Below are 57,026 nucleotides of genomic sequence, written 5' to 3' on the forward strand. Positions count from 1 at the left end.
TGTGCATACATTTGTTTGTTTTCCAACTGTGTGCTGTGTAGGCCTACTGTTTGCTGACTGTCTATCTCTCTTTCATCTCCCTCCCCACTCTGCATCCTCTCTCTCCTCACCTCCCTTTTTCACCACCCCTTACCCCCCAACTCTCTCCTCCCTCCCTTTTTCACCACCCCTTACCCCCCAACTCTCTCCTCCCTCCCCTCAGCTCTCATTATAGACCTGATCCTGGTTGGCATCGTGAAAGCTGTCGTCCGTCGGCGCCGCCCGTCCCACAACCGCATGGACATGTTCGCCACCTTCTCCGTGGACCGCTTCTCCTTCCCCTCGGGGCACGCCACCCGCGCAGCCATGTGTGCCCGTTTCCTGCTGGCCCACCTGGTCCTGGCCGCACCCCTCAGGGTGCTGGTGTTCTTGTGGTCTGGTCTGGTGGGGCTGAGCCGGGTGCTGCTGGGCAGACACAACGTGACCGACGTGCTGTTTGGCTTCCTAATGGGCTACTGGCAGTACAACCTGGTGGAAATGCTCTGGGTGTCATCACTGGGCCTTCAGGGGCTGCTGGGACTCTTCCAGGGGTGAGGAGGATGAGGAGGAGGAGTGGAGATTGAGGAGGGTTAAAGAGGGTGTGGTTGGTGGGAGACCCTGTCTCAATATGTTTGAAACATTGACTGATCCTGCCCCATACTGACACTGTGGTAACTCATCATATCAAGACTAACAACGGCAACAACAATGGCTGCCACCCACTAATCATCCATCCACATGGAACTGCAATCAGAAGCACCTACAGTAGGAGCAGGATGCTCCTCTACACTGCATCACAGCACTGCTGCAAAGACCTGGAACACTTTCCACTCTACTGTAATTCGCTGTTGGAAAAAAAAAGTGTGTGTGGAATATTAATGTGGTGTAATAAGCCGGGGGTGTAGTGTTACCCCCAATACAGTCTTCTGTTCTTCTTCCAGCTTTGGAGGTTTGGGGCTCTGCAGTGATATGAGAGAGAGAGAGAGAGACGTGTTCTTTTAGAGGGGAAAATGACAGCAATAGATTAAAACTTAAATTGATTATGGTGTCTGCGGGTCGCTCTGAAAAGAGTATATTTTATGGAGGATTGATTTTGTATTGACTTATTTTAAAATGTTACGGTATGTACGGCTGAAAATTGAATGGTATGTCTTTTTTATTTCCCACTGTGAAATATACACTGAACAAAAATATAAACTCAACAATTTCAGCGATTTTACTGAGTTACAGTTCATATAAGGAAGTTAGTCAATTGAAATAAAGTCATTAGGCTCTAATCTATGGATTTCACATGACTAGGCAAGGGTGCAGCCATGGGTGGGCCTGGGAGGGCAATGCCAGGGTTCCTTAACTGGCGGCAGGCGGAGACATTTTATCCACGGGTGGTTTTATTTGTCCCCCTAAGTTTTCTGATTTGCATTGTTGGATATAAAAGACTGTAAAGTAAAAAGGAAATCAGCCCCAAGTGATTTTAATTGAAAAAATGTGTTCCAAAGTATTCCCATGTATAATAGAGATGTGATGTTATACAAATGTAAGCAAGGTTTGAAACAATTATGTTGTAGTCAAACATATCTGTTTAGTCAATTTGCAGTCTACAAATTGTTTGTAATGGTGTTCCGGCACGCCGACCATTCGCTTCAGGAAAAAAAACGGCCCCCGGCTAAATCTAGTTGATGAACCATGGCATAGGCTCACACACAAGGGAGCCAGGCCCACTCACTGGGGAGACAGGCCTAGCCAATCAGAATATGTTTTTCCCCACGAAAGTGCTTTATTATGGACAGAAATACTCCTCAGTTTCATCAGCTGTCCAGTGGCTGTTCTCCGACGATTCCACAGGTGAAGAAGCTGAATGTGGAGGTCCTGGGCAGGCACACATGGTCTGCAGTTGTGAAGCCGGTTGGACGTACTGCCAAATTCTCTCAAATGATGTTTGAGGTGGCTTATGGTAGAGAAATTTACATTTAATTATCTGGCAACAGCTCTGGTAGACATTCCTGCAATCATCATACCAATTGCATGCTCCATCTTGAGATATCTGTGGCAAATGTGTTATGTGACACAACTGTACATTTTAGTGGCCATTTATTGTCCCCAGCACAAGGTGCACCTGTTTAATGATCATTCTGTTTAATCAGCTTCTTGATATGCCACACCTGACAGGTGGATGGATTATCTTGGCAAAGGAGAAATCCCCACTAATTGGGATGTAAACATTTGTGCACAAAATTTGAGAGAAATAAGCTTTGTGTGTATGGAACATTTCTGGGATGTTTTATTTCAGCTTGTGAAACATGGGACCAACACTTTACATGTTGCATTTATATTTTTGTTCAGTATACATACCCTGAATGGGTTTTTGCAGGTCTTGAGAAATAATTCCAGTTTTCTACAGATTGCTGCATGCTCAATAATAATTACCTGGTCAGGATGGTTTAACCAGAGACAGGAGGCATGGTTTTCACTCCAGATTAGGTTCCCCAACAACTTAACAGCAACGCTGACATCAAACCTGCAGTTGATTATTTCATGACCTTTTAATGTGTTAAACCTCTGGCTAGGCTGACCAGACCACGTCATCTCTCCGTATCCATGGCTCTGAGACGTCATCCTGGAGGTACATAGTGATCCTCTTCATATCAGCATGGAGAGTTGAATCTTTATGGTGACTGTCTGATTAGTTGTGCAACAGGTTGAACAGGTTGGAGGGAAGACAGGAGAGCGGGCAGGTTTTATAGTTCTTGCCCAGAGATTGAAGTAGAATAGACTTTTTTACCTTTCAGGAAGAGAACACACAGTGAATGTCAAAGACGGTTTGCTGTTTTCTTCTGTACTGTTTTGTTTACAGGTGTAACTGACACACACAGACATTTTACTGAGTGAGGCCAGCTGTAGTAATGGTGTAATCATGCTGTGTGCCCTGAACAGAAGTTGGGTGTGGGGTGGATCTTGTGGCGAAGTACTTTGTACCCTGTCCTTAACTGCCCTACTGCTAAACTGCTCTCTGCTCTGATGTCTGGTGCACCTGCACCATGGCCTCCAATCTCTATGAATGTACATTCTCTGGTGCACCTGCACCATGGCCTCCAATCTCTATGAATGAACATTCTCTGGTGCAATGTGCATGTGAGCAATGTGCATGTGAGCCAGTTCTCAGCTGTCCTGGGTGTTTACAAAGTGTTTCTGTGTGTTTACACAGACAGCAGCAATGTTATGCCATAGCAGGCATTGACGTTTGGCTGTTGTTGATGGCACATTGTAAATATCCCGCACAGACACTAATCAACAGTCTATTGTTGACTCGGATTAATAATAAATAGTCCTTCTCTCTCTCTCGTTCTCTCTCTTGCTCTCGTTCCCTCTCTCTCTCTCTCTCTCCTGTCCTCCTCTCAGATGAGTGGATTATGCTGTAGCTGAGAGAAACGGGGAAGAGGTGTGTGTTGAGACCAACCACTCAAACACCTCCGCTCTGATTAAATATGGAGGAGCAGCTTATTAGCCATGTCTCTCTCTTTCATCCTCACTCTATTTAATATTTTTCTCGCTGTCTCTCTTTTCTCATTCTCTCTTTACTGTCTTTTCCTCTCTCTCTGTGCTCACAGAAGAGTCAGACTCAATTACCTCTTCTCCGTTCTTCAGTTGCGATTCACTGTTGATCTTTCATTTTGGTGAACCACTACCTCCTCCCTCTACTCCCCCGGACTCCCCCGCCCCTCTCTTCCCTGGAACTCTACCTCCCCTCGCTCATCTAGTCTTCTGTAGCATCCAGGCTCAAGTATGACTCCACACCAAACATGCATTTGTTGAAGTCTTTAGCTGAGGAGGATTTGGTCATATGTTGCCATGCAGTGAGTGTAGCTACACATGATCAGCTGATCTTGATTAGTCTTCACGTACTGTTCTGAGGGATGGTCTACATCAGTAGCAGCTCTATTTCTCTGACTGTTGTAAATAATCCATTGAGTAACTCTCTCTGATCTATTTCATACATACTTTATTTCTTCTGCAATAATCCAGTAGTAGAGACTAGAGCTAACCAGGCAGTGGTTCTTGAATTGGTACAATTTGACCAATGGCATGGCTTCCCCAGAAACTGCTTCCTGTACCCAGCCAAAAGCAATCATGGTTCTCTCGCAATAAGGAAGAACGCATTGTTGTTCTTCTGTTTTTTTGTTATCTATCTACTCACCAGGGAATGTCTGAAAATGTTATGCCCAATCAAAGCAATATGGCTGACATTCCACCCTATCAGAGGGGAAGTTTAGACTTTTCAGATCTACAGTATAGGCTAAATGTGTGTCCCAAATGCCACCATATTCCCTACATAATGCTCTACTTTTAATCAGAGCCCTATGGGCCCAGGGGTTGGAGCTAGGAGTCCGTTTGGAACTGTGCCCACTAGTCTGGGCATCTCCACCTCTGTACATTCAAAGACAAAAGACAAAGTCTGCAGACTCAAACGCTGCTTCACAAGATCTCACCAGCTTGATACACTGAATTATAACTTTAATCTGTTGTGTTATTGTGTAATCTTTCATCTGTAATGTCAAATTAATGAAGTGGAATGTCAATGTATGTACATTTTGTGTTCATCTACCGCTTTATATTATAATGGGTTGACTGTATATGGTAGCAAATGTGACTGTTTATTCTATGGGTTGTGGAGGTATACTCCAGAATGATTGCATTGCAAACATTTTTTATAAATACAGTATATATGTGTAACAGACGCCTCACAAGTCCTCAACTGGCAGCTTCGTTTAATATTACCCGCAAAACACCAGTCTCAACGTCAACAGTGAAGAGGCGACTCTGGGATGCTGGCCTTCTAGGCAGAGTTGCAAAGAAAAAGCCGTATCTCAGACTGGCCAATAAACAGAAAATATTAAGATGGGCAAAAGAACACAGACATGGAACAGCGATATGGCTTTTTCTTTGCAACTCTTTGCCTAGAAGGCCAGCATCCCGGAGTAGCCTCTTCACTGTTGACGTTGAGACTGGTGTTTGCGGGTACTATTTAATGAAGCTGACAGTTGAGGACATGTGAGGTGTCTGTTTTCTCAAATGAGACATTAATGTACCTGTCCTCTTGCTCAGTTGTGCACCGGGGCCTCCCACTCTTTCTATTCTGGTTAGAGACAGTTTGCGCTGTTCTGTGAAGGGAGTAGTACACAGCGTTGTATGAGCTCTTCAGTTTCTTGGCAATTTCTCTCATGGAATAGCCTTAATTTCTCCGAACAAGAATAGACTGACGAGTTTCAGAAGAAAGTTATTTGTTTCTGGCCATTTTGAGCCTGTAAACGAACCCACAAATGCTGATGCTCCAGATGCTCAACTAGTCTAAAGAAGTCCAGTTTTATTGCTTCTTTAATCAGGACAACAATTTTCAGCTGTGCTTACATAATTGCAAAAGGGTTTTCTAATGATCAATTAGCCTTTTAAAATGATAAACTTGGATTAGCTAACACAACGTGCCATTGGAACACAGGAGTGATGGTTGCTGATAATGGGCCTATTTTCGCCTATGTAGATATTCCATTAAAAATCAGCCGCTTCCAGCTACAATAGTCATTTACAACATTAACCATGTCTACACTGTATTTCTGATCAATTTGATGTTATTTTAATGCACAAAAAAATGTGCTTTTCTTTCAAAAACAAGGACATTTCTAAGTGACCCCAAACTTTTGAACGGTAGTGTATATTTCTGTGTATTTAAGATATAATCATACTAAGCAGATATCATTTTCTATTGATATTGAAAAGGTTCTTATACTATGCTATGTTTGTCCATGCCTGTCCTAGGTGAAGGAAAGACATGGGTGGGCGTCTGCTGAAGCTCAGCCTCACATCCATGGTGGGAGTAGAAGCCTCATACTACCGCTTCCTCAACCAACCAACCCATCTCCCTCACCTCCCTCCTCTCCAAACTCACCCTTCAGAACTCCTGAACACCTCTCCTCACCCTACTACCTCCACCTCCCTCCCTCCTCTCACCATCACCCTACCACCTCCCTCTCCTCACCATCACCCTACTACCTCTACCTCCCTCCTCTCACCATCACCCTACTACCTCCCTCTCACAATCACCCTACTACCTCCACCTCTCACCATCACCCTACTACCTCCACCTCCCTCTCCTCACCATCACCCTACTACCTCCACCTCCCTCCTCTCACCATCACCCTACTACCTCCACCTCTCACCATCACCCTACTACCTCCATCTCCCTCCTCTAACCATCACCTCCCTCCTCTCACCATCACCCTACTACCTCCACCTCCCTCCTCTCACCATCACCCTACTACCTCCACCTCCCTCCTCTCACCATCACCCTACTACCTCCACCTCCCTCTCCGCACCATCACCCTACTACCTCCACCTCCCTCCTCTCACCATCACCCTACTACCTCCACCTCCCTCCTCTCACCATCACCCTACTACCTCCACCTCCCTCCTCTCACCATCACCCTACTACCTCCACCTCCCTCTCCTCACCATCACCCTACTACCTCCACCTCCCTCTCCTCACCATCACCCAACTACCTCCACCTCCCTCTCCTCACCATCACCCTACTACCTCCACCTCCCTCTCCTCTCCTCAACATCACCCTATTACCTCCCTCTCCTCTCCTCACCATCACCCTATTACCTCCACCTCATCTCCTCTCACCCTACTACCTCCACCTCCCTCCTCTCACCATCACCCTACTACCTCCACCTCCCTCCTCTCACCATCACCCTACTACCTCCACCTCCCTCTCCTCACCATCACCCTACTACCTCCACCTCCCTCCTCTCACCATCACCCTACTACCTCCACCTCCCTCCTCTCACCATCACCCTACTACCTCCACCTCCCTCCTCTCACCATCACCCTACTACCTCCACCTCCCTCTCCTCACCATCACCCTACTACCTCCACCTCCCTCTCCTCACCATCACCCAACTACCTCCACCTCCCTCTCCTCACCATCACCCTACTACCTCCACCTCCCTCTCCTCTCCTCACCATCACCCTATTACCTCCCTCTCCTCTCCTCACCATCACCCTATTACCTCCACCTCATCTCCTCTCACCCTACTACCTCCACCTCCCTCCTCTCACCATCACCCTACTACCTCCACCTCCCTCTCCTCACCATCACCCTACTACCTCCACCTCCCTCCTCTCACCATCACCCTACTACTTCCACCTCCCTCCTCTCACCATCACCCTACTACCTCCACCTCCCTCTCCTCACCATCACCCTACTACCTCCACCTCCCTCTCCTCACCATCACCCAACTACCTCCACCTCCCTCTCCTCACCATCACCCTACTACCTCCACCTCCCTCTCCTCTCCTCACCATCACCCTATTACCTCCCTCTCCTCTCCTCACCATCACCCTATTACCTCCACCTCATCTCCTCTCACCCTACTACCTCCACCTCCCTCCTCTCACCATCACCCTACTACCTCCACCTCCCTCCTCTCACCATCACCCTACTACCTCCACCTCCCTCTCCTCACCATCACCCTACTACCTCCACCTCCCTCCTCTCACCATCACCCTACTACTTCCACCTCCCTCCTCTCACCATCACCCTACTACCTCCACCTCCCTCTCCTCACCATCACCCTACTACCTCCACCTCTCTCCTCTCACCATCACCCTACTACCTCCACCTCCCTCCTCTCACCATCACCCTACTACCTCCACCTCCCTCTCCTCACCATCACCCTACTACCTCCACCTCTCACCATCACCTTACTACCTCCACCTCTCACCATCACCCTACTACCTCCACCTCTCACCATCACCCTACTACCTCCACATCCCTCCTCTCCAAACTCACCCTTCAGTACTTCTGAACACCTCCTCTCCTCACCCTACTACCTCTACCTCATCTCCTCTCACCCTACTACCTCCACCTCCCTCCTCTCACCATCACCCTACTACCTCCACCTTTTTTTCTTTTTTTTTCTTCTTTTTTTTACCTTTATTTAACCAGGCAAGTCAGTTAAGAACAAATTCTTATTTTCAATGACGGCCTAGGAACAGTGGGTTAACTGCCTGTTCAGGGGCAGAACGACAGATTTGTACCTTGTCAGCTCGGGGGTTTGAACTTGCAACCTTCCGGTTACTAGTCCAACGCTCTAACCACTAGGCTACCCTGCCGCCGCTACCCTCCACCTCCTCTCACCAACACCCTACTACCTCCACCTCCCTCCTCTCACCAACACCCTGCTACCTCCACTGAGAAGAAGTGGAGGTAGCAGGGTGTTGGTGAGAGGAGGTGGAGGTAGCAGGGTGTTGGTGAGAGGAGGTGGAGGTAGCAGGGTGTTGGTGAGAGGAGGTGGAGGTAGCAGGGTGTTGGTGAGAGGAGGTGGAGGTAGCAGGGTGTTGGTGAGAGGAGGTGGAGGTAGTAGGGTGATGGTGAGAGGAAGCTAAATATGCTAACAAGTGCAAAAGAAAATAAAGAAATTGCAAAGACAGGCAATCCAGCTCATAAAGTTATACATATAGGTAGGTGCTAACGAATGTCATTTTTGGTGAGTTTGGACATTTACAAGCAAATGTGAATGAGAGACATTGTGCAAATAAACAAAGTTTTGCTTTTCTGAAGGAAGAGCAGCACTGGCTCTGGAGCAGCATGTGTACACGCTGTGTCCTTGTGGAGTCTGGAGTCGCTAGGGCAACTGGCCTACCTGCTCTGCTTGGAGAAGGGGAGCAGACCAGGGGATGTGACCCCTGTCAATACACAGTTTGACTCACCTGTTCCCGTTTTCTCCAGTTGTGCTATTTACAAACAAACACATGGTTCAACTGTTTTGGGGAACTACGGTAAGCTTCATGATATAAAATAATGTGACAGGTGAAATGAAGAATTTGATCTGCTTTATCTCCTAACGTATTACACAAGTTGACTGCAGGTATTTACTTAAAAAGTATCTACTAATATTAACATGAATTGAAAAACATAAAATAAATAGTTTCAATGGTATTAAAAAAAACAGTCCCTGGCTGCGGTCTCCAGCCCAAGCCTACTCTTATCCTATTACCTCAACCTCTATCCCCTTCTCCCTCATCTACCTTATCTCCAACCTCACTCGAGGACAGCCTGAACACCACCCTCTCACCCGTACACCCACACCCCTCCTCTCCTCAGCAACCCACAGAGAGCCTGAATACCACCCGGACACCACCCCCTTCCTCTCCTGTACTACATGATCTGCAAACATTATTCTGTCATTCCTTTGCTGAGAAGTTTATATTGGAGTCAAGATTGTCAACAAATGTAATGTAAATGGACTGTGTGTATGATATTTGTACATGAGAACTACAGTGCCTTGCGAAAGTATTCGGCCCCCTTGAACTTTGCGACCTTTTGCCACATTTCAGGCTTCAAACATAAAGATATAAAACTGTATTTTTTTGTGAAGAATCAACAACAAGTGGGACACAATCATGAAGTGGAACGACATTTATTGGATATTTCAAACTTTTTTAACAAATCAAAAACGGAAAAATTGGGCGTGCAAAATTATTCAGCCCCTTTACTTTCAGTGCAGCAAACTCTCTCCAGAAGTTCAGTGAGGATCTCTGAATGATCCAATGTTGACCTAAATGACTAATGATGATAAATACAATCCACCTGTGTGTAATCAAGTCTCCGTATAAATGCACCTGCACTGATAGTCTCAGAGGTCCGTTAAAAGCGCAGAGAGCATCATGAAGAACAAGGAACACACCAGGCAGGTCCGAGATACTGTTGTGAAGAAGTTTAAAGCCGGATTTGGATACAAAAAGTTTTCCCAAGCTTTAAACATCCCAAGGAGCACTGTGCAAGCGATAATATTGAAATGGAAGGAGTATCAGACCACTGCAAATCTACCAAGACCTGGCCGTCCCTCTAAACTTTCAGCTCATACAAGGAGAAGACTGATCAGAGATGCAGCCAAGAGGCCCATGATCACGCTGGATGAACTGCAGAGATCTACAGCTGAGGTGGGAGACTGTCCATAGGACGACAATCAGTCGTATATTGCAAAAATCTGGCCTTTATGGAAGAGTGGCAAGAAGAAAGCCATTTCTTAAAGATATCCATAAAAAGTGTTGTTTAAAGTTTGCCACAAGCCACCTGGGAGACACACCAAACATGTGGAAGAAGGTGCTCTGGTCAGATGAAACCAAAATTGAACTTTTTGGCAACAATGCAAAACGTTATGTTTGGCGTAAAAGCAACACAGCTCATCACCCTGAACACACCATCCCCACTGTCAAACATGGTGGTGGCAGCATCATGGTTTGGGCCTGCTTTTCTTCAGCAGGGACAGGGAAGATGGTTAAAATTGATGGGAAGATGGATGGAGCCAAATACAGGACCATTCTGGAAGAAAACCTGATGGAGTCTGCAAAAGACCTGAGACTGGGACGGAGATTTGGCTTCCAACACGACAATGATCCAAAACATAAAGCAAAATCTACAATGGAATGGTTCAAAAATAAACATATCCAGGTGTTAGAATGGCCAAGTCAAAGTCCAGACCTGAATCCAATCGAGAATCTGTGGAAAGAACTGAAAACTGCTGTTCACAAATGCTCTCCATCCAACCTCACTGAGCTCGAGCTGTTTTGCAAGGAGGAATGGGAAAAAATGTCAGTCTCTCGATGTGCAAAACTGATAGAGACATACCCCAAGCGACTTACAGCTGTAATCGCAGCAAAAGGTGGCGCTACAAAGTATTAACTTAAGGGGGCTGAATAATTTTGCACGCCCAATTTTTCAGTTTTTGATTTGTTAAAAAAGTTTGAAATATCCAATAAATGTCGTTCCACTTCATGATTGTGTCCCACTTGTTGTTGATTCTTCACAAAAACATACAGTTTTATATCTTTATGTTTGAAGCCTGAAATGTGGCAAAAGGTCGCAAAGTTCAAGGGGGCCGAATACTTTCGCAAGGCACTATAAGTAGAAAGACAAACCTTTAAAGAGATTCTCCGGTACTTAGTATACTTTTTAGCATGCAGTTCTGAAAGTAGTACTCACGAGCTAAAAGTGGTCCCCGAAAATGGCATACTATGTGACATATGTGCAGATATGTGCACCATGTTATCGCTCTCTGTCTGTCCACTGAGCCGTTTGGATACGCTGGGGTGGCCTCTTGCTAGCTGTCACTCAAATGCGAGGCTAGAACTCAAATTGCTAGGGCGTTGGCCCAGGGGAAATGTATGTAAAATGATGCAGCACAGCTTCAAGAAAAGTCACTTTCAAATTAGGAATTTTGTGGCTAATTGATGTAAAACAGCAATTCTGCTCATAGATTATGCATGTATGAACTACACATTGACACATCCAGCCCAAAGCGGGATGTTTAGAAAATATTTTCTTAGTTGCCAAAGTAACTAAGAAGCATGTATTTAATGCTGCTTCACCTCATTTTTAATCCCATAAAGATCTTCCCAATATTTCTGTGTGGAAAGAAACATGAATAAATAAATGATAGTGCTGACAGCAGGGAGTTATCTTACATGTCCACCCCTTCTAGGAGATTCTGTCAAAACACGTTAAAGGCAACATTGTGGATGGTGAGATGAGTTCATGTTAATGAATCTCAGGTAGATTCAATTGAGCTCTGTGGGCTAGTAACAAACTCTCATGTTTTATGTAACTGTCAAGTAAAGGGTTAACCTATAGGACACTCCCCTACCCTGCTTTTGGTTCACTTCCTAATTTGTGAACTTTACTCTGCTAATACACAGTTCCAGTCAGAACTACTCCAGCTGAGAGGGAGTCTATGGATCAGGTGAGTACAGTCGCTGGTTGAGAGTCAACTGATTTTGATGAGTTTGCATTCTTATTCAGGTTTATGAAATTGTCCCAAAAAAATCTGTAGTGATTCTGTTGGTAGAATGAGTTGGACATTTGTTGGTTTAACCTGCCACTGCAGGCAGAGGAAAGATAACAGGGATCTATGGGGTGATGCAATGGTTTCTCAATAGGCTCAGTCAGTGGAAACTGAATTAGAGCGTCTGTCACATCAGCCTCCTATTGTGTCTCCAGTCCTCTGCAGAAAGACAGACCGACACACAGGTAGTATGTCCCAACGTGTGGCAGTGATCGGGGCGGGTCCCTCAGGTCTGACCAGCATCAAGAGCTGTCTGGATGAGGGTCTGAAGCCCACCTGCTTCGAGAGCAGTGATGACATCGGGGGGCTGTGGAGGTTCAAGGTGAGGATATGAGGAAAGGAACCCACTTTGGACTATAGAGATGCACCCCTCGTAACTGCATCACCAGCAGTGTTCCTGGTTGCACCCGAAATTACACCTTATTCGGAGCCATATTCGGGGAGAAAAGGCCCTTTTAATAGAAAATAAAGTAATTTGTGTGTCCACAGGAAACCCCTGAGCCGGGCCGCTCTAGTATCTACCGCTCTCTGGTGGTGAACACCTCCAAGGAGATGATGTGTTTCAGTGACTTCCCTATGCCAGCTGACTACCCCAACTACATGCTGCACTCCCAGCTGCTGCAGTACTTCAGGCTTTACGCTCAACACTTTGACCTCCTCAGACACATCACCTTCCAGGTGATAGTCTTTTCTCTCTCCCCCTCTCTTCTCCTCACCTTGATGGACCTCTCCCAGTCATTTAGCCTCTACACGACTTTCTATGATCTGTTACTGTGTGTGTTTCAGACCAGCGTGCTGACTGTGAGACAGAGGCCAGACTTCAGTCGTTCAGGCCAGTGGGAAGTGGTGACAGAGAACAGGGAGGGACAGGAGCAGAGACACGTCTTTGACGGGGTACTGGTTTGTTCAGGACACTACACACAGCCTGTCTCACCGCTAGACCAGTTCCCAGGTCAGTTTAAAGCATCTAAACACTATACACTATACTCTATATACAGCTTTGATACACCCTGTCGTGTCTTTGGCTATGCCGGATTAAGTGATATCAAATCAATTCAAATGTATTTATATAGCCCTTCGTACATCAGCTGATATCTCAAAGTGCTGTACAGAAACCCAGCCTAAAACCCCAAACAGCAAGCAATGCAGGTGTAGAAGCACGGTGGCTGTCCCCAATCCACCTGGCCGTGCTGCTGCTCCAGTTTCAACTGCTCTGCCTTATTATTATTGGACCATGCTGGTCATTTATGAACATTTGAACATCTTGGCCATGTTCTGTTATAATCTCCACCCGGCACAGCCAGAAGAGGACTGGCCACCCCACATAGCCTGGTTCCTCTCTAGGTTTCTTCCTAGGTTTTGGCCTTTCTAGGGAGTTTTTCCTAGCCACCGTGCTTCTACACATGCATTGCTTGCTGTTTGGGGTTTTAGGCTGGGTTTCTGTACAGCACTTTGAGATATCAGCTGATGTACGAAGGGCTATATAAATACATTTGATTTGATTTGATTTGAAAGAGGGGAACCGGCCAGGCAGAGACAGCAAAGGCTCCAGAGCCTTTCCGTTCACCTTCCCACTCCTGGGCCAGACTACACTCAATCATATGACCCACTGAAGAGATGAGTCTTCAGTAAAGACTTAAAGGTTGAGACCGAGTTTGCGTCTCTTACATAGGTAGGCAGACCGTTCCATAAAAATGGAGCTCTATAGGAGAAAGCCCTGCCTCCAGCTGTTTGCTTAGAAATTCTAGGGACAATTAGGAGGCCTGCGTCTTGTGACCGTAGCGTACGTGTAGGTATGTACGGCAGGACCAAATCAGAGAGATAGGTAGGAGCAAGCCCATGTAATGCTTTGTAGGTTAGCAGTAAAACATTGAAATCAGCCCTTGCCTTGACAGGAAGCCAGTGTAGAGAGGCTAGCACTGGAGTTTTATAATCAATTGTTTTTGTTCTAGTCAGGATTCTAGCAGCCGTATTTAGCACTAACTGAAGTTTATTTCGTGCTTTATCCGGGTAGCCGGAAAGTAGAGCATTGCAGTAGTCTAACCTAGAAGTGACAAAAGCATGGATTAATTTTTCTGCATCATTTTTGGACAGAAAGTTTCAGATTTTTGCAATGTTACGTAGATGGAAAAAATCTGTCCTTGAAATGGTCTTGATATGTTCTTCAAAAGAGAGATCAGGGTCCAGAGTAACACCGAGGTCCTTCACAGTTTTATTTGAGACGACTGTACAACCATTAACTACAAGGTCCGATAGGAATTCAGGGAACTCAATGAGGAACGCTGTATATGGCCCAGGAGGCCTGTAAACAGTAGCTATAAAAAGTGATTGAGTAGGTTGCATAGATTTCATGACTAGAAGCTCAAAAGACAAAAACATCATTTTTTTTTGTTTGTAAATTGACATTTGCTATCGTAAATGTTAGCAACACCTCCGCCTTTGCGGGATGCACGGGGGATATGGTCACTAGTGTAGCCAGGACGTGAGGCCTCATTTAACACAGTAAATTCATCAGGCTTAAGCCAGGTTTCAGTCAGGCCAATCACATCAAGATTATGATCAGTGATTAGTTCATTGACTATAATTGCCTTTGAAGTAAGGGATCTAACATTAAGTAGCCCTATTTTGAGATGTGAGGTATCATGATCTCTTTCAATAATGACAGGAATGGAGGAGGTCTTTCTCCTAGTGAGATTGCTAAGGCGAACACCGCCATGTTTAGTTTTGCCCAACCTAGGTCGAGGCACAGACACGGTCTCAATGGGGATAGCTGAGCTGACTACACTGACTGTGCTAGTGGCAGACTCCACTATGCTGGCAGGCTGGCTAACAGCCTACTGCCTGGCCTGCACCCGATTTCATTGTGGAGCTAGAGGAGTTAGAGCCCTGTCTATGTTGTTAGATAAGATGAGAGCACCCCTCCAGCTAGGATGAAGTCCGTCACTCCTCAGCAGGTCAGGCTTGGTCCTGTTTGTGGGTGAGTCCCAGAAAGAGGGCCAATTATCTCCAAATTCTATCTTTTGGGAGGGGCAGAAAACAGTTTTCAACCAGCGATTGAGTTGTGAGACTCTGCTGTAGAGCTCATCACTCCCCCTAACTGGGAGGGGGCCAGAGACAATTACTCGATGCCGACACATCTTTCTAGCTGATTTACACGCTGAAGCTATGTTGCGCTTGGTGATCTCTGACTGTTTCATCCTAACATCGTTGGTGCCGACGTGGATAACAATATCTCTATACTCTCTACACTCGCCAGTTTTAGCTTTAGCCAGCACCATCTTCAGATTAGCCTTAATGGCGCTAGCCCTGCCCCCTGGTAAACAGTGTATGATCGCTGGGTGATTCGTTTTAAGTCTAATACTGCGGGTAATGGAGTTGCCAATGACTAGAGTTTTCAATTTGTCAGAGCTAATGGTGGGAAGCTTCGGCGTCTCAGACCCCGTAACGGGAGGAGTAGAGACAAGAGAAGGCTCGGCCTCTGACTCCGACTCGCTGCTTAATGGGGAAAACCGGTTGAAAGTTTCTGTCGGCTGAATGAGCGACACCGGTTGAGCATTCCTACAGCATTTCCCTCCAGAAACCGTGAGAAAGTTGTCTGGGCTGCGGGGACCGTGTCAGGGGATTTATACTACTATCTGTACTTACTGGTGGCACAGACGCTGTTTCATCCTTTCCTACACTGAAATTACCCTTGCCTAACGATTGCGTCTGAAGCTGGGCTTGTAGCACAGCTATCCTCGCCATAAGGCGATCGTTCTCCTGTATATTATGAGTACAGCGACTGCAATTAGAAGGCATCATGTTAATGTTACTACTTAGCTTCGGCTGTTGGAGGTCCTGACGAATCGTGTCCAGATAAAGCGTCCGGAGTGAAAAAGTTGAGGGAAAAAACTAAAATATAAACGGTAATTAAAAAGTAAAAACCGTAAAGTTGTCAGGTAGCAAAATAGGTTGGCAACAAAACGCACAGCAACACGTAAACAAGTCTGCAAGATATGACATGCTATTCTATAAAATATTTCTCCGTCATTAATATTACCTGATTGAGCTAATCATGTAAGTGTAATTAAATAGAGAGTCGGGCACCACAAAATAATATTTATAGAGCTGTTATCTCATGAATAAACTCTTAAAGACCTAGTAATATTTTACATCAATAGCAGTCAATATTAATCGTCATCTTAATTCAGTCTCGTCTGAAAGTTGTACATTCTTGGTTATCTGCACGAACCCTGGTTAACAAGTTGAATCGGCAATACAAAATTGGGGTTAATTATTTATTTACTAAATACATAACTAATCACACAGAAATACACATATTTAAATCAAATCAAATCAAATTTATTTATATAGCCCTTCGTACATCAGCTGATATCTCAAAGTGCTGTACAGAAACCCAGCCTAAAACCCCAAACAGCAAGCAATGCAGGTGTAGAAGCACGGTGGCTAGGAAAAACTCCCTAGAAAGGCCAATACCTAGGAAGAAACCTAGAGAGGAACCAGGCTATGTGGGGTGGCCAGTCCTCTTCTGGCTGTGCCGGGTGGAGATTATAACAGAACATGGCCAAGATGTTCAAATGTTCATAAATGACCAGCATGGTCGAATAATAATAAGGCAGAACAGTTGAAACTGGAGCAGCAGCACAGTCAGGTGGAAGTTGAAACTGGAGCAGCAGCATGGCCAGGTGGACTGGGGACAGCAAGGAGTCATCATGTCAGGTAGTCCTGGGGCATGGTCCTAGGGCTCAGGTCAGTTGAAACTGGAACAGCAGCATGGCCAGGTGGACTGGGGACAGCAAGGAGTCATCATGTCAGGTAGTCCTGGGGCATGGTCCTAGGGCTCAGGTCCTCCGAGAGAGAGAAAGAAAGAGAGAAGGAGAGAATTAGAGAACGCACACTTAGATTCACACAGGACACCGAATAGGACAGGAGAAATCATACCTTGATTACAAATGACGTCATAAGGGAAAACGTCCCGAGCGGGCGGAACAGATATGACAGCTTGTTACACAAAAGAAAAGGTCTGGGTTTGAGTGAAAGAGTGGGAAGACGGGAACAAAGATGAAGCTGTGCTATCGTAAATACAGTATCTCATGCATTCTAAATTACCACCCATTTGGAAAAGGAAAATGCAATAAATATTTACTCTGAGCTGCGCTTCGGTAGGTTGGTGGTAGATGGAAGGCCGTGTTGCCCAACCGAGTCCTTTGTCCTTTGAAGAATGTCTCTTCCTGTTCAATTGAATACGTTGTAGTAACGTCGTTGTGTGGTAGACGGGATACTCTGTCTGTTCCTTCCTAACCTGCGTTTGCATCTGCTGTTGCTAACTCAACGGCTAGGAGGTATCACTTCTGTAGTGAATAAGAGTTCAAAGTTCATACCATTCGCAACCAAAGCTCACGCTGATGTTGGCTTTGTTCTGTAGTTATTATCTGAACCATTCTGACATTGGACCGTCGTCCTCGGAACAGGAGGTTATATTGTCGTCAAGGCTTTATATAGGAAGGGAGAGGAGGCCGTGTTTGAAAAGTTTTATAGCCCATGTCCCTTCACAGGGGCGGGCCACTGATTGAGCAGAGCCCTACCTTATGAAAACCCAAATCTCACATTTTAGAAGCTAAAATCACATTTCATCCCATTACAAATAATTTCATATTCAAACATTAAAATTGAACAACAATTCCATGTGAATCTGATAACTCTCATGTGTAGACTTTACACTGTAGAGTTTGTCATCTTATCATTGATGAGAATGTCTCAGATGACAACCGAACTGACATCATATTCATTAAGTACCATTGCATATGTTCAATTGGTTGGGTTACCAGAATATAGTCCATTTCCCCCCACCACCTGATGTTCCCAGAATCTCTATGTTAACCAAAGGGTTTGCAAATGTAACATCAGTAGGGTAAAGAGAGGAAAAAGGGGGGAAGAGGTATTTATGACTGTCATAAACCTATCACCAGGCCAACGTCATGATAACCCATAGATGTGTCAACGTTTTGACCATAAGGTCCTCGACCTTGTTTTTTTTTTCTTTATTTTCTATGGCCTATGTTACATCTGTGAAGTGTTTTGGATGTGTGTAGCCAACAGGTACAATACCTCTTCAACCACCTGAGTGTTCTTTCCCATGCAGGCCATGAGTCGTTCCCTGGCCGCTGCCTACACAGCTGGGAGTATAAGGATGCTGATGCGTTCCGGGGGAAGAGGGTGGTGGTAGTGGGGATTGGGAACTCTGGAGGAGACATCGCTGTGGAGATCAGCCGGGCTGCAGAGAAGGTGGGGCTCACCTGTCACAGGAGGACATATTTAAGCTAATACTTTCTTGAAGTACAAAAGCGACCCAGGTTCAAACCCAGTGGTTCTCATACTGTAAAGAGAGTTTGGCCATTCATGTCTGTCTCTCTACTTCTCTGTTCTCCCTTTCCCTTTCTCTCTTACATCCCAGACCTTCCTGAGTACCCGTAAGGGGGCGTGGGTGTTAGCTCGTATGTCCAGTAGCGGTCTCCCACTGGACATGACGGCCATCTCACGGTTCACGGTCCTGCTAACCTCCATGCTGCCCAGAGCGCTGGTCAACTGGGCTGCAGAGAGAACCCTTAATCACCGATATGACCACCGTCTCTATGGCCTACAGCCAACACACAGGTGACCAGCACCCTATTACAGCCAACACACAGGTGACCAGCACCCTATTACAGCCAACACACAGGTGACCAGCACCCTATTACAGCCAACACACAGTTGACCAGCACCCTATTACAGCCAACACACAGGTGACCAGCACCCTATTACAGCCTGCACACAGGTGATCAGCACCATATTACAGCCAACACACAGGTGACCAGCACCCTATTACAGCCAACACACAGGTGCCCAGCACCCTATTACAGCCAACACACAGGTGCCCAGCACCCTAATACAGCCAACACACAGTTGACCAGCACCCTATTACAGCCAACACACAGGTGACCAGCACCCTATTACAGCCTGCACACAGGTGATCAGCACCATATTACAGCCAACACACAGGTGACCAGCACCCTATTACAGCCAACACACAGGTGCCCAGCACCCTATTACAGCCAACACACAGGTGCCCAGCACCCTATTACAGCCAACACACAGTTGACCAGCACCCTATTACAGCCAACACACAGGTGACCAGCACCCTATTACAGCCTGCACACAGGTGCCCAGCACCCTATTACAGCCAACACACAGGTGACCAGCACCCTATTACAGCCCGCACACAGGTGCCCAGCACCCTATTACAGCCCGCACACAGGTGCCCAGCACCCTATTACAGCCCGCACACAGGTGCCCAGCACCCTATTACAGCCAACACACAGGTGACCAGCACCCTATTACAGCCAACACACAGGTGACCAGCACCCTATTACAGCCAACACACAGGTGCCCAGCACCCTATTACAGCCAACACACAGGTGCCCAGCACCCTATTACAGCCCGAAACATAGGTGTGACAAATATCAGATCGGATTTGAGAGTTTGCACTATGGCAACATTTGATAATATAAAAAACGAAGCCAAAAAAAAACGATCACTCATTTCTCTCTCTGTCCTCCCAGGCTGCTAGAGCAGAAGCCGCTGATCAACGATGACCTTCCAGGCCGTATCCTGCAGGGGGCAGTAGTGCTGAAGCCAGACCTGAGAGGGTTCCAGGGGTCCGGACTGCTGTTCCAGGATGGAACCACGGAGGGAGACATCGATGCAGTGGTCTTCTGCACTGGATACAATGGCACCTTCTCCTTCCTGCCCCCATCACTATGTTCAGGACCTCGGGGGGATCTCAACCTGTACAGGTACCTTTTATAATACTGGCTTGGACAGGTCGTCAAATCCTTACTTCCACTTAAGTGAAATTTTCACTCAGTCATGTATTGATGTCAATAGAGCAAGTTACATTTCAACTTTAGGGACAGTTTGAAATTTAGTGTGGCGGGGGGTTTGGTCCAACATAGGACAGGGTTGTCAAACCTTTTTGGGAGGGTTGTGTGTTTTTTTTATCGGGCACAGGGAAGGGTTCCAGGAATGTCTTCCATCCTAGCCAAATTTCCTCATCTGCTTGCATGCTCCCACCTTATATCAAGGTGTTTTAGTACTTCCCTTATGCTCAGGCTATTCAACTGGCGGCCTGCATGCCAGGGCTGGCTCGTTCATTCATTTAGACTAGCCCTTTGATAAATTCTGACCCTTTAGTAAAATATCTGCAAATAAATCCCCTCCAAAATCTGACTTTCAGTGCCAAAATGACAAGCACTATTGTAGTTGTCTATAGTGTCGTTTTTAGTGGTTTCTAACGCCTATGTGGCATGTTGATAATTGTTGCTTTATATTAATTTTGCTCTAGTGTTTGACTGGATTAAGCAACAAAATATTATGACCCCATTCCTTAAAGCTACAACGACTTTCTGGTTGAATGCCCTCCACTTCCTTCCTAATTACTTTTAGCAACATTTCATTGTAAGAAAACTGCTTTATTGGTGTGTGTGTGTGCATTGATTTTTTATACAGTTCTTCTGAAGAATAATCACATGTGGAAAATGTCCGGCCCCCCTGCAATTCATCTGGCCCCTGTCATGACGTTGGCCTGGGGGGTAGGTTTATGACAATCATAAATACCTCTTCCCCCCTGTTTCCTCTCTCTACCCTACTGATGTGACATTTGAAAACCCCTTGGTTAACATAGAGATTCTGGGAACATCAGAAGGTGGGGGGAAATTAACTATATTCTGGTAATCCGACCAATTGAACATATGCGGTGGTACTTAATGAATATGATGTCAGTTCGGTTGTCATCTGAGACATTCTCATCAATGATGAGATGACATAAACTCTACAGTGGAAAGTCTGCACATTGTAGTTATCGGATTCACATGGAATTGTTGTTCAATTGAAATGTTTGAATATAAAAGTATTGGTGAAGAGATTAAATGTAATTTTAGCTTCCAAATGAGAGATCTGGGTTTTCATAAGTTTAGCGCTCTGCTCAATCAGTGAGCAGATTTGGGCTCTGCTCAATCAGTGGCCTGCCCCTGTGAAGGGACATGGTTTATAAAACTTTTCAAACACGCCCTCCTCTCCCAGCCTCTGCGTTAAAAGGACTAACATGTCAACTACAGAACTAAACCAACCTCAGCTTGAGCTTTGGTTGCGAATGGTATAAACTTTGAACTCTTATTCACTACAGAAGTGATACCTCCTAGCCGTTGAGTTAGCCACAGCAGCTGCAAACGCGGGCTAGGAAAGAACAGACAGAGTATCCCGTCTACCACACAACGACGTTACTTCAACGTATTCAATTTACCAGCAGAGACATTCTTCAAAGGACTCGGTTGGGCAACACGGCCTTCCATCTACCACCAACCTACCGAAGCGCAGCTCAGAGTAAATATTTATTGCATTTTCCTTTTCCAAATGGGCGGTAATTTAGAATGCATAAGTTACTGTATTTACGATAGCACAGCTTCGCCCTTTGTCCCTCAGTCTTCCCGCTCTTTCACTCAAACCAAGCCCCTTTTCTTTTGTGTAACCAGCTGCCATATCTGTTCCACCCGCTCGGGACGTTTTCCTTTATGATGCCATTTGTAATCAAGGTATGATTCATTCTTTGTATATGTAATTCCGTGTGATTAGTTAGGTATTTAGTAAATAAATAATTAAACCCAATTTTGTATTGCTGATTCAACTTGTTAGCCAGGGTTCATGAAGATAACCAAGAACTTACAACTTTCAGATGAGACTGAATTAAGATGACGATTAATATCGACTGCTATTGGTGTAAAATATTACTAGGTCTTTAAGAGTTTATTTGGAAGATAACAGCTTTATAGATATTCTTTCGTGGTGCCCCGACTCTCTAGTTATTTACATTTACATGATTAGCTCAATCGGGTACTATTAATTACGGAGAAAGGATTTTATAGAATAGCATGTCATATCACTTAATCCGGCATAGCCAAAGACACGACACCCACGTAAGAATATAGTTGAATAGCCCTGCCATATACACTACGCTTTTCCACATGCTAACTATACCGCAGGTCAATATAGTCTACCAGTCTGTCTATCCTGCCCTCTAGCCACCATTCAAAGTGACAATAGTTGTATAGGTGGATAGTTTGTAAGAGAGGTATCCTATGAAGCAAGCCATATCTACTCAGGTTTTTCTAAAGTTAACCAGCTTCAGTTAGTTTCACATTCCAGCTCAGGCTCATCCGTACTACGCCGGTGGATATTGCTTGTCCACCTGCCTCTAACTGAACTCTAGCAAGCTTGTAACTGCACATGCATGGGCGAGACAGTGCTACATTTGTGCCAAAATGAAAGAAAAGTGATCTTACAAATTCAGCAGGCTATGGTGTGAAATAGGCTTTTAGAAGTGCCGTCTATATTGAATTACTTATCGTTAATGCCGTCTTTGGTGTGCTTACCAATGCACAAGCACCTTTTTTCATACTCCTATCGAAAACTTCATACAATGTAACAATTCAAAGTGGATTCTGTCTTCACTAAATGCGTAATGTGATATATTTCCAATTTATAAAACATTTGATTATTACAATATTTAGTCAGTCGTCGTCTTCAAATGAAGGGGATGACAACCTTTGCAAAAGGGAGGGAATCTGATATCATTGGTCCTCAACTCGCGGCTTAATAATTTCATTCAGGGTAAGTGGAGTTAGCCGTGAGTTAGCCTGCCCCGGAGCAGGTTAATTCTGAAGGATTTGTTGCCATAGAAATTGACCTGCCTAAAATGTTAGCCACTTTCGTATTACCGGTTAACTCTGAGTTGACCAACGTTACCTCCTCAAACCTGCTTCATAGGATACCCCTCTGATCTTCAATAGGCTAACTAGCATCATACCACACATAAAATAATTTCAAGCTGAACCAATTTTCAATATAAGCGGAGATGCCAGGATCAGTTGTGGACACTCCAGTGGTGGCTCAGGGGGATTGTGATATGCACCGGTTTGGGTGGTGGACCATTCTTGATACACACTGGAAACTGTTGAGTGTGAAAAACCCTACAGATTTGCAGTTCTTGACACACTCAAACCGGTGCACCTGGCACGTACTACCATACCTCATTCAAAGGCACTTAAATATTTTGTCTTGTCAATTCACCCTTTGAATGGCACACATACAAAATCCATGTCTCAATTGTCTCAAAGCCTAAAAATCTTTCTTTAACCTGACTCCTCCCCTTCATCTACACTGATTGAAGTGGATTTAACAGGTGACATCAATAAGGGATCATAGCTTTCACCTGGATTTACCTGGTCAGTCTGTCATGGAAAGAGCAGGTGTTCATAATGTTTTGTACATCAGTGTAGCGTGAAACAGGACAATATAAGCACCCCCTAATTGTTTTTATTTACTCTCAACAGTTTTTAAGGTGTAGAAAGGCACAGTAGCAGGGATGTCTGGCTGTATTTTAAGTTCTGATCCTGAGATGTGCTGTCTGTTGTGGATCATCATTCTCCCAAGTTGTCCTATAATAATTTTGGCCACGTGTCCCCAGCAGGCCCAGTTATTCAGGAATGCATGCTCTGCCTCCTCTCCGATCCGAGCGGCTATTCCTTGCGCACGCAGAACCTAACGCTTCAATATAGCCTAAATATTTGTCTTAACTTTTAAAATGTATAACTTTTTATGTGTGTCATAAACACAACCAGTGACAATTTTTAAAAGTCTGATTAGGCTAATTCAAAAGGCTCTTGTACCTGAACACGTTCGTCCAAAATATAATTCCAGCATCCAAACTGTGCAGTGGCCATTTGATGAATGGAAAGAGACATCTGTTAGAAAACACCAAAAAGTGTAATGACATTCAGAGATTGCCACGCCTTTGATACTGGGTAGGCCTGCAAGGTAGGGAGGGATGTAGGCCTATTTTCTTTTTGTAGAGATTGACATATTATTCTATTCGTTGCATATATTTTATATAATTATAAATATAGCATCAAAATGTTGCTAACTTTCCCTACCTAGCTGATCATTGTCTGCAGCCGGCTCTGACTATAGTGTACTGAAAAAGGCAGGGAAAGTTAGCACGTCTGCATTGGTCGGCACACCCTCAACCTTCTGGCCTGTAGCCCTGCGTGGCATCGACTGGGCCACGAAAACATGCTGAAGTGGCAAAGTAGATATCCACGTTCATAAACACAGTGTTTGTTATTTGTGGTCATGAACGTCATTTTGAGTTAATTCTATTTCAGATAGGAAACACCACGTATTTGTTTAACCATTTATTAGAATAAGATTATTACATGCAACACATTAGTTTTGGCATTAGGCTCTACTCCTTCGGGATAGCTCACCACCAGAGTATTAATCATGTTAAGTTAATAATAATCACAGGCAGTGAGCAAGCTACGCTGTACCAATCTCCCTGCAGGAAGGAAACACAGACCCAAACAGGTGGAGGCTGTGGTGGTGGTGGGTGGGTGCAAGAAAATGCAACTGCATACTATCCATCAACAAACAGCAGTAGAGGTAGCAGAGAATGAGTGAGTAAAACTGATCAGCTAAATTGACCGCCATATGAAGGTAGGAAGTGTTTGTAGAATATGATTGGTGCAACGTCAGCTGATGCACCCGTTCCCTGTATGAACTAGCGCTGAGCTTAATGAGCATGAGGGGGGAGGGAGGGTGTGCAATTTATTTTACAGTACAATGGGAGGGTCACATGAGTATATATTTTTTTAATGACACTTCGAGTTGGACCAGCCTACCTATCCCCTCTCTCCCCTCCCAGTACATTTCTAACTATCCCCAAGTGGATGTTAGGATTTGCACCTTTAAGATACAGAAGATAGATCAACACTTAGTAGATGCCAGGGGGGAAATGGTGTCATACTGTATAATTAACTTGACGTTGCTTTAGGTAAAAGGGGTTGTTTTCTTTTATTCGAGACGGGTTTTCCCTCCAGCTCTCGAGCGCCCCACGCTGGCCATCATGGGTCTGTTCCAGACTAAAGGACCCATCTTTCCTGCTGTGGAGATGCAGGCCCGCTGGGTCACGAGGGTCATCGCAGGTACACACACACCTGTTCTAAACTAATCTTGGCAACCCAAACCCTATAATCTCACAAACTACAATACCAATTATTTAACATAGTCTGTCCACAAGAGATTAGGTTTAAACACACACACACATTGGCATGACACAAACCTGTCTCAAAATGAATTCCTGGCAAACACATACATACCTGGCAAACACAGCAAAGTTAGAATTCTTCATGATTGTTTGTTGAAGGGTTGACCCAGCTCCCACCACGGAAAACAATGCTTTCCAAAATCGAGACTGAGACGAAGAGGAACATGAAGAGGTAAACAACATGAAGAAGATCTGCCTCAATACCAGTGGCCATTTGCCTTGCTTTGTCATGAGTGATTACCTTGCCTGTGAACTGCAGACTTGTCACTTCCCAAATCTAGGGCCTAGGCTGTTCAAAGTGAAATAAAGGCCTACAGGTCACAAACAGCTTTTCTCTCCTCCCAATTTCTCTCTCTCTCTTTCTCCTTCTCCTCCATTCTCCCCCTTCTCTCTCTCTCTCAGTTACCTGTGTCCCAGACAGGCAGCTCTCCATGTGGATTATATACCATACCTGGACTCCCTGGCTGAGCAGGTGGGGGTTCGTCCCAACATCCTAGGGCTGCTGCTGAGGGAGCCTAGTGTGGGGCTGCGTGTACTGCTGGGGCCCTGCACCCCTTACCAGTACCGCCTAAGAGGGCCGGGAAAGTGGGACGGGGCCCGACAGGCCATCCTCACTCAGTGGGAGCGCGTAGCCCAGCCCTTCAGAACCAGGTAGGTAGCCCAAAGGGTAGACAGGCAGATTCATTTCCCCTTGGGAATCAATAGAATATCATCTCCTATTTTGTATGTATTCATTCTATTCCAGGCTGGATCCAGAACCCCCCAGGCCCTTGGTCCTTCTGTCCCCCTTGCTGATCACGCTGTCCGTGGGAGCTGTGATGCTAGCTGTGGTCCTCTCCCAGTGTAAACTGACCTTATGTCTACAGGACCTACTACAGGACTCAACTCACCTGCTGGACTGGCTCTCAGCACTACTGTGAGGCTCGGAGTAGAAGCATCCTATATAGCAACAGATCTAGGATCTACATTAATACTCTATTGCCTCCACTATCGACCAGGCTCTTTGTTTGTTTTCTTCTCGTCAAGACCAGTATGCGGGGGATCTTTTTTCAAGCGTTTCTTTTACGCCTGCTACGTTAGGTTAGGCTGTATCTGACCTAACAGACTGCTTTTGTTGTCTTACAAAAACACTCATTAGGTGTGCTTGCTGAAAGGAAGTCCTCTCTAAAACTCGTACTCTTATTTGATTTCTTTGGTTAGCTCTAACACTTAAACCGCTTAAGCTATTAACATGAAACCAACTTTAAAATGTGCAGACAGCCCCGACTTAGCGTGCTTGAGAAATTATTTTTGATAAATAAATATGATAAATATCTGCTCTGTATTAAGATTCAAAGATGTTTGCAGAAGAAAATGGGGTGTCAGCTTTGACATGACACCTTGAGTTTCAAAAAAAGATTTTGATAATTGAACTCCAGTAAGAAGTGGATTTACACCCGGTAACAGAATTACATCATGGGTCCCTGATCTGTACTACACAGACAACATGGATAATGATGTATCCTGAATAGAAACACAAAGGTAGAAATATGCAATATCATATGGGTATTATTCTACACACGGGCTATTATTCTAATGAGCTCTGCCCTTAACAAGACCATATTTGGTTGGTCTGGACCAGACCAAATCTGAACCAATTATAGACATCTATGTTTCACAAGTTTGGACATCACAGTACAGTAGAGTACAGCACAGCACATCACAGTAGAGTATTGTCAAGTATAGTTCAGTGGAGTATAGTACAATACATTATAGTGGACTCTAGGGTTCTCTACTGTACTATACTGAACTTTACTCGACTGTAGGCCTACTGTATGGAACTATACTCAACTTTACTTGTCTTTGCTGTACTATACTCTCCTGCAGGAGTTTTTTTGCTTTGTGACCCACCAATTGAGGTGTCTTTTGAGTATCGACCCACCATAAGCGTTGAGTGGTGAAGAAATATTCACAGACCAAAGAATAAGTCAACAATATCATCCTTGCAGCGGAGAGAAAATGTAAATTCAAAACTAATCTCCTGCAATTCCACATATCCTGTAATGGAGCTGAAAGAACATTTAGCCGTTTTAAAGCCAATGTCCTGCAATTCTATGCATTTTACCATGCTGAGTGAAAAAATTGTAGTCTTTAAGCTAATTTCCTACAGTTCTAAGTATTTTGACATGGCTAATGCTGTTTTCTTATGCTCAAATATTATTATTTTTAATCAATGAGGGCCTGATTGTCTAGCTTTTATCTTGTTGATTGTGTATATATACAGTACCAGTCAAGAGTTTGGACACCTACTCATTCAAAGGTTTTTCTTTATTTTTATTATTTCTACATTGTAGAATAATAGTGAAGACATGAAAACTATGAAATAACATATGGAATCATGAAGAAACCAAAAAAGTGTTAAACAAATCCAAATATATTTTGTATTTGAGATTCTTCAAAGTAGGCACCCTTGGCCTTGATGACAGTTTTGTACACTCTTGGCATTCTCTCAACCAGCATCATGAGGTAGTCACCTGGAATGCATTTCAATTAACAGGTCACCGATCATGGATGTCTATGTTTGGGCCAAATTAAGGCCGGTATGGACCGGACCAAAAATCTACGTTTGTGGTCATTAAAATCCACGCGGTTCTGGACCAGCCCAAAAAACGACATCTGTGGACTGACCGATTTGGTAACAAACAGTAAAAACACTATTTACTAATTGGTAGGTCTACCTTTACTTGTTATTTCCGTGAACTCATGAGGGAGAGAAAATAAACAATCGTATAGATATGTAGGGTTTTGGTCATGGAATTACAAGGCACAAAGCAATGTTTCTTAAACAATAGGCAAATCATTTCTCAAACTAAATGTGTTGAAATTAGTTGTTAAACTTGGGCAAATCATTTCTCAAACTAAATGTGTTGATATTAGTTGTCAGGGGTCTTTACTTCAACATTATTGTGTTTTGATGTATTTCTAATACCTTTTAAGACTTTTTCTGGTAGACCCCTTTTCCATCTTTTTGACCAGAAATCAAGGCCATTACTTATGCCTAATTTTTAAAATAGAAATGCCTTAATTTCCCAAAAATATAGACTCTTAGCTTTCATTTGACACCCAATTTGATATGCTCCTGTGAACTTCACATGTTAGTGCTCATGAGTCCTTTTACATGGAAATTACCATATATAATTTAACTACATCAACATTTAAGATCAACCACAATGCATTTGAATGGCAATCAAGGGGCCATAGACTTTAATGTTAAAAATCATAAAAATGGACACGCTACTATTCTTGAACCACCATCAACTCCAAACCAACATTGAAATGTGCAGACTGACCCAATTTAGATTGTTTACATACTACATTTTGTTACTGTATATACTTTTTGACCTATAATCATTTAAAATGTGCATAATATACATTACAGTCAGTGGTTTCTATGAGAGGTAGATATTCACAGTAACACTGCTTTCTAACCATTCAAGCAAGAAACACCAAAACCAATTTCAGGATGATGGAAACACTTCACACATTCATAGATTATTTAATTCCTCCATCCTTTTAAGGGTACAATGATGCCTTGTTCTTTTTCTTTTTTATCTCAGTATCAAATTACTTCTGGGTAACAATTAAGTACCTTACTGTGATTGTTATAAATGAAAATGGTCAAAAAGAAACAAAAATAGCTAGAATTTTGCTAGGACTGTCTGGGAGTGGTCTCAGTGGGGAGGGCAAAACTGAACTAGCTGTTATTGGCAGAGAGGTTTGTAACGCTCTTTCATATTGGTCTATTAACAAATTTATTTTTCAATCAGCTCTTACACTAAAAGGGCATTATCATAATTTTCACAATTTCACAGTATTATTCCAAATTTAAGAACACAGTGGTAGACAATTGAAATGAAACTGCTCTTTAACCATTTCCGCTACAAACATGAACACAACTTTAACATTTTCAAACTTTATAAATGATGACTATTAAAATCGGCCTAAATTAGCATAAATAACCAATAGTAACTCTTGGACCGTTCAAGCTTGAACATGTTCTGGCTATCCTATCCTTTTCAATCAATCAATACTTCAAGACAAGCTAGCAAGCACACACATTTTCTTCAGGAAATGTACTTTTCCTAGTTATTATTATTCGCCTTCCACTGCCAATGTGTGTGTTTCTTGTGCTCCCTTGATTGTATTATCTGTGTCTAACATGTTTGTGTAATCGCTGCTGATCTTGTCATGCAGGGCTCCCTTGAGAAAGATACATTTGAGATGAATGGTACTCCCTGCTTAAATAAAAGTTAAATGAAAATAAATAACATTAAACCATCCTTCATAGTTGTTAGCCTTTACAGCCTCTGTCTGTACCTGTTCAACCAAAGCAACGTCCTACTGAAGGAGGCATTGTTGCAGTTTAGAAAGATATGTCTTTGGCATTTAAACAGCAACAAAGGAAATGTAAAACAGTGTGTGATGAGGTTCGGGGTTAGTCTCATCTCTTGACTTGATTCACTCTGTTGTTTAAACAGTCTCACACAGTTGACCACACGGCTGGTGAAATGAACCATTCAGTGCTGGGTTGAGTGACAGAGCTGGAGGATTTGGGGGAGGGGTTGAGAGGCAAGAAGCTCCGGGGTTTGTATTTTGGCTCATTTCCGCCCTTTTGTTTACTGGAATAGAGAGGTAAGCACAACTTCTTAATCATCAATGTTTACTGTTTGACAAAGTTATTTCTGTTGTCCATTGTGTTTATTGCTCTTGAAGACTAATCAAACAAGAAGAGCATTGGGTGAGCAACTGTCCCTTTTAAATATTCTGGAAAAGCATGTTGTTTATTAGTAGATTCGACCTGGTTGCTAAGAGCTGTACTAGGGTGAGACAGGCTTCCTGTGTAGATTAAGACTGCGGAGACGGAGAGAGATATGGCTCTGAAAGCGTACCACAATCTAGGGATGAGAACTGCTTTGTACTGTAAATTGTCCTATTATACAAACTGTTACACCGAGAAGATTGAAAGACTGCTAGCTGTAAGATATGGCGGTGGATCTTTGTTACGTTGTTATTTTGCTTCCACTGATCCTGGGGGCATTAAGGTCAACGGTGTCATGAACTTTAACAAGTACCAGGACATTTTAGAAATGGTTAATTGACCACAAAATCAACATTTTGCAATGGTGATCTCAGTCTCCTTACTTGAACCCCATTGAAAACCTGTGTTTTGAATTGAAGAGGGCAGTCCATAAGTGCTTAGGAAGGATATCAAGGATCTGGAAAGATTCTATATGGAGGAATGGTCTAATATACAAACTGTTACACCGAGAAGATTGAAAGACTGCTAGTTGAGTTGCCATATAAGATTTCCAGTGTTGTTTTGGCTCTGTGCCATGTTCTCTTCGGCTTACACCGACAGTCTCCAGTATCTCTGGTCTGTCTGCAAAACAGCTTTTGTTTCCGTTGGCCTTCTCTCTCCCTCTATCTCCCCCTTCTCTCTTGGCAGCATAATCCTATCCCACAGGGGGTTAGTGGCACCTTAATTAGGGAGGAAGGGCTAGTCCAATGGCTGGAGTGGAGTAAGTGTAATGGAATCTAATACATAATTTGCTTCGTTCCAGACATTATTATCAGCCGTCCTCCCGTTAGCAACTTCCTGTGTCATATCCCTGTCTGTCTGTATGTAGGACAAGGGCACCTTCTGAATCTGAATATGTGTTTTCATTGTATTTTTTCACATTTTGTAAATAGTGACCGAGCATTAGGGATTAGTGTATCTCTGTGTTTAACTTCAACATCAGAGGTTGAAGTAATTTTATATGTTTTAAAAGATGTTTTAAACTGTACCTGCAGTCAGGTCCAGAATGATTGCCACCCTTGATAAAGATGAGTAAAAAAGACTACACAATAAATAATAGAAATACTTTGTGGTATATTTTGTGCTCCAAAAAATTGGGGAATATTTTTTATATTAATACAATTGCTCAGAGAAAGAGATTTTGTTTAATAAGTAATACAAATCTCAAAGACACAGGTGTAAAAATTATTGGCACCCCTGTTTTAAATACTCTAGTCATGAGATTGGAGAACACATTGGGAGGGATCTTCTTACAGTGGGTCTGAGGTACTTTTCAGCATATGCTTCAGTTTTTTGACACCAAACCTGCCACTGGTGTGCGTGGCCAAAGGCAGTGCTAAGGTCAAATGCTCTTTGGTCGCTGACACTAGTAGTGAGTTTGACATCGGGAAAACTGAAGCTTTTTTGCTCATCTTTGCCAATAATTTTTGACCTGACTGTAAAATGGGAATATTTGTACACAACAAATTGGCCAGTGTTACTTAGTGATGAATGTTCATTATAACATTTCTAGAGTTGATTCAGGAGGTAAATGAACTCTTAGTGGTGTATAAGAATCCATGTGTTGGTGTTAATAACCGTTATGATCTATTTCAGGTAGATATTTTTGTTTGTTTCAAAATCTGTGCTTTACATCTACATTGATTGATTTTATGCTACACAAACATACAATAACATAAAATTGTCTAATGTTTCCATCCAATGTGTCAATGTAAGTTACATAATATAAAAATCCCCATCAAAATCTGTCAAGTTTAAGCTAGAGGGGGTTTGCATAGAGGGGGTATGACTGTCTTAAAACAATAATGTCAGCTTAGGACTGCCTCCTCCCTCCCCCAACATCTTAGACTCCAAAGAATTAACATTATAAATATTCCACAATACTGATGATGGATCAGCTCCTTTAAAGATATCATCACAGATATCATCACCTATGGCTGCAAATACTGAGGGAGGTTATTCTAATGCTTACCCTATAATGATGCACTGAATCAAGATTTGGCACATAATTGCATTGTTACACATCATGAAATATATGAGTGAAAATTACAGACAGTAGCCTACAATTAGCAAAATAATGACTAAATGGAATGAACATGAAATTGATTTCAATATTATTGAATTATACAGCGTAGGCTTATGTAGCCTATACTTGTTACGTACAGTACCAATCAAAAGTGTGGACACACCTACTCATTCCAGGGTTTTTCTTTATTCTTACTATTTTCTACATTGTAGAATAATACTGAAGACATAAACTATGAAATAACATATATGTAATAATGTAGTAATTTCCTTCTTAATGCATTTGAGCCAATCAGTTGTGTTGTGACAAGGTAGGGGTGGTATACAGAAGAAAGCTCTATCTGGTAAAAGACCAAGTCCATATTAAGGCAAGAACAGCTCAAATAAGCAAAGAGAAATGACAGTCCATCATTATTTTAGGACATGAAGGTCAGTCAGTCCGGAACATTTCAAGAACTTTGAACATTTCTTCAAGTGCAGTTGCAAAAACCATCAAGTGCTATCATGAAACTGGCTCTCATGACGACCTCCACAGGAAAGGAAGACGCAGAGTTACCTCTGCTGCAGAGGATAAGTTCATTAGAGTTAACTGCACCTCCGATTGTAGCCCAAATAAATGCTTCACAGAGTTCAAGTAACAGACACATCTCAACATCAACTGTTCAGAGACAGCATGAATCAGGCCTTCATGGTCGAATTGCTGCAAAGAAACCACTACTAAAGGACACCAATAAGAAGAAGAGACTTGCTTGGGCCAAAAAACACGAGCAATGGACATTAGACCAGTGGAAATCTGTCCTTTGGTCTGAGGAGTTCAAATGTGATATTTTTGGTTCCAACCGCCGTGTCTTTGTGAAATGCAGAGTAGGTGAACGGATTATCTACGCATGTGTGGTTCCCACCATGAAGCATGGAAGTGGTGTGGGGGTGCTTTGCTGATGACACTGTCTGTGATTTATTTCGAATTCAAGGCACACCTAACCAGCATGGCTACCACAGCATTCTGCAGCGATACGCCATCCCATCTGGTTTGGGCTTAGCTGGACTATCATTTGTTTTTCAACAGGACAATGACCCAACACACCTCCAGTCTGTGTAAGGGCTATTTGACCAAGAAGGAGAGTGATGGAGTGCTGCATCAGATGACCTGACCTCCACAATCACCCGATCTCAAGCCAATTGAGACGGTTTGGGATGAATTGGACCACAGAGTGAAGGAAAAGCAGCCAACAAGTGCTCAGCATATCCTTCAAGACTGTTGGAAAAGCTTTTCAGGTGAAGCTGGTTGAGAGAATGCCAAGAGTGTGCAAAGCTGTCATCAAGGCAAAGGGTGGCTACTTAGAAGAACCTCAAAAATAAAATATATTTTGATATGGGCAACAGTTTTTTGGTTACTACATGATCCATTATGTGTTATTTCATAGTTTTGATGTCTTCACTATTATTTTACAATGTAGAAAATACAAAAAAATGAAGAAGAACTATTGAATGAGGAGGAGTGTCCAAACTTTTGACTGGTACTGTATATGCTGGGAGTCAGGAAGCAGGTGCAGAAGGTGAGTTTAATAATGACAAAAGCAGAGAAACAAAACATGAGAAACGTACAGAGCGTGAATAAAAACAATATTAACTATTGACTGATGGCTACTGAGGGCTAAATAAAGGGAGATTAATCATGGAAATAATGATGTTCAGGTGTGTGTAATGATGGGGAGCAGGTGTGCTTAATAATGGTTGCCAGGGGCGGTGGTTAGTAGACTGGTGACGTCGAGCGCCGGAGCGGGAGTAGGCGTGGCAATACTGTAGGGCTGGCTATTTATCTTTTAATGCAGTCATCTCGGTTTTCATAAACAAATGTAACAATTGCAAAGACATTGGCAACTTTCTATTTGTAGTGAGCTTCATTGTGAAGCTACCAGAAGTAACAGAGAGACAGATAAACATGTTGATTCCTTGTTTAGCAGATATCTTCTGTGTATAAAGTGACTCGGTAGAGAACAAATGTATCTAATAACACACTAAGCTGTTCAAGTGGTCTGAGGCAGTTGGTAAATAACAAGCATTTTCAAGTGCAATGTTAGTAACAATGATTTGTGGAAACAGCTCAGAGATGTAATGATGCTCCTATGAAGGTTCTAAAGATGAACGTAGCCTTAAGATGCTTTTGGGAAACCGGGCCCAGTGTGCTTGAGAAAAACTAGACTGTCAACGTAAGACCTTAAGGTATTTGTTATGTCATAAAGAGTTCAATTTGAATAAAAACATATTCACGTAGGCCCTCACTTGGTGAAGGCCATTGAAAGCGATTGAATGCAACAACCATGTCTCTGTCACTAACAAAGACAAGTCATGAATGGGGGCGTGCTCAGCCCTCCGTTTCCTGTATTCCACGATCAGCTCCTTTGTCTTGCTGACATTGAGGGAGAGGTTGCTGTCCTGGCACCACACTGCCAGGCCTCATCGTCGTCGACAAACTTAATAATAGTGTTGGAGTCGTGTGTGAACAGGGAGTAAAGGAGGGGACCAAGCATGCACCCGTGAGGAGGCCCTGTGTTGAGGGTCAGCGTGACGGATGTGTTGTTGCCTACTTCTCACCACTTACGGGTGGCCCGTCAGGCAGTCCAGGAACCAGTTGCAGAGGGAGGTGTTCAGTCCAAGGGTGCTTAGCTTAGTGATGAGCTTGGAGGGCACTATGATGTTGAAAGCTGAGCTGTTGTCAATAAACAATATTTTCACACAGGTGTTCCTCTTGTCCAGGTGGGAGAGGGCAGTGTGGAGTGCAATAGAGACTGCCCCTTAACCTCCCGCTGCCTCATGCCCTCAAGGAGTGGAGACCAGGACAGAAGCTAGAAAAGAAAATAGCCCAAAGTTCACATTCACATAACTGCTGCTTCTCTCTGTAGATAAACTACATGTTAAGGTATACATTCTCTCAGATGAAGGTTAAAGGGGTGAGATGAATGTACAGTTATAGTACAGATTTACTCAAACCCACTTAAATAGCTGTAGGTCTCTAAGCCAATCATTTATTGATTGAAAATGGTGTATGGGTTGAAAAGCCAATCAGCGCCTTCAGAGAAAAGCAAATGACTGTTTCAAGCTTTTTTTCCCTGTTTCTCTGTTTCACAGTTAAAATATAACAACATGGTTAAAATACAACTAATTAGAAAGCATTCACAATTCCACTTCCAGTGGTGCTGTGCTTCTCTCATCCCCACCTCACTCCAATGCCCTTCCCCCCACCATGGCCTATAGTCAAGGGGTCAAGACTTTGGCACCGAGCTGAACATTTTCATGACCATCCCCCTGAGACACTGCCACTCCCCAATAACCAATCAGACACTGATTTGGTCTGACCACGACCCTCCCCTGCCTGTACAGGCCAGGGTTCCTCAATCTCGTCACAAGTGGACATGTGTGATGGTGTGCGTGGACAGAAGTGAGAGTGATATTGTAACTTATGTATTCGTTATTGGTTGTAGTTATTCCAATGGCACTTTCATTGGTACTAACCATCTCTCTCTCTCTCTCTCTCTCTCTGTAGTTCCATCATGGTGTGTACAGTAGCAGTGATCGGGGCGGGTCCCTCAGGTCTGACCAGCATCAAGAGCTGTCTGGATGAGGGTCTGGAGCCCACCTGTTTCGAGAGCAGTGATGACATCGGGGGACTGTGGAGGTTCAAGGTGAGGGAGCTGGCTGAGGAACCTGGTGCCTGACTAACCAGTATAGTGGATTAGAGTGTTCGTCTCAGTAAGAAGATACAGGGAGAACATCTCAGTCACTGGGAGAGTGTGGGTCCGCTAATGCTGGAGATCCATATTTAAATGACACCGGCTCTCTTTCAATATCTAAAGTTGATCCAGTATAAATTACCCTGGCTTTGTTCCAATATCTAATGTATTGGGCATATTAGTGCTTATCCTCAGTCTGTCCTTGTCCTTTAGGAGCATCCAGACCCAGGAAGGGCCAACATCTACCAGTCTGTCATCATCAACAGCTCCAAGGAGATGATGTCATACAGCGATTTCCCTCCTCCTGCTCACCTGCCCAACAACATGCACCACCCCCAGCTGCTGAGCTACCTACGACTTTACGCTCAGACCTTTGACCTCTTCAAGCACATCTACTTCCAGGTCAGAGGGCATGAAGGAAGGAAGTGGATGTTTATTCAGTCACATCTTATGTTAGGATCCCTTTCGACGGTAAATAGTGATTCATTTAATGTGTGTGTGCGTGCGTGCCTGCATGTGTCAGACCACTGTGGTGAGTGTGCGTCAGAGGCCAGACTTCCCAGTGTCAGGCCAGTGGGAAGTGGAGACAGAGAGGAGAGAAGGTCAGAGGGAGATTCAGGTCTTTGATGCTGTGATGGTCTGCACCGGTCACTTTACACAACCACACTTGCCTCTCAATGACTTCCCAGGTAACTTTAAATTCGCTATCCCTATCATAGTCCCCATTGTCATTGTGTATTTGATTATTTCCCATTTATATGCTACTATCACTGGAGATATATAGACTCAAATCCTATTCTCATCATGCATACATACATCATGTGCACAGTGCCTTCAGAAAGCATTCATACTTATTCCACATTTTGTTCTGTTACAGGCTCAAATCAAAATGGATTAAATATATTTTTTTCTCAGTGATCTGCACACAATAGCCCATATTCTATAAGTGAAAACATGTTTTAGAAATGCAAATTTATTGAAAATGAAATACAGAAATATCTATATCTCAGAAATAAGTGTTCACACTCCCGTCAACTTGGTTGTTGATCATTGCTAGACAGCCATTTTCAAGTTTTGCCATAGATTTTCAAGCGAATCTAAGTAAAAACGGTAACTAGGTCACTCACAAACTTTCAATGTCATCTTGGTAAGTTAAGTGCAGTGTATATTTGGCCTTGTTGTCCTGCTGAAATGTGAATTTGTCCCCCAGTGTCTATTGGGAAGAAGATTGAACCAGGTGTTCCTCTGATTTTGCCTGAGCTCAGCTCTATTCTGTTCCTTTTTATCCTAAAACACTGCCTGGTCCTTGGTGATGACAAGCATACCCATAACATGATATGCCTGTATCTTGCAGTGACTCATTTAATTTATTTAGCCAGGATACTTCACTCAGTAACAACTGCCACTATTTTCCAGGGAGTCATGGGTAAATTGGATGTATTGATACACCACCCAAAGAGTAATTAATAACTTCACCATGCTCTAAGGGATATTCTATGCTCTTTTTTTAAATCTACCACTAGGTGCCCTTCTTTACAAAGCATTGGAAAACCTCCTTGATCTTTGTGGTTGTACCTGTGTTAATTGTATGTGTGGGGTACAGAGATGAGGTAGTCAATACAGAAATGTCAGATTTTCCTTTTTTATTCATTTGTAAAAAAAAATCTAAAAATATAATTCCACTTTGACATTGTGGAGGTGAGGTGAGTGACACAACATATTACTTTAATGCATTTCAAATTCAGGCTGTAACACAACAAAATGTGGAAAAGGTCAAAGGGTATGAATAGTTTTTGAAGGCACTGTATATCCCATTCATAGCTCTCACAAAGTATCATTTGAATATCATGCTCAATCATCATCATCAATCAATTACCACAAGTATCATTATTTATAATTTGATTATCTGATCCTCCCAGGTATAGAAGAGTTTGAGGGCAGGTACTTTCACAGTTGGGAATACCTCAGTGCTGAGGGGCTGCAGGGGAAGAGGGTGGTGGTGGTTGGGATTGGGAATTCTGGAGGTGACATCGCTGTGGATGCCAGCAGAGTAGCGGAGCAGGTGAGTAGGAAATCATTACAGCAGTATGTACTGCGAGTTACCTAATGTTTGTTGGCTACTATTACATTGAACTTGCCAGGCAGTATATGAACTATTTGCTATCTAACTAACTACCCAACGTTTAGTGACTTGATTATTCACATCATTCTTAGCTAGGTGGTATAGTCGTGCTACTCCGATTTCAGAGCACTCTCGCACAAAATAACTGATGAATTTACGAACGCTCAACACCCGTTGAACATGACCGGTGTCAGTAAACGTCGGCAAAACAAAAGGTTCTTCAATTGTTGCCAGCAGCACAGTTAGTCACCAACGCCCTGGGTAACATGAAAACAGCCTAACCAGCTCTGCTACAACAAATATATAATTACTGATGCTAGCATGGGATGTGCTCGTGGAAGCAGAACAACTTGTGTCGCCGACAGGTGCAGGTGTAGTACTGCAGGTACTAGCAGTACTACCAGTAGAGCTGGTATGTGTCTCTATGGACGCGGGCCTTACTTTTTATCCATTACGGACCGTTAGTGGAATTCCCACGAGAGAGTAACGGTTAATGTGATTGGATGTTAATTATTTGACTAGGCTACCTGTATTTGACAATGTGTTGTTATTTCGCTGAACACTAAATTTGAATCACATTTTTATTTGGGGTACCCCGGACTGCATTGCGCGTACCCCTGGGGGTACCCCAGTTTGGGGATACCTGAGCTACACTATAGTTACTTGTTTTGTCACAAAGATAAATTAGGCAAACTATTAGAATTTTAGCAACTAGGAAATGGCATAGCCAAGTTGAGATTGTCCCGTCTTTGAAGAAACCCTGACGGAAGTATGAAAAACTACTAGCTAGCATGAACAGGAATAGAGTTGGCCATCTCTGCCAAAGATCATTAACCCTTTCTCTCCTGGTCTACAGGTGTACCTCAGCACACGGAAAGGGGCATGGGTGGTCAGCAGGGTGGGGGCGGGGGGACTGCCAGGTGACCTGGTGGGCACTTCAAGATTGGACAGGCTAGTGCAGAAGCTCTTCCCCTCCTGGATTACCATGATGATGGAGAAGAAACTGAACAGAACCTTCGACCACAGACTGTACGGCCTACAACCAAAACACAGGTAAAATCTCTACATATCTGACTGACTTACTGACCGATTGATTGATCCATCCATCTATTTCAGGTTCTTTGCCCAGATCCCAGTGGTGAATGATGATCTACCTGGTCGAATCATCTCTGGTCGTGTTCTGGTCAAACCTAACATCAGGGAGATCAAAGGCTCCAGTGTGGTGTTTGAGGATGGGAGCGTCGTGGAAAAGGTGAAGACACACACACACACACACTCTCTCTTCCCTTATCCCCTCTACCCTACCTTCCCTCTCTTCCCTAGGTGGATGTTGTGGTGTTTGCCACTGGCTACAACTATGACTTTCCTTTCCTGCCTTCGGGTCTGCTGACTAATGGTGGTCACCGCCTGTGTCTGTACCGTCATGTGTTCCCCCCGGGGCTGGCTCGGCCCAGTCTGGCTGTAGTGGGCTTCATCTGTAACCTGGGAGCCATCAACCCTCTGGCTGAGATGCAGGCCCGCTGGGCCATCCATGTCTTTAAAGGTAACAACTAACTGCGACCTGTATGCTTTCGTTGGCTGGCCCTCGCTTCATATTTGTTGCCAAACCCACTGTCTCCAGGTCATCTATAGGTTCTTGCTAGGTAAAGCCCCACCTTATCTCAGCTCACTGGTTACCATAGCAGCCCCCACCCGTAGCGTGCGCTCCAGCAGGTATATTTCACTGGTCACCCCCAAAGCCAATTCCTCCTTTGGTCGTCTTTCCTTCCATTTCTCTGCTGCCAATGACTGGAAAGAATTGCAAAAATCACTGAAGCTGGAGACTCATATCTCCCTCACTAACTTTTAACATCAGCTATCAGAACAGCTTACAGATCATTGCACCAGTACATAGCCCATCCAACTACCTCATCCCCATATTATTTTGTATATTTATATTTGTTTTTTGTTTTTTTTCTCCTTTGCACCCCAGTATCTATACTTGCACATTCATCTTCTGCAAATCTATCAACACAGTGTTTTTGTGAAATTGTAATTATTTCGCCATTACGGCCTATTTATTGCCTTACCTCCCTAATCTTACTCCATTTGCACACACTGTATATAGACTTTTCTTTTGTGTTATTGACTGTATGTTTGTTTATTCCATGTGTAACTGTGTTGTTGTTTGTGTCACATGGCTTTGCCTTACCTTGGCCAAGTTGCAGTTGTAAATGAGAACTTGTTCTCAACTGGCTTACCTGATTAAATAAAGGTGAAATAAAAATAAATAAATAACAACTCCCTCACTAACTCCCCTTTTCCTGATTCATCCCAGAGCTCTGTGTCTGAAGTTGGGTAGCCAAGTGTATTTGAATGCGAGCGATGGAAGATGAGGTTTGTGTCAATAGCAATGTGTGGAATAAATTATTTCTTGCTCCAGGGTTACTAACTCTGCCCTCACAAGAAGCCATGCTGCAGGACATAAAGAGAGATACCAGCACGTTGCAAAACAGGTGGGACAACATCCATGTGTTATTACACTCACATACTGTAATTCGTTTTCCAATAGGTAAACTATTTTTTTAAATTAGGTATAAGCACTTTCAAAACACCTGCGTGTGTATACCCTCCTTCTCCCTCCAGGTTTGCCTGTTTGGAGCGTCACCCTCTCCAGGTGGACCATATCCCCTACATGGACTCCATGGCAGAGGAGTTGGGGGTTCGTCCTAATCTCCTAGGGCTCCTGTTGAGGGAGCCTGGCGTGGGGCTGCGTGTGCTACTGGGGCCCTGCACCCCGTACCAGTACCGTCTGAGAGGGCCAGGACAGTGGGATGGAGCCCGACAGGCCATCCTCACCCAATGGGAGCGTGTAGCCCAGCCCTTCAGGACCAGGATGCCGCCACAACCAGAGAGCAGAACCAGAACCTCCTCTAGTCTGATACTGACTCTGTCTGGCACTGTTCTCCTACTAACAACCTTCTATACCAGACACAGTCTCTCATCACTCCCCACAGGCCTCCTCTATAAGATATACAGTCTACCTGAGATCATATGGGGGTGGAAATGAACACTATGGGCCTATTGCATCCACTGTTGGCCACCATTTTATCTCTCATTAAACTATCAATACACACTAAGATCACCCGCACAGCTGATCTTAATTGCTTCCAAAATGTACTGTTCTCTAAAAGCCGAGCTACATGTGACGTCAGTGTTAACTTAGCCTCGCTTTACTCAAACATTTTCCAATACAGGCTATTTATTATCTTCGGTAGAAATAAAACCTGGAAACCGAGCAGACTAAGGGGTGATTGAACTATTTCACAATCATTCAGTGCAACTAAAATAAAGCATTTTCTTGTTTAGAAATTATACTGTGGCAATACATCATACAGGTTATATCAGGGTTTTTCAAACACGGTCCTAGGTGCATGTTTTAATTTTTGCCCTAGCACTACACAGCTGATTCAAATAATCAAAGCTTGATGATGAGTTGGTTATTTGAATCAGCTGTGTAGCGCTTGGGAAAAACCTAAATGTGCACCCAGGGGGGCCCCGGGACCAAGTTTGGGAAACTCTGGCTAATATGAATGAAAAATGCTGGTGTACTCATTACTTTTTAATTCCCAAATTATGTCGTCCATTAATTACAACTTGTCTTATTAACTATGGTTATTGCTGATCAAGGGGACAAAACCAAATATCCCTGAATTGTCCATATCGAAATTGTGTAACTAAATCAAGCCAATCATGACTGATTTCATGTAATCTTCTGTTTTTGTCAAATTCAAGGTATACAGTGCCTTCGAAAAGTTTAGAAGCCTTGACTTTTTCCACGTTTTGTTACGTTACAGCCTTATTCTAAAATGGATAAAGACAAAGCAAAAAAAGTTATTTATTTTAAATTTTCGCAAATGTATAAAGAACTAAAAACAGAAATACCTTATTTACATAAGTATTCAGACCCTTTGCTATGAGAGCTCAGGTGCATCTTGTTTCTATTGATCATCCTTGAGATGTTTCTACAACTTCTTTGGAGTCCACTTGTGGTAAATTAAACTGATTGGGCATGATTTGTCCAACTCCTGTACTTGGGGAGTTTCTCTGGGCCACTCAAGGGCATTCAGAGACTTGAACAGAAGCCATTCCTGTGTTGTCTTGGCTGTGTGCTTAGGGTCGTTGTCCTGTTGGAAGGTGAACCTTTGCCCCCAGTCTGTGGTCCTGAGTACTCTGGAGCAGGTTTTCATCAAGGATCTCTGTACTTTGTTCCGTTCGTCTTTGCCTCGATCCTGACTAGTCTACCAGTCCCTGCCACTAAAACATCCCCACAGCATGATGCTGCCACCACCACGCTTCACCGTATGGATGGTGCCAGGTTTCCTTTGGACATGACCAATCTTGGTTTCATCAGACCAGAGAATCTTGTTTCTCATGGTCTTAGTCTTTGGGTGACTTTTGGCAAGCGGGCTGTCATGTGCCTTTTACTAAGGAGTGGCTTCTGTCTGGCCACTCTACCATAAAGGCCTGATTGGTGGAGTGCTGCAGAGATGGTTATCATAATGGAAGTTTCTCCTTTCTACATAGAGGAACTCTAGAGCTCTGTCAACGTGAGCATCAGGTTCATGATCACCTCCCTGACCAAGGCCCTTCTCCACCGATTGCTCAGTTTGGCCGAGCGGCCAGCTCTAGGAAGAGTCTTGGTGGTTCCAAACTTCTTCCATTTAAGAATGATCGAGGCCACTGTGTTCTTTGGACAATTTCTTCGACCTCATGGCTTGGTTTTTGTTCTGACATGCACTGTCATCTGTGGGACCTTCTATAGACAGGTGTGTGCCTTTCCAAATCAGGTCGAATCAATTCACCACAGGTGGACTCCAATGAAGTTGTAGAAACATCTCAAGGATGATCAATGGAAACAGGATGCACCTGACCTCAATTTCGAGTCTCGTAGCAAAGGGTCTGATACTTATGTAATTGTTCAATACATTTTCTAAAAACTTGTTTTTGCTTTGTCATTATAGGGTATTGTGTGTAGATTGATGAGGAACCAAATGTATTTAATACATGTTATAATAAGGCTATTAATGTAACAAAATGTGGGAAAAGTCAAGTGGTCTGAAAACTTTCCGAATGCATTATAGGTGTGTGAAAGACAACTGGACTAATACTAATAGTACAAGAGAATGGATTAAAGCAGGGTTCTCCAACCCTTTTTCTGAAGTGCTTCCCTCCTGTATGTTTTCGCTCTAACCCCAGTTGTTACTAACCTCATCCTGCGTTCATAACCAAGTAGGAATGTGGTATTATTTACCACATACAACTGGGAAGAATCTAGTTGAATGACCCTCCAACTGGTAATTACAGGTGGAAAACTTGTCTATCATCATTGTGCTCTGATTCCCCCACTTGTACCTCACTGATGTCATTGTCAACAAAAAAGACAGCGAGTATAGCTCCAGACGGGGAAGTGACGTTTTCAACTAAAATCACAGAAGCCGGGTAGCAATCTTTCCCCATTGAAAGTAATGCAGACATGCTTGAATTCAAGCAATGACGACACACATTGTTAACCTTTTTTTGTATTACAACTGGATTATAGCTCCTGTCAAAATGTTGTGAATTATATATATATATATTCATAGTCACCAGTCAACTCCATTACACACAAAAGTTACTTCTACCAGTGAATGCTAGCTATGGCTAGCTATGCTATCAGTCTGTCTTAAAGGAATAGTTCACCTAAATTACACATTGGTTTCCTTGCCGTGTTAGCAGTCTATGGACAAGGTATGACAGCAATTCATGCTTTTGTTTCCCTGGCACTGTTTCCACATGCTAGTGGCTTACAGGAGCAATTAGGATTAAGGACCTTGCTCATGGGCACAGACAGATTTTATTTACCTAGTGGTGCTTAGGACCAGCAACCTCTCGGATACAATGCCCTTAACCGCTAGATTACCTGCCGCCATTTAACCAAAGCATGGATTGCTGTTGTAGATGAATGAATACGATGTTTAATAATAATAAACTACATTCAGCAATCTGAATCCATTATTATGTGAATAAATGCAACTGGCCCCGTGTGTCTCTGGAGCATCTAGTCAAGGTAGTGACACTCAGTATGAATATAATGAACATGTCTCTCTTGCACCGTTATGCAATTATTAAGAGGCTAGTTACAAATAGCTAACCTTGGCGACCGATGTTCTAGCATTAATTTATTGAGTCAAGTAGATCAGGGACATCAAGGTGGAACCCAAGCATATGTGGGGCGGCAGTGTAGCCTAGTGGTTATAGCGTTCAAATCCCCGAGCTGACATGGTACAATTCTGTCGTTCTGCCCTTGAACCCACTGTTCCTAGGCCATCATCAAAGAATCAAAGATTTACTCAGTAAAACAAGGAATGCATTTACTCAGTTCAACTAATAGTCTTGAAATAATTAATACTCAAACAATTAGTGTACATGAAATACATGACACCTTAAAGAATACACAGAGTAAATGACTATCAACTAAATAAGACTTAATGTGTCTTCAGTTCAGAATAACCTCTAAGAGAAAATACACACAGGAGCTTGGAAGCAAGTTCTCGAAGCTATATGGAATTGTTTTTAAAAGGTCATACCAAGTATAATTTAGCTATTTGATTTGGAATTTTAAGACCCCTTGAAGTATCAAAAAAATAAATATTTTTGGGCCTTATTAGCCCGCACATTGAATAACAGTTTCACTACATGGAACAGATAGTCAAAAATAAATAATCTAAAGTATGTTTGTTCTGAAGTGTCCATCCTATATTTGAGGAAGAGGAAGATCAGGAAACATTTATTTTTTACATGTATTTAACCCCTTATTTTTGTCACTAAACAGTCTCCATATATAAAGTACTTCCATTAATTTTCTCAACTGGTACCGGGGGACCTTCAGACAAGTCCTGTGAGGCCTGTGGGCATCCTAGATGTAGCCCAAACTGTTCGGACACTACACACAGAAGTTGGCAGATCGGCAGTACCGAGACGCTTGTCAAATTGTAAAGCAAAACGAGAACACCATCGTGTTTGTGAGAGTCTCATCTTTCCATAGAGGGGTCATAATAGTTTGTAGTTTGCCAAACCATTCGGACACTACAGACAATTTTGTGAGAAGACAGATTTTTGGGATGTGTCATGGTCTAACTAACTCAGCTCTGTCACCTTTCATCGCAGATGCATAGATATGTGTCTCAATCCACCACCAGATGCAAAAAAAACACATCTCTAGTTTAAAATTACAGATTTTTCTGGGGATTCTTTTATTATGCTAATTTGATTTTCCACGGGGGCGTGCACATCGACCTTAGGAGGTTTTAACCAAATTCAAGTAGGTCCTCCCATCTTGAATGAACATTTCTTTGCACTTTGTTAGTTAACACAAAAGGCAGGAAGAAAACACTCAGATTCTAATCTAATAGTTGTGCATGGGTAAAATCACTGGGGAAGCCAAGCTAGAAATAAAGCCATATTACAATCGATAATTGAGTTGTTTGCTCTATAACCTGTTTGTTCATATGCCTTGTGACCTTGATATTTAAGCCTAAAGCAGAGACAATAAGAAGACACAGTGGCAGAATAAATGCAACCCCCTTTGTTTCATCACAAAACCTTAGAGCATCCTCTGTCTGGTGAAGTCCATAAAACATATTGCATGGAACCTACAGCACGGTCAAGCAAGTTAATGTTTCCCACATTTTCGGACCACTAAAAAAACTATTGATTTAGAACCACGGAGAGTTACCACAAGTCGCAAAGAAAACATTAGCTGCCTCCATTATTCCAGCACCATTTCAACTTCAAATCACCTCTGCTTAGTCTAATACAGTGACAACTAAGATACCAAAAACGATTTAGTCTAATCAACGTAAGCAAAATAAGATGTGGCTGTTCATGGTTCTGATTTATGTGTGTGTGCGCTGGTGTGTGCGTGCAAGTAGAAGAAACATGTTGACTCACCCTCTTTAATGTTGAAGAAACTGTCTATCACTCTGTCATACAGTACACGCTTTCATTTTTGATTGTCCTGGCTAAAAAGCTTGCTCGCTAGCCTAACTTCCTTTCATGGGCAATGTTAGCTAGTTAACATTAGCCTTCTACATCTAGCTACATATTGAACTTCCATCCTCTCAGGCCAGGGGCAGAATTTATGGTTGGATCAGAATTGCCGTTATAATCATTGGTCAGTACAGGGAATTAAGTAAAACCATAAGTCCAAATCCCTATCTCCATCCATGGCTAATTTAGGAAAGGGACCATTTTAGCTAGCTAGCTAGACACCGGAGGACAACAACACAACAAGATGCACAAAGAGTTTCTGTCAGAAATGTATGCACTCGATGCGTTTGGAGTGAAGCCAAATCCAAACTGGCTTCCCATGACACTTTTTTTTGTGTGCCAGGACCATTCACAGTTGAGCTCACTCAGTTTAGCTTAACGCTGATTGGTTATTATTTTTAAAACTTGTTTTAATCAAGGGAGGCCAAATTCTCGATGGCTTTCCTTGCATTCAAGGCTACGGGCGGCAACAATGTCATACTCTTTTGGACCAGACAGCATCAGAGACACTACATGACCAAACGTATGTGGACACCTGTTCGTCGAACATCTCATTCCAAAATCATGGTCATTAATATGGAGTTGGTCCACCCTTTGCAGCCTCCAGTCTTCTTGGAAGGCTTTCCACTAGATGTTGGAATATTGCTGCAGGGACTTGCTTCCATTCAGCCACAAGAGCATTAGTGAGGTTGGGAACTGATGTTGGTCGATTAGGCCTGGTTCGCAGTTGGCGTTCCAATTCATTCCAAAGGTGTCCGATTGCATTGAGGTCAGGGCTCTGTGCAGGCCAGTGAAGTTCTTCTACACTGATCTCAACAAACTATTTCTGTATGGACCGCACTTTGTGCACGGGGGCATTGTCATGCCGAAACAGGAAAGGGCCTTCCCCTAACTTCTGCCACAAAGTTGGAAGCACAGAATTATCTACAATTTCATTGTATGCTGTAGCGTTAAGATTTCCCTTCACTGGAACTAAGGGGCCTAGCCCAAACCATGAAAAACAGCCCCAGACCATTGTTCCTCCACCAACCTTTACAGTTGGCACTATGCATTAGGGCAGGTTGCCTTCTCCTGGCATCCGCCAAACCCAGATTTGTCCGTCGGACTGCCAGATGGTGAAGCGTGATTCATCACTCCAGGGAACGCATTTCCACTGCTCCAGAGTCCGAGCTTTACACCACTCCAGCCGACGCTTGGCAATGCGCATGGTGATCTTAGGCTTGTGTACGGCTGCTCGGCCATGGAAACTGATTTCATGAAGCTCCCGACGAACCGTTCTCGTGCTGTGAGTCTCTGTAATCTTTTTTACTCAAATTTTGACTATAGAATTCACACATCATAAAATGTTAACTTGTTGCAAGTAACGTGCCTAGTTACAAATAACAAACACACTTCAAATGTCAAAACTGCAATTGTATTGAGCAATAACAATAATTATTGGTTAACCCACCGTTCTTAGGCCGTAATTGAAAATAAAAATGTGTTCTTAACTGACTCGCCTAGTTAAATAAAGGTATAAAAAAATAAAAAAATATTTTTTTTTTAATCGCCAAATCGCCGCCCAAAAATACCAATCTCCGATTGTTATGAAAACTTGAAATCGGCCCTAATTAATCTGCCATTCCAATTAATCAGTCGACCTCTAGTTGAGTCAAATGCTTCTTGAGTGCTATTTCTGTTTTAAAGGTGCAGGGACAGTCTTGGTGGATCCATGGTAATGGACAGGTTCTTGCATAATGTCCACGGCTTCAATTTGTAATGTCTAATAAGGATGTGTTGATTTGATGTGTCAAATCTGCAGTACTTACAGTTTCACTTCATCCATTGAAGGAATAATGCTTTTGGATTTCTAAGAATCTAAAAAAGAATCTTTACATAAAAAGTGCTGTCTAGGTAAACCTGTTTACTAACTGCAAAATGAATTTTTATAACATGGTTTGGTGTGTGCGGTGCTAACCAGCTAACTAGCATGTAACATAGTGGCCCTTGCTATTATTGTGCTGAAAAGTTATCATAATTTTTTTATAAAGGGTACTTGTTAACTTACCCAATAAATATAAATATGTATACCGTGTAGGTAACCAAGTAGGTAAATAACATGCTAGTGGTTGTATTGCTTTAAAGGAGATACTCAGCTTTTGCCAAGCTACTCACTCCCGCTTGGAAAGCTGTTGAATGCAGTAGAGTTGCTGAAGCACGGTCTTGATCAAGCCACTTCCTGAAATGCACCCCTGCCAAAAATGACCACTGAGTTCTAAAATAAATTGTGCTAGTATGGCAAGGCTTAAGTAAATAAAAAATATGTTTGATTCTAAACATTATACACTTCTGTTTGAGAATGAATTGATTACTAGAATTACAAGGAGCAAGTGCTAAACAAAATTAAGTTTGATCTGTATCCCCTATCAATGTGCAAACAAGGAGCAAACTACACAAACATCACACAATGGGATAGGTCATCTGATGCATTCCAAGTGTTTTATGTTGTTGTAGTTAATCTCTTTTATAACCAATTGTAACATTACACATATTACTTTCACTACATTGGCATTCCCCAAACACAAATTGTTAGTTAACCCACTGTTCCTAGGCCGTCATTGAAAATAAGAATTTGTTCTTAACTGACTTGCCTAGTAAAAAAAAAAAATGGCTAACCATGAAAGCTTAGGCCCAGTAGATGTGCATGCACAGAGAAATAGTAAATGTAAATCATTCTCCTACAATTTATTCAGAGAGCAGACACTCTTATCCAGAGTGACTTACAATTAGTCTTACAGGAATAAGCAATAGGCCTACTTGCTAATCAAGCAGCTTGGCCTTAGATACACATGTGTAGACCTTCATGCAGTAAAAACCTGTAACCCTCAGCTAACACAATATGAACCCATGGCCGATACAATTGGCACAGTTCATGCTATGCGGCTCCATATTCATCAACATTTGCTGCAGTGGTGACAGAAATGAGAAAGAGATATTGCATTTGACTTTTGCCCTCAGAGACAAAAAATCTATTTATTGGCTGCAAGGAATATGGGGGAAGTCACTCCAGTAAAGTTGCCCCCATCAAATTCCATTTAAAACAAACTGATCCACAGACATAGGTCTTAGCCGATTTAACTTAATTTTGTAAGTTAAGTCAATGTACAGATTTGTAGTTATCCTGACTTGACATTTAAAGTCAAGACAACTGTTGTCTTCATTTACTTCATTTGACTTATTGGATCTAATTTCAAAGTTGAGGAACAGAATATGTAAAATGTCTATATTTACAGTAGCATGTCTGAACATTCTTACATTTATAATTTAAACAATGATGATGCAAGTTATATAAAATAATACACAACACAGAGTTCCATCTCCAAGTGTTAATGTGGAAAAATAGCAAAACACTGAACAAAAATATCAACACAACATGTCAAATGTTGGTCTCATGTATCATGAGATTAAATAAAATATCCCAGACATATTCTAAATGCACAAGAAGCTATTTCTCTCAAATTTTGTGGACAAATTTGTTTACATCCCTGTTAGTGATTATTTATCCTTAACCAAGAGATAATCCATCCACCTGACAGGTGTGGCATGTCAAGAAGCTGATTAAACAGCATGATCAGGTGCACCTTGTGCTGGGGACAATATTAGGCCACTCTAAAATATGCCACAGATGCCTTATGTTTTGAGGGAGCGTGCAATTGGCATGCTGACTGCAGGAATGTCCACCAGAGATGTTGCCAAAGAATTTAATGTTCATATCTCTACCATAAGCTGCCTCCAACATCGCTTTAGAGAATTTGGCAGTGTGTACAACCGGCCTCACAACCGCAGACCACGTGTATGGCGTCATGTGGGTGAGCTGTTTGCTGATGTCAACGTTGTGATCAGAGTGCCCCATGGAGATGGTGGTGTTATGGTATGGGCTGGCACATAAGCTACGGACAACAAAGACAATTGCATTTTATCGATGGCAATTTGAATGCACAGAGATACCGTGGCGATATCCTGAGGCCCATTTTCGTGCCATTCATCCACCGCCATCACCTCATGTTTCAGCACGATAATGCACGGCCCCATGTCTCAAAGATCTGTACACAATTCTTGGAAGCTGAAAATGTCCCAGTTCTTTCATGGCCTGCATACTCTTCAGACATGTCACCCATTGAGCATATTTGGAATGCTCTGGATCGACGTCTATGTCAATGTGTTCCAGTTCCCGCCAATATCCAACAACTTCATTGAAGAGTAGTGGGACAATATTACACAGGCCACAATCTACAGCCAGATCAACTCTATGCAAAGGAGATGTATTGTGCTGCATTAGGCAAATAGTGGTTACACCAGATACTGACTGGTTGTCTGATACCTTTTTTAAAGGTATATGTGACCAACAGATGCATATCTGTATTCCCACTGATGTGAAATCCGTAGATTAGGGCCTAATGAATTTACAGTGCCTTGCGAAAGTATTCGGCCCCCTTGAACTTTGCGACCTTTTGCCACATTTCAGGCTTCAAACATAAAGATATAAAACTGTATTTTTTGGTGAAGAATCAACAACAAGTGGGACACAATCATGAAGTGGAACGACATTTATTGGATATTTCAAACTTTTTTAACAAATCAAAAACTGAAAAATTGGGCGTGCAAAATTATTCAGCCCCCTTAAGTTAATACTTTGTAGCGCCACCTTTTGCTGCGATTACAGCTGTAAGTCGCTTGGGGTATGTCTCTATCAGTTTTGCACATCGAGAGACTGACATTTTTCCCCATTCCTCCTTGCAAAACAGCTCGAGCTCAGTGAGGTTGGATGGAGAGCATTTGTGAACAGCAGTTTTCAGTTCTTTCCACAGATTCTCGATTGGATTCAGGTCTGGACTTTGACTTGGCCATTCTAACACCTGGATATGTTTATTTTTGAACCATTCCATTGTAGATTTTGCTTTATGTTTTGGATCATTGTCGTGTTGGAAGCCAAATCTCCGTCCCAGTCTCAGGTCTTTTGCAGACTCCATCAGGTTTTCTTCCAGAATGGTCCTGTATTTGGCTCCATCCATCTTCCCATCAATTTTAACCATCTTCCCTGTCCCTGCTGAAGAAAAGCAGGCCCAAACCATGATGCTGCCACCACCATGTTTGACAGTGGGGATGGTGTGTTCAGGGTGATTAGCTGTGTTGCTTTTACGCCAAACATAATGTTTTGCATTGTTGCCAAAAAGTTCAATTTTGGTTTCATCTGACCAGAGCACCTTCTTCCACATGTTTGGTGTGTCTCCCAGGTGGCTTGTGGCAAACTTTAAACAACACTTTTTATGGATATCTTTAAGAAATGGCTTTCTTCTTGCCACTCTTCCATAAAGGCCAGATTTGTGCAATATACGACTGATTGTTGTCCTATGAACAGAGTCTCCCACCTCAGCTGTAGATCTCTGCAGTTCATCCAGAGTGATCATGGGCCTCTTGGCTGCATCTCTGATCAGTCTTCTCCTTGTATGAGCTGAAAGTTTAGAGGGACGGCCAGGTCTTGGTAGATTTGCAGTGGTCTGATACTCCTTCCATTTCAATATTATTGCTTGCACAGTGCTCCTTGGGATGTTTAAAGCTTGGGAAATCTTTTTGTATCCAAATCCAGCTTTAAACTTCTTCACAACAGTATCTCGGACCTGCCTGGTGTGTTCCTTGTTCTTCATGATGCTCTCTGCGCTTTTAACGGACCTCTGAGACTATCACAGTGCAGGTGCATTTATACTGAGACTTGATTACACACAGGTGGATTGTATTTATCATCATTAGTCATTTAGGTCAACATTGGAGCATTCAGAGATCCTCACTGAACTTCTGGAGAGAGTTTGCTGCACTGAAAGTAAAGGGGCTGAATAATTTTGCACGCCCAATTTTTCAGTTTTTGATTTGTTAAAAAAGTTTGAAATATCCAATAAATGTCGTTCCACTTCATGATTGTGTCCCACTTGTTGTTGATTCTTCACAAAAAAATACAGTTTTATATCTTTATGTTTGAAGCCTGAAATGTGGCAAAAGGTCGCAAAGTTCAAGGGGGCCGAATACTTTCGCAAGGCACTGTATTTCAATTAATTTATTTCCTTATGAACTGTAACTCCAGTAAAATCTTTGAAATTGTTGCATGTTGCGTTTTATATTTTGTTCAGTATATATTACTTGTATGAGTAACAGAGTACTATAACGAGGTACTGTCTTCAAATATAGTTGTATTATTACAGTTATCTTTTCAAGTAACCCGTATATTACTTTCAGAAGCATATCTCTACCGGTGTGTTATATATATATATATATTTTTCAAATCTTGTCTCACGCTAATTCATGCTGTAGGCTAACCAGTTTCCAGTAGGATATAATCAAAGCCAAAAATCTAAGAAAAATGGCAGCTGTTTTGTTACCCCGTGTAACCTTTTCTTTGTCTAAATGCTCCTATTATTTTGAGTTAATCGAGGAGAAAGATAACATTTTTAGTCAAATGCAAACATTGAATGATCTCTTCATCCAGAAACATCACATCAAACCTGAAAAAGCATCTGGAGATCGTGCACAAAGACACAAAGTTCCAGAAATGAGTGAGAGGAGTAATCTAAACACAGATTATGATAATAAACAAAGATGCATAAATAATATTACCAAGTGTTATAAATAACGTAGGCTGACACCACTTGCGGGTCTCAGACCCAGGCCACCACCACAAGTGGTGAACACCCTAACCACTGTCCCAATAAGGGATATCTCTAGGGCATGTGCTTATTGGGCCAGTATAGTTAGGCCCTGCCCAGAAGAAACCCTAAACCCACCTCCCTATGCGCTAGTGTAGTTATGAAACAACTTGATAGATGTAAGCAATAGGGTGAATGCACTTTGAAGTAAATCTCAGCTCTGTTAATAGTACACTCCAGAATATATTTGATTGATCATAATGATTCAGGAATATCATTAGGACAGGTTATTTGCCCCGCCAACTTTAGGCAACTATACAGAAAGCCCTTTAATTTCTGAAATAAGTCAATGAAATCAATGATGAGAATAGTCCGATTTTCTGCTACCTGCTACATGGTGGTGTAGCGTGAACATCAGAGTGTCATGAACCAAGAAGTTGTGAGTTCAACTCCCAGATGAGGACATGTTGAAAAATAATTACTGTATAAATGAACATGTATAATGTGATCATGTATATCAGATATGTAAGTTGATAACACTGTGTGAGTACAACCTGGAGTCATAGACTAGATGTTACATAGTAAATGTAAATCCAGGGACACTCAAATTAGTATGTCAAGTTTGGTATGGTTACATAAGACAGATGCTTACTTAAGGCAAAAACAAAAGTAGGATGGTTGGGTGGATGTATGTCACGAATGTCTAGTAACCCAAAGGTTGTGAGTTAGAAAATCATTACGGACAACTTTAGTTTAATTAGCAACTTTTAAACTACTTACTTATTTTTAGCTAATTTGCAAGTGCTTAGCATGTTAGCTAACCATTCCCCTAATCTTAACCCTTTTAGCTAACCCTTCCTCTAACCCTTTAACCGTAAAACCCTTTAACCTAACTCATAAATTTAACCCTAACCCCTAGCCTAGTTAACGTTAGCCAGCTAGCTAACATTAGCCACCTAGCTAGAATTCATAACATATCATACGTTTGCAAATTCATAACTTATAATACGAATTGTAATTTGTAACATAAAAAGCTATGAATGAATCAGTGGTTTACCAATCAGGGCCTTGATTGGCTTGGCAACAGTAACAATATGTGATGTGTAATGAATTCTTGCAACATTCCCATGACACATGTCTACACACTTGTTCTGTGTATGTTAGGTGGGACGTTGATGGAATATTCTCCTAACCCACAAAAAACTGGACACATGAATGTTCTTGCAATGTTACCATAATACGTGTCTAGAACATGAGTACATGGTAACCACATTCTGGGTAAGTTCTATTTGACATTAAGTGAATGGTGTTGTGCACTTGAGTGAGGACCCAAAAGCGATTTAACAAAAACAGAGTCCTTTAATGTAAAAACACAGGGAAGACATAGATCCTCTTCAGATGTAGAAAATGGCAAAATAGACAACCCTCAGAGAGGGCGACAAATGAAACAGAAAGTCCTTCTGATATTTACTAAAGAGTCCCCTTCTTAGCAGCAGAGGAGAATAGCTGGGTTGCGGCGACAGACTGCTGGTCTCTCTGGGTAGGCGCGGGTCGTAGCGGACAGAGGTACCTGATCACACGTAGCATCAGAAGAACAGGCAGATTCCAACAGGATGGGACAAGGGTGAAGCAAACAAGATTTTTTTTTAGTTTATGACCTAATGAGACTCTTAAGGGAACGTTCTCTAATGTTGTGGGAACATTTGTTGTTAGCTGGGTTTGCTCTCCAGAGAAGGGCACCATTGAAAGAAGTGATAACTGGGGTGGTGTTAAGTGTTGAGAAGGACCAACTGAATTGTAAGATTCCCAGTGTCTGTGACACCCGCCATTTGGTGCGAAGCAGACCCGGTGGAGAGTGTGGTGTAACAGAGAAGTCACTGTCTGTCCTGCTGAGTTTTGTAGCAGAGTCTTTACCTGACAAAGTCAAGTTAGGATGTGCCAGTTATCCCGTGAGAGCTTTGTCCCGAACCCATTACAGTGTTTTAAGTGCCAAGTATATTGCAGCAATTTGTAGGAGGGAGATTCCTGGATGTGAGAAGTATGCAGGAGGACATGAGGCAAAGGAATGTGTAGTATCGGTGGAAAAAGCTGTGTGTGTTAACTGTAGGGGTACCCATGTTGCTGGAGATCAGAGGTGTCCGGTGAGAGAAAGGCAGGTTGAGGTTGCCAGGGTCAGAGTAGTACAGAATGCATTGTATGCTGAGGCAGTGAAGAGAGTAGTAGAGGAAGATGGGTCCTAAGAGGATCCCTGTGAGTAGGCAGAGGCCGAGAGTGATAGGAATAATAATGTGATTCAGTAAGGTTGGCTTCTTAGCATTCATAGTCATGGTTATCAACTGTACTGCAGAAATGGAACGTAAATGATAGAAAATAGATTTTGTGGTGGCAGCTGCAGAGAAATACTTGAGTGTACAAGATTTTACTGCAGAAGAGTTACATGGTGTGTTAAACGATAGTGTGCAGGTCTGGTGTAGGATCAAATAGGGCCAAGTACTGGAATAGTGGTGATGTTTTAATGGGTGTAGGGTTAGTTGGTAGGGCAATTTTTTCCCCCTTTTTCCCTCCACTTTTTGTGTCACATAGTGTAATGAATTTACACTCCAGGACAGTAGGCAAGACACAGCCCATACAGTAGGTGGCATCAAGCACCTCTAAAGCACCATGGAAGAAGAAGGAGGAGGAGCTCCTGTATGTATCAATCATCCCCTCACTAGAAACAACTGTACAGGAGGCATGGGCGGACTTGGACAAGAATTTGGCACGGGCATTTTATCCACACGGTCTTCTTGTTCTCTGTCTGTACGCTTAAGCCATACACGTTCTAAAATTAAACCTAACGACTTAGGCTCCATTGCAAATTAATGGCTGTCATATGTGCTCCCCTGAATCAACACTTACCCTAGGTGTTAATTACGATTACAGGGCTCTACACTAACATTTCCCCTGGTGTCACTGATGCCACTAACTTTTATGGTTGGTGGCGCGAGCCCATGATTTGTAAAGTCATTCATAGTGCTATAATAAAGAACTATAATAAATTGACTCCTGAGGTATTCAATAATTAAATTGTTTAATCTAACAAGTCTAAGCAGGAATGCATGATTCAAGATATTTTGATGGGCAACATAGTCCAGATTGTCAGGAATTTGGAGTTGACAATCTGGACCATAGTTGCTATATTTTACTGTCAAAATAGAGATGAATTACATACATCTTTATGTGCACTAATTAATATCATAGGCTAATTCATTTGGGGTTCAACACCTTAGGAAGTGGAAACTCAAACACATTAACTAGATCGCTAACTCTAAATATAATACACACTGCTAGTAGCCATGTATGTATTCATCCAACAGTACAGTGAATGTCCTACAAAAAACTCCACATCTCAAAGCCATATCAAATATCTTGGTTGTAAAATAGTTGCTATTTAGCTGAATATTGAGAGTTGAGAAATACAAATTATACCAACAGAAAGCTGAGACCCTCCTATCTTCAACAGAGAAAGGCTTCCAAAGCTGTGTTTATCCTGCAATGGCATTATGAAAAGTTATACGATCTGATAAAAACAAATCTTGAGTGCATGGGGGGAGAGGAGAGTGAAGTGACAACGTAGAACGTGCTCTTTCTACATTTATATGCACCCTTTATGTTTTTTTGTAAGTCGTAGAAGGTCTCTTTGCTGATGGCGTGTTTAACTTTTGGTCATGTAGTGTATATTTTGTGTGTGTGTCAATTTCGACCAGCCCACCCAGCAAAAAAAATGGTCTATCCCATCTGCCATTTGCCAGATGTCCAATCCACTCCTGACAGCGGGGTGTTCTTATCACATGTGGGCTAATGGTGCAGAGATGAGGTACAGTAGGGTACCAAGCCAAGCACTCCAAACAATTTGTTCCAGCTAGAAGTTGCCCGTTCATTCTCCCGACACTGTCCTTAGTCTTTAATTTTTAAATAGTGAAAATGACAAACCAACCTTACTGCAATGGGCTTGTTCGACATTGCAGGCAACTGCAGACTGACAGATCCGCAAAGAACCCTGCATCATAAATAATAATCTACAGATCATTATTATTTGTAAATCTGTCAGTCAGTCACAATTTACCCATGATACATTACGGTTTTGATATTCTCGAACAGGGCCAGTGTCTGCTCACCTGTGGCTTCATCCTACCACAGAGTTTTAAAACTTAACCAGAGAGGAAGAAGAACAGGCCAAACTCAGCGGAATAACTGTCTTCTTCCAGCAAGCAGGTGGCGCTTTTTGGTTGTTTCGCTCACCAAGCAAGGAGTTTTTGTACGGAGGTCAATGAGAGTGTCGAATTTAGTCAACTGAAAAATGTATGGCTTATTTGCTACGTGATGTTTTTTTGATCTATTGGAAGTTTCGTAATGATAAAGTTGTTAGGAATGTACTGATATGTAGGATACGTGAGATCCCGGCCACTTTTAGAAG

General features: G+C 42.7%; 3 protein-coding genes across 6 annotated transcripts in view; all 3 read left to right on the forward strand.

Moving 5' to 3' along the window:
- plpp6 (phospholipid phosphatase 6) overlaps positions 1-4,653 on the forward strand; it is an 8,245-nt gene extending 3,592 nt beyond the window's left edge. The window contains exon 2 of the mRNA XM_020492002.2: positions 203-4,653. Coding sequence (XP_020347591.1) covers positions 203-573 — 371 coding nt within the window. The 3' untranslated portion in view covers positions 574-4,653. The remainder of the gene's footprint in view (positions 1-202) is intronic.
- A 6,862-nt stretch (positions 4,654-11,515) lies between these two features.
- Positions 11,516-29,430, forward strand: si:dkey-239i20.4. 2 transcript variants are annotated; one of them, XM_020492693.2, is made up of 11 exons: positions 11,517-11,814; positions 12,072-12,238; positions 12,406-12,594; positions 12,703-12,868; positions 18,059-18,201; positions 18,371-18,570; positions 19,515-19,748; positions 24,868-24,989; positions 25,211-25,283; positions 25,514-25,762; positions 25,857-29,430. In XM_020492693.2, exons 2-11 carry the CDS (start codon positions 12,107-12,109, stop codon positions 26,029-26,031), a joined length of 1,683 nt encoding a protein of 560 aa, XP_020348282.1. In that variant the 5' UTR covers positions 11,517-11,814; positions 12,072-12,106; the 3' UTR covers positions 26,032-29,430. The 2 variants fall into 2 exon arrangements, with proteins under 2 accessions (XP_020348283.1, XP_020348282.1); XM_020492694.2 differs by lacking the exons at positions 24,868-24,989; positions 25,211-25,283; positions 25,514-25,762; positions 25,857-29,430 and adding an exon at positions 20,461-20,614 and having other exon boundaries at positions 11,516-11,814.
- Positions 29,431-29,670: 240 nt separating this feature from the next.
- On the forward strand, positions 29,671-43,855 carry LOC109897988 (dimethylaniline monooxygenase [N-oxide-forming] 5-like). Of its 3 annotated transcripts, none has more exons than XM_020492698.2 (10): positions 29,671-29,782; positions 35,518-35,656; positions 35,918-36,106; positions 36,228-36,393; positions 37,624-37,766; positions 38,683-38,879; positions 38,943-39,078; positions 39,150-39,369; positions 40,249-40,321; positions 40,452-43,855. In XM_020492698.2, the coding sequence occupies exons 2-10, from the start codon at positions 35,525-35,527 to the stop codon at positions 40,873-40,875; spliced, it is 1,680 nt and encodes a 559-aa protein (XP_020348287.1). In that variant the 5' UTR covers positions 29,671-29,782; positions 35,518-35,524; the 3' UTR covers positions 40,876-43,855. The 3 variants fall into 3 exon arrangements, with proteins under 3 accessions (XP_020348287.1, XP_031689286.1, XP_020348288.1); XM_031833426.1 differs by having other exon boundaries at positions 38,683-38,855; XM_020492699.2 differs by lacking the exon at positions 29,671-29,782 and adding an exon at positions 29,869-29,888.
- Positions 43,856-57,026: the final 13,171 nt, after the last annotated feature.

Source organism: Oncorhynchus kisutch, linkage group LG10, assembly GCF_002021735.2.
Source record: "Oncorhynchus kisutch isolate 150728-3 linkage group LG10, Okis_V2, whole genome shotgun sequence".
NCBI lineage: Eukaryota > Metazoa > Chordata > Actinopteri > Salmoniformes > Salmonidae > Oncorhynchus > Oncorhynchus kisutch.

What these genes read in the sequence shown, in the direction of transcription:
- si:dkey-239i20.4 (XM_020492693.2), top strand. Translation starts at nt 12,107, where the DNA reads ATGTCCCAACGTGTGGCAGTGATCGGGGCGGGTCCCTCAGGTCTGACC. An exon ending in GGGGGCTGTGGAGGTTCAAG is followed by an intron (nt 12,239 to 12,405) that starts GTGAGGATATGA and finishes GTGTGTCCACAG; the next exon opens with GAAACCCCTGAGCCGGGCCG. An exon ending in TCAGACACATCACCTTCCAG is followed by an intron (nt 12,595 to 12,702) that starts GTGATAGTCTTT and finishes TGTGTGTTTCAG; the next exon opens with ACCAGCGTGCTGACTGTGAG.
- LOC109897988 (XM_020492698.2), top strand. Translation starts at nt 35,525, where the DNA reads ATGGTGTGTACAGTAGCAGTGATCGGGGCGGGTCCCTCAGGTCTGACC. An exon ending in TCAAGCACATCTACTTCCAG is followed by an intron (nt 36,107 to 36,227) that starts GTCAGAGGGCAT and finishes TGCATGTGTCAG; the next exon opens with ACCACTGTGGTGAGTGTGCG. An exon ending in ACCAGCACGTTGCAAAACAG is followed by an intron (nt 40,322 to 40,451) that starts GTGGGACAACAT and finishes TTCTCCCTCCAG; the next exon opens with GTTTGCCTGTTTGGAGCGTC.